Source organism: Camellia sinensis, chromosome 10, assembly GCF_055761805.1.
Source record: "Camellia sinensis isolate YWXY chromosome 10, ASM5576180v1, whole genome shotgun sequence".
Lineage (NCBI taxonomy): Eukaryota > Viridiplantae > Streptophyta > Magnoliopsida > Ericales > Theaceae > Camellia > Camellia sinensis.
Window position 1 is genome coordinate 60,050,854 of NC_138970.1, and position 72,089 is coordinate 60,122,942.

At 34.5% G+C, this 72,089-nt stretch overlaps 4 protein-coding genes and 1 long non-coding RNA gene across 7 annotated transcripts; 3 read left to right on the top strand and 2 right to left on the bottom strand.

Annotated features, from left to right (window-relative positions):
* Positions 1-22,570: 22,570 nt before the first annotated feature.
* Positions 22,571-24,335, bottom strand: LOC114289938 (protein FAR1-RELATED SEQUENCE 5-like). Its single transcript, XM_082890090.1, has 3 exons — positions 24,050-24,335; positions 23,368-23,703; positions 22,571-23,178 (listed from the first exon to the last, which is right to left on the bottom strand). Exons 1-3 carry the CDS (start codon positions 24,333-24,335, stop codon positions 22,571-22,573), a joined length of 1,230 nt encoding a protein of 409 aa, XP_082746216.1.
* A 9,231-nt stretch (positions 24,336-33,566) lies between these two features.
* LOC145800418 (uncharacterized) lies at positions 33,567-34,604 on the top strand. The gene is made up of 3 exons (XM_082890092.1): positions 33,567-33,695; positions 33,942-34,188; positions 34,348-34,604. The coding sequence occupies exons 1-3, from the start codon at positions 33,567-33,569 to the stop codon at positions 34,602-34,604; spliced, it is 633 nt and encodes a 210-aa protein (XP_082746218.1).
* Positions 34,605-44,027: 9,423 nt separating this feature from the next.
* LOC114258907 (metal transporter Nramp3.2-like) lies at positions 44,028-49,792 on the top strand. Its single transcript, XM_082893244.1, has 4 exons — positions 44,028-44,557; positions 47,019-47,155; positions 47,678-48,330; positions 49,420-49,792. Exons 1-4 carry the CDS (start codon positions 44,082-44,084, stop codon positions 49,594-49,596), a joined length of 1,443 nt encoding a protein of 480 aa, XP_082749370.1. The 5' UTR covers positions 44,028-44,081; the 3' UTR covers positions 49,597-49,792.
* Positions 49,793-51,146: 1,354 nt separating this feature from the next.
* Positions 51,147-55,787, bottom strand: LOC114258883 (NAD-dependent malic enzyme, mitochondrial-like). 3 transcript variants are annotated; one of them, XM_082893245.1, is made up of 4 exons: positions 55,376-55,586; positions 54,335-54,397; positions 54,134-54,248; positions 51,147-52,021 (listed from the first exon to the last, which is right to left on the bottom strand). In XM_082893245.1, exons 2-4 carry the CDS (start codon positions 54,382-54,384, stop codon positions 51,935-51,937), a joined length of 252 nt encoding a protein of 83 aa, XP_082749371.1. In that variant the 5' UTR covers positions 54,385-54,397; positions 55,376-55,586; the 3' UTR covers positions 51,147-51,934. The 3 variants fall into 3 exon arrangements, 2 of the variants coding, with proteins under 2 accessions (XP_082749371.1, XP_082749372.1); XM_082893246.1 differs by having other exon boundaries at positions 55,372-55,511; XR_014343106.1 differs by lacking the exons at positions 54,134-54,248; positions 54,335-54,397 and having other exon boundaries at positions 51,509-52,021; positions 55,372-55,787.
* Positions 52,021-53,204, top strand: LOC145801508 (uncharacterized). Its single transcript, XR_014343107.1, has 2 exons — positions 52,021-52,183; positions 52,287-53,204. It is a non-coding gene; the product is annotated as an uncharacterized LOC145801508 (long non-coding RNA).
* Positions 55,788-72,089: the final 16,302 nt, after the last annotated feature.

Genomic DNA, 72,089 nt, shown 5'->3' on the forward strand with positions numbered 1-72,089 from the left:
GATTGTTACAATTTCTTTGTAAAAATTTAAGAGATCCCAACTAATATGAAAATATTTTATATTCTTTATATTATAAAATCTTAATATGAGGGATCTTAAAAAAAATTTCCTAAAAACAAATAGGAAGAGAAGAATTACTTTAAAATATTTGGGTGATATATAAGAGTTTCTTTTCGAAAATTACATTTCGCAAATTACATTTTGCGAGATTTCGATCGCATGATGAATATCCCCTCACATTAAGCTGTCATTACTTACGAGCTTTAGAAAATACTACTAAAATTTATAAATAAATACATTGTTTGACATGTCGATGAGAATTAGAGGGTAATTTTACCCAATTATTAACACCAGATAATGAGGGTAGAATTAAGATTTCATTTCTTATGTTTTAATAAATGTATAGTTTTTCCACACACAAAATTGGGCATAAGCCTCTCACCTAAGCTGGACCACAATTATGTTTTAATAAATAAATAGTTTTTGACTAATAGTTTTTCAAAATTTCTTATTATCAAAATAAGGGACGAATATGTATTTAAAAAAAAAAAAAAAATCACTGCGACTTATGAGTACATAAGTCCCTAATCTCTAAATAGGCTGTGTGTCTTACTGGGCTGTGCAAATTTCTAACCCAACCCAACCCAACCCAAATTGGATAGTCACGACTCACAAAGGAACGTTGGTAATTGGGTTCCACTAGTCCAAAGTCCAAACCAATAGTTAGTTTTTGTAGGAATGAGCCCAAAGAAGTGATAAATAAAAATGAAGGAAAATCACTAAAAAAAAATTGAGTTTGACACTTGTAACCAAAGAAATTTTTAATTTTGATAATATAAATCTTAATTTTTTAATTTGTGTTTAATTTAATCCATTTGCTTATTTTCCTTAAGTAGAATTGATCCCAAAAAAATGATATTTTAGACAATTTTTTGTACAATTTGATTACTATAAGAAAAAATAATAATAATAAAATTGACAATTTTGGCATAATTATATTAACGTCCCTTTTAATAAAATTAAAGAGACAGAAACTAATGCATATGGTGTAAAGACATAAAGATAAATAAGAAAAAAAATTTATATTTCAATGTAAAAATAACAGTACCACAAATTATTGATGAAAATATGACTAGATATTTTATAAATTACACCTTTAAGGACACCTGATACAATTATGCCGAGACTATAAATCCTATTTTAACTTTCTTTTTTTTAATTTTTAAGAGAAGTCTATGTATTTTATTTTATTTTATTTTAATGTTGTAGATAATTTTATAGACCGACATTTGAAAAGCCTCTCTCTCTCTCTCTCTAAACTCAGTGCATCTCTTTCTAAGTTTCCCTCCTTAAGCCTTCTATTGGGTGTGTCGCTTAGGGTGGGGAGATGTTTTAGCTGTTGGTCTCCTCTCTCCTCCTCGCACCAAAGTTTTCTCTTTTTCTTTGTCTTTTTATTTAATAATATTGGAAATTTGTCCTTACAATCTTTTTGACGCCGCCACTACCACACCGCCACCAGGTCTGCCACCTTCCCACCTCCATGGATCCGCTCTCACTAGATCTGTCTCATCTCCTTTAGATCTATTTCTAATCATCGATGTGGGTGTCGTCTATCTCTCTTTCCAATGTTCTGAATATGATGTTTGGCTTATGCCTAAACTTTCACCTTTGCGTCCAAAGCTTTAAGATCTAGTTTTAAATCTTCTCATAATCCGAAAATTGATACTATTTAATGCATTCGTTTCACGTTAGGCGGCTGTCTTAACCTCAATATTCTATCTTAATTAGTAAAGATAAGGTCTTTAGATTTTAAGTTGAAGGTTGCAGTGTAATAGAACTTTGGATGCGTTTGGCAACTTGGATTTGATTGCTTTTGGTTTGTTTTTTTAATATATTTTTTATTGTTTACAATAATAATCCTTCCTAAGTGGAGGTTGTGTTCCTCTTTTGTGAGGGGTTTTTCTCCTCCTCTATAGAGGTTAGGATTCTTCCTCCTATATATGAAAGTTTGTTATTTTTTTATGAGATCTTTTACTACCGTTGTATGAAATTGATCTAATTTTTTTATCAGTTTTGCGATGAAAATTTTCTTTATGATCTAAAAAAAAAGAGAATAAACTACCAATAGGTCTTAACAATTAAACTTAATTCTCATAAAACCTTATTAAAAATAAATCATAATAAAATTGTCATTAAAAATAGTAATTTTTTGACAATTTTTTGTATGTCGCTAAAAACTGACAGTTAGTGGTTTTTTTTTTTGTTACAATTTTTATTAATTGTCACTAAAACTTACAATTAGTGATATTTTTTTGTGACGATTTTTTTTAAAATTGTCATTAAAACTTATAATTAGTGATATTTTTTATAACAAAATTTTTAAACTGTCGCTAAGAATATAATTAGTGACTTTTTAAATAATATTTGATAAAAAATATTTTTAATTATCATATGATCTATTAAAAATAAATTTACTTATTAAAATCTATACCAAAGTTTCAAAAAAAATATTGGGAACAATTTTGTCACTTGAAATAACTTCAGAAAACGACAGCGTATTAAGTGAGTAAGTACTCCACTGTAGGAATGGCAACGGGCCGGGGCGGGGCCGGGGATGACACTCCCTGTCCCCGATCCCCGAAGGTAGAAAAATCCCCGTCCCCGCCCCCGATCCCCGACGGGGAACCCCTCACCTCCCCCACCCCCACCCCCATCTCCTAACGGGGATCGGGTTTCCCCGACCCCGAAACATCCCCGGCAGATCTGTTCAACACACAACCAAAAAAAAAAAAAATTCTGTAGAATGGAGGCTTCATGGTTCATGATCTGTTCTTTAACACACAACAATCATCAACAACAACAGCAAATATATATAACTTAAAAAAAAAAAAATGTTCTTCAACAACAAGTATATATATATATATAATGTTCCAGATCCCCTTTTTCCCCAGTCACAGAGATACATACTGATCGGTATATGTAACATACAGAATCAACATAAAAAAAAAATAGATCGGTATATGTAACATACAGATCTGTGTATCTGCGTCAGAGAGAGAGAGAGGAGGCCGATCGCGACGCTGCGACGTCGACAGTGGCGATGAGCGACGGAGGAGGCCGATCGGCGGAGGAGGCAGATCTGTGGCTGTGAACGACGCTGTGAACGACGGAGGAGGCCGATCGCGACGCCGACAGTGGCGATGAACGACGGAGGAGGCCGATCGCGAAGCCGCGACGCCGACAGTGGCGATGATCGACGTCGTGAATAGGGCCAGAGAGAGAGAGAGTAGAGGGGGTAGAGAGAGAGAGACGGAAGACAACTGGATGAGGGTTTGGTTTGGTTTGGTTACTATGTGTGTCTATATATATATCTAGGGGTAAATCAGTAATTTTAATTCGGGGAAAAACTGGGCCGGGGAATGGGGACGGGGCTGGGCCGGGTACGGGGTTGGGATACTTATCCTCGTCCCCGGCCCGAATCTGTTTGGGGATTGATTTTTAAATACCATCCCCGTCTCGTCGGGGGTATTTTTCGGGAAAAACCCGCACAATTCGGGATCGGGGGGTCGGGTCCCTATCGGGTCGGTTTTAAATTGCCATCCCTACTCCACTGGCAGACCTATCGACTAGCCGAAACCTTCAATCAACCCTTTTGTCTCTGCTCTTCGTTTTCGATCGAAATCAAACGAGCAATTTCTCGACGATGAATCTACTCAGGAACGCAATCAAATCTCCCCGTCCGATTCGAGTCGATCACCGAAACCTATGCTTTTCGCTGTTTCTTCGCGACTCGTCGAGACCTTTCTTGACCGAACCCCAACAGCCAAGTCAGGACACTTCCAAAGACCCATTTCTTCGAACCCCAAGCACAGGTTCTCACAAATCTTCAACATTTCAAGCTCTCCAATGGGTTTTGTTTTATTTTGTACGATTTTTGTGTAATCGATTGAATTTGAGGAGTTAGGGTTTAGGGTTTTTAATGCTTATGATTTTTGTTGTACATTTCAAATCAATAAATATTATAAAAAAAATGTGAATTTAATTTGCTTTGTTGACATAGCTAAGCTCTCTGATGGGTTTGTTGTATACCAATTTTGTCTAATTGCTTGAATTTGGGGAAAATGGGTTTTAGCTTTAGGGTCATATATGCTTATGACTTTTGTTGTATATTTCAAATCAATAAAATAAAATTAAAAAAACTGTGAATTTAATTTGCTTTGTTGACATAGTAAGCTCTCTGATGGGTTTGTTGCATACTAATTTTGTGTAATTGCTTGAATTTGGGGAAAATGGGTTTTTTAGCTTTAGGGTCTTATGTGCTTATGATTTCTGTTGTATATTTCAAATCAAGAAAATAAAATTAAAAAAACTGTGAATTTAATTTGCTTTGTTGGCATAATAAGCTCTCTGATGGGTTTGTTGCATACTAATTTTGTGTAATTGCTTGAATTTGGAGAAGATGGGGTTTTTAGCTTTAGGGTTTTATATGCTTATGGTTTTAGTTATATATTTCAGATCAATAAAAAATAACAATGAATTTAATTTAATATGTTAGCATAGTAAATGGTTTGACATTCTGGCATTTGTTTGCATTTTTTTTTTACCCTGTTCTTTTTGGAAATTATTCAACATTAGGGTGAAGGTATTGGCTCAAGGCTTTGTTTGGTTGCGCTGAAAATGTTAGAAAATAGAACGATATACATTGGTTTTGAAATTTTTTCTCTATTTAAAACCTTAGGCTCTGGTAGTTAGAATGAAAAGAAATTTTATCAAGTACAATAAAGTAAAGTGAATGATAGAAAAATGCAAACAAGAGTAACTTTTCAACATATACATTTGGTTGGGAGGGTTTTTTTGTTTTTTTGATTTTTTTTTTTTCAGAAAGTTGCAACAAAATAAGATTTTATTGTTTGAATTGCATGAAACTTAACAGAAAATTCTCTTATTTTGTCTAAATTAGCGTTGTCCGGATATAAGAAGTGTTTATTTAAACAAAGTGGATTTATTAGAAATGATATATCATGTTTTCTAGAAAATCAATCCATCTCATAGATTCTACTTTATTCAATTTTTTTCTTTTCTTTTCTTTTCTTTTCTTTTTTCTCTTTCCTATACTTTCCAATACTCTCCACGCAACCAAAACGTCCCCTTTATAACCACTTGCACTATAATCTGCGTCTAATTGTATTCTTTCACTCATATAAAAGCTATAGCTTTCATCACAAGTTATTTGTTCATTTTTAACATTGGTATACTTTAACGGAATCAATAAATAATATATTTTGGTTTAAGAATTTTAAATATAATCTTCAAAATTGTTCAAAAAATAATATATATATATATATATAGATATGAATACTTTTTTGAGATGCCTGAAATAATAAAGAAAAACAAGTAAATTACAAATACATCTCTTAAGATTTGTTTAAAATACGAATTGTTCTTGTGGTTTAGAAGATTACAAATATCTCATTGTCAAAAAATTTTATTTAACAGAATCAACTGAGAAAATAAAATTCCTAATTACTTTCCTATACAATGACAAAATTACTTGAATTATTAATTGAAATAAATTTCTAGGTGAATTGATCCATAAATCCTAAAAGGTGGGATTATAATCTAATCAGTCCCATATTTAATTTTGTACACCCAAAGGTCCCATTATTTGGGGGTAGACAGTTTTGTCCATGAACTTACTGTTTTGGGTTTGGTGATATTATGTTTGAATGATGTGGGTGTATGTAACGTTTGGAAAAAGTTTACTATAGTATGTAACGTTTGGGAAACACACATTTATAATGTGGGTGTATTTAACGTTTGGAAAAAGCTTACTATATCTTTTTTATGATGTGGGTGTATGTAACGTTTGGGAAAAGCTTACTATAGTAAGTAACGTTTGGGAAAAGCACATTTATGATGTGGGTATATGTAACGTTTGGGAAAAACTTACTATAGCTTTTTTATGATGTAGGTGTATGTAACGTTTGGGAAAAGCTTACTATAGTATGTAACGTTTGGGAAAAACACATTTATGATGTGAGTGTATGTAACGTTTGGGAAAAGCTTACTATAGTATGTAATGTTTGGGAAAAGTTTACTATAGGTTTTTTATGATGTGAGTGTATGTAACGTTACGTTTGGGAAAAGCTTGGTATAGTATGATGTGGGTGTATGTAACGTTTGGGGAAAACACATTTATGATATGGGTGTATGTAACGTTTGAGAAAAGCTTACTGTAGCTTTTTTATGATGCAGGTGTATGTAACGTTTGGGAAAAGCACATTTATGATGTGGGTGTATGTAACATTTGGGAAAAACTTACTATAGTATGTAACGTTTGGGAAAAATACATTTATGATGTGGGTGTATGTAACGTTTGGGAAAAGCTTACTATAGCTTTTTTATGACGTGGGTGTATATAACGTTTGGGAAAAGCTTACTATAACTTTTTTTGGATTTAGTAGTGTATGTAAAGGTGTCCACGTTATTTATGACCCACACGTTTCAACCACAAAAAAAGGGTACATTAGTCAGAAAAATCATTCCATAATTACATAATGGGATTCTTCGGATCACATTACCAAAAAAATAGGACTTGGATGTCTATTAATTTTAAAATGGGACTTGGTAGACTACAACTCTCCAAAATGGGAGTTTCTAATAATTTCCCAAATTTCTAATGTCATTAAAAATTAACACATACAAAACTTTGGAATTAAATGCACACAAAATATAATTTAAAAACAAAATACAATTTAATATAATTAAATTAACTTACAATTGTTTACTGGAAGTAACTGCAGAGAGTTACGTCAAAATACATTATCAAAATAGGTTTGACTATCAGAGATAAAATGGGTTCTCACTTAAAGTTTCGAACTTCTTTTTCTCCTTGTTTTACCCTCTGAATACAAATGACTAGAACATTATAATTTATAGAAAATCAATCTAACTATGCAGCATGTGACTTGGAGTTGATTATGAGAGCAGGCTGTCTGAAGCTTTCAGTTGATTGACTGAAAGTTGAAGTAGCTTTTAGCAGATTGATTGAGTGATGAACAGTAAAAGTAAACAGTAACTTTTTATTATTCATTACTTTCGGTGGAGACAAATAAATAAAGGAATCAATATAAATACAAATTGGTAACTTTTCTCAAAAGAGTATTGATTGAAGCTAATTTGTTTTTATATGGAATTCAATGCAGAGCTGACTAGGCATTTGGGTCCTGAGCATCTTGAAACTCGGGTCCATATGGATTTTGAGTAGTTGATCCTTCAGAAGAATGTGAACTGTCTGAACTTTTTTCTGAACTGCTGTTATCCGAATCTGATTGGGCTTGGGCCTGATTAACAAGTAGATGAGCCATTTTGAGCAGCTCATCTTTGGATGACTTAGACTTGGATTTATCCTTGGATTTGACTTTAGGTTGAGCTTAAGTTGTAGACTTAGCCTTGGACTTTGCTCTAGCAGTTTTGGGCTTTGCCTTATCCTTTGATTTAATCTTTGACTTGGGCTTGGAAGAACTTGAAGATGGGCTTCCAAGGTTGATTGTAGAAAGTTGGCTTCCTTGGGTGATTGAAGCAGTTGGGTTCTGCTGAGCTTTAACCCTGGCAAGTGTAGGAGCATGAATGTTAATTGGGAACTCAGTTTGAACAATTTCAACAATGCGGGAAACTTTGTAGTTATCCCACCATTTAACTATATGCAGCCGGTGAACATCATCAGAAATGTCATATTGCCATTTATATATCCAAGGGATTTTGTATTTGAACATAAAAATAAGCAATTGAGGGAATTTCTTCTGTTGTGGACAGAATGAGAAAACAGTTGAAAAATAGTTAACCTGATCAATCAGAATAGCTGGGAAGATATCTGAAATGGCGCCATAATGAGTGCACCATTGCAGAAACCAAGTAGGTAATTCTAATTTGAACTTTTGATCAAACTGGATGAACCAGGAGTGACCAAAGGATTCATTTTGATACAAAAAAACTTTGAACCATGCATCAATATAGTCATAATAACTATACTGAAGAGAGTGATTAGGTAAATCGCAAAATTGATAAGGAGAACCCCATTCAGCTAAGGAAACAATATTGTGAATATAAAGAGAATGGTAAACAACTTTACTAGTGTAAATCCGATCATAAATAGGTTTAATCACAATTGACTGATGGTTGAATAGAATGTCTTTATAAAAAGTGATTGTTTTCTCTGGATGCATAGGAACAAAATGCCATCCAGGAGAAAAATAAGATTTAACCAGGTCATGAACAGACTGACTTTTAGGGTGACAAGGTTCTTTGAAAAACAGATTAGTAGTGGTGGATTTAACATAATCAGATCGGGCTGATTTAATAGGATTAGGAGGGTATGGAGTAACTGCTTGGCTAGAAGAAGCAAAAGGGTCAGTAGCCAAAACAGATGTGTAACTGGGTTTAGGAATGTTACCAAGAACTTGGTAACGGTTAATCATTTCAATAGGATGGTATTGGGTTACTAATTCCAAAGGAGGAGGAACAAAATGTTGACTAAATGGGACCAGGGCTTTGGAAGGAGGTCTGGGGCGAGACATCTGTTGAATAGAAATAAAGATTAACAACAATACTTAACAACCACTAAGGAGATCTAAGTAAGTTTGATGATAATCCAAATAGTTGTAATAATCAGCAAGTAAATGGCGACGAGCTTGAATATGGTGATAGTTAATATACTGAACACGTTGAGTAGTTTTGCGAGCTAACTTTAAGTGGGCAATACGATAAGCAGTTTGGTGAATCAAATCACGGTAATGGGTAATTTACTAGCAAGATTTTGAACATCTTTTTCTATAACATATTTAGCAGATTTGCAATCAACATGAAGTAAGAACTTTTGATTTAAAATATCATCTTGAAATTTACTAATACATAAAAAGTAGATAAAATTTCTTTTTAGTAGTACTATAGTTTAATTGTGCTTTACTCCAGACACCAGAATGATAACGAACAATTTGTTCAGATGACTGAGGAGTGACTTTCTGAAGAAGAATGCCACCATAACCAATATCAGAGGCATCAATTTGATTAATTTTGAATGAATTTTCAGTAAGTATACCAAGACAAAGAAGAGACTTGACATATTGTTTGACTTGTTTAATAATAGCAGTATGAGTAGAATACCAAGGAGGATGATTATCTTTTAACCTATCAAATAAAGGTTGACAAGTTTTCCTAAGGTCTTTGTAAAATTCAGTAATATAATTAAGTGATCTAAGAACCGTTGTAATTGGGTATTATCTAAAATTTTATCAGGGAATTTAGACGCAAACTCAATGGAACGACTAATAGGTAATATAGTATTTTGATGAATATCATATCCTAAAAATCGGATTTTAGTTTGAAACAATTTAATCTTAGGGGCAGAAATGACTAAACCATGACTTTTAATAGTATAAAAGAAAGCAGTTAAATGTTTCCAATATTCACTAATTGATGTAGAAAAAATTAGTATATCATCAATATAAACAATAGAAAAATGACTAAAAGGGTTGAAGATATCATTCATTATATTTTGAAATTCACTAGGAGCATTTTTTAATTCAAATGGCATTACATTCCATTCATAGTGACCAAAAGGTGTAGTAAAAGCAATTTTATACCTATCTTTAAGATGAATTTGTATTTGCCAGAAATCACTTTTTAAATTAAATTTACTAAAAATAACAGCTTGACTGAGTCTTTTAATCAAATCCTTTTTATTAGGAATAAGATATCTAATCCATTCTAAAACTTTATTTAATGGTTTATAATTAATAACTAGGCGAGGTACACCTCGTTCTAATTCAACATTTTTATTAACATAAAAAGCAGGACAAGACCATAGTGATTTACTTGGACTAATTATTCTATTTTTTTAATAATTCATTGATTTCTTTTTTACACATTTCAAGTAATTCATGATTCATTTGAATAGGGCGAGATTTAGTATGAATTTGTTTTTCATTAAAATTTTTAATATAAGGTAAGGTGACAACATGTTTTTTCCTATGCCAAAAAGCAATGGGTAAAGTAAAACAAACAGTTGTTTCTAGTTTTATTTTAAATTCTTCAATTTGAGATACAACAACTGGATCAGTTAGTTGTTGATCAATACATTTATAATTGACTTCTTCTTTAAGATATCTTAAATGTCGAGTTAATCGATTAATAGTTTGAGAAATAGAACAATCTTTTAATTGATTTAATTCAAACATTTTCGGAGGATATAAGAATTTAAAAGTAACAGGTTGATGCAAAACATGGGTAGTAATTCCTTCACTAGATGTAGTAAATGGATATAGTAAAAATATAATGGCGTGCCTAGAATAACTTTATCAGTCATGTTTTTTACTAAAACAAATGAGATTTTAAAAAAAATATTATCTTGATAGATATGTGCTTTAGGTAATTTATATTTAATATGCATTTGACTACAATTAGCAGATGTTAATTTTTCACGACATTTTTCATAATATTTAGTAGGGAGTAAGCCTTGTTGAATACAATTAAGATCAGCACCAATATCAATTAAAGCAATAATATTTAATTCAAAATTATCAATAACTAATTTAACTTTTGAATACCATTTTTGAATATGAATTTTATTGATTAAATTTAATCTGTTTTCTTCAAGATTAGAATGGTGAGATTGGTTATCAAATTAGAGATTCTCAGGATTAGTAGGATCAGAATCGTGTTTAGATTCATGAGGAGATTCATCATTATTTTCTTGGAAATTGTCTAAACTTTTATTAAGTTTTAATGTAATAATGTCTTCTTCTAAAGCTCTATCTTTGCTTTGTAAATCTTTAATAGTCTGTTTAATCTGATTAATTTCATATTGTAAATCTTGTAATGCAATTTCTTTTTGTTTATTTTTGAATCTTTCTAAAGTTTTGGATAAACTAATAATTGGTTTATCAAATTTAGGTTTCCTATCAGTATTGGTTAATAAAGATTTTAATTTATCAGTATATTTTTGTTTTAATTCTAGATCTTCTAAACGACTAATGAGTTCAATAAGGGCAGTTTCTTCTTGATATTGTTTAGTAAGAATAGTGATTTGTTTAACAGGTTTATAACAAACATCATTACAACCTAATTCAATATTATTATCAAAATCATCACTAGGTGAATGGTAATTAGACGACGTATTAGGATTATCAGATGAGAAATTACTAACAGATTAATTTAATTGAAAGATTTCAAATAATTGATTTTTGGATTCATCATTGATTTGAAGTTGATTAACTTTATCTTTTAATTTTTGTTTTTCTTTATATTTATTAGAATAATGACCATTTTGGCCACAATTATAATAGGTAATATCTTTATTAGATTTAGATTTCGGATGAGATTTCTTAAAATATTTCTTTTTGAGTTTAGTATAGAATTTATCATTTGATTTTAAAGGTGAATAATTTTTGTTTTTGTATTTATTCGAATATTTGTAAGATGATTTATGTTTAGTGTATTTATGTTTTTTACGGCGAGAGAGTGCTACAGGAGGTAAACCATATTGTTCACAAAAATTACCTAATTCATATTTAGCCTTATGTTTATCTTTAGTAACTTTTTGACTAAGTTTTAGATCAATACACATTCGTAAACCTTCTTTTTGAATAGTACTAATGATGTCACCATAAGTCAAATTATCATATTCAATAACACCAGCAGGTTGACTAAGAACATCTCTAATTTTGTGAGCAAAGAGACTAGGTAAACCATTAATAAATTTTTCTTTCCAAAATGATTTAGTACAATCTTCTCTTAACGTAACTTTGGAGGTAAAGACGTCTTTATACCATCGAAAGTCATTTAATGTTGGACAAATAAGATTACTAAGTTGATCATGTATGCGAGAATATATATTAGTAGGGGTACCTATGAAATGTCGGACTATGGTGTAGATTAAAGTATTAATTCCATCAGGGTGATAATAACCAATGGTTTCATCAAAGATGGGTAGATCATTTGTATCTTTCTAATTAGCATGTATAATAGATTCTCTTTGATCTTCAGTTAGGTATTTTTCTCACCAAGATTTGAGCATACCAGTAAAACCAAAGGTGATTAAAGAAACAATTTCAGGTTGAGAATAATCAGGGTAATTACTAAGGCAACTATTAGAAACCATAGATAAATGATTTAATTTTTGGAGGATTTGATCTTCACTAAGACCATTAATATTTCATTCGTATAATTTTTTAGCAGATACATAAAATTGATTATTAAGATTAGTTTCTTCATATTGGAGATCAGGTGGAGTAGGACGTGAATACCAATTTTTTGTAGTTTGAGGATTAACTTTAGGATAATGGATTTTATTAAGAGCAGATGAGTGAGATTGTTGGGCTAATTGATTGATTTCATTATCAGTGGAATCAGTTTCAGTTTGATTAGAAACAGTGTCTAAAGTAGGTTGTTGATTTAATACAGTAAGACCTTTTTTAGTAGATGGAAAAACTTTCTCAGATGTAGTTAATTTAGTGAATAGTTGTTCTATAGCTTTGACAGTAGAATTATCCTGGGTAACTAAACTAGTTCTTTTGGAACGATAACTAGGTAGATTAAGTAAATGTGTATCTAAGGTTGGTTTAGTGGATGTGTGATCATCGAAAGCAGTTTCTATTTTATCTAATTGTTTACCAATTATTTTTAGACATTGATTAGTATAATTATTTTGTTCAATCACTTTTTTAATTTCAAGGTCAGTACCAGGTAACTTGAAAGGAGAAGCTAGAACTTCAGTTCCTTGATGTTCAATAATTATAGTAGACAAAGGAGGATGAGTAGAGCTAATAGTTGTATTAGGAGAAGTTTTCCATTTATGTTTTGTGATTGTATTTACTTTTTTGTAATATTTTTCAAAATATTCAAAGAAAGGGATTTCTAGATTATATTCAATCATAAAATCATACCATTTTTGAGTTATTCTGGATTGTTGATTAGAATCATATTTAGCACGATAAGCATGTCGTTTAGTCTTATTTGCTTTAGACCTAAATTCAATAAGAAGTTTATCAAGATCAGGAGCAAAAGGTTTACTGATTGTCATTAACTGGGGATTGATTGGTGGTATGACTTCGAAATCAATTTGAGTAGGAGAATTGTGAGACTTAATGTCATCATCAGGAAGAGGTGTGTGTGTTGAATAAACAGGTTTACTAATTTGAGAAGTTGTGGAGTTATCAAGACCTTTCAATTTACCATGGGAAGTTTGACTAAGATGAATTTGGCTATTTTTTCGAAACAAAGGAGTATTAAATATTTCATCTTCAATTTCAGTATCAGTAGGTACACTAGAAGTACTATGTCTAGAAGATTGACTACGATTAAATTTAATACGGATGGAACCATCAGTAAATTGTTGAATATCTTGAACATCTTGACTAGTAGATCGTTTTTTATTATGTGTGTAGTTTTCATTGATTGTAACCCATTGTTCAGGGAGAATTATATCTTTCCATTCAATCATTTGAGGAATATTTATATTAGTATCATTGCTACTACTTTGAATCAATAAAGTTTTATCCTTAGGACTTTTATGTAAAGCTTGAACATTTAAATTAGTTTTAATACATTTATAATGAACATGATAGATTAAAGTAATATTATGAACTTTATCTTTCATATTTGTAAATGAGCCATCTAGTTGAATATTCAAAGTTAAGGCATCTAAAATATGGAGATCACGAAGACTTAATGTAAAATCAGGAAAACAATTAAAATGGACAGGTCTTTTATGGAGACCAGTTTCCATCATACCCATTAGACTATCATTATAATCAATGAAACGAGCATCTCTTAAACATAATAATACAGAAGTATTTTTACCTTGTGGAGTTAATGGTTTTATTCCAACTTGAATTAATCTTACATGAATAAAATTATGACCAGTTTTTAAATGACGTTTAATAGTGTTAGCATCAAATAATTGGCAAGTTTCTCTTGGTTTGGATAAAGCATAAACTTATTCTACTGTTTTAACATGCAGATTAACATTAAATGTATTATGTATAAAAGTAGTTTTATAAATTTCTTTAACTGATAATTTTGGTATGTTCCAACTTAAATCAATTTTATTATTCTGTATTTCTACATCTTCTTCATTAATTACTAATCCTTGATTTAGTATTTAGGACAAAGTTGTTGACCTAGAACTGACTGAAGAGTTACTTCTAAATAATCGACTCATGGTTCTGATCAGGTAAATGACTTATAGGAATCTTAATACATTGTCTAAATTTATCATGTTTTCACATACTATGTTTTCACACATGCCCATTTCGAAAGACCCCTAAAATCCAATATTGCCTAACCAAAGGACTTACCAAGGACTGGGACGAAGGTTGGGTGGCTAGTTACACAGTGGAAAGACACAAATATAATTTTGACAGATTAAGATGACTAAAGGCAGATACTAAGCAGAATAGAGAAAGATTAAGCAGAATTAACCAGACAGTAAGCAACAGAGAGATTAAGCAAAATTAACAATTGTTAATTTTTAATGATTTATTAATAAAATAAGTCATTTGTTATGAAATTGAAAATTTAAGGGGCGAGATATAATTTTTAAAATTACAATAGACAAATCGTAATTGAAACAAATCTTAAAAAGTATATTTGTAATTTATCCTAAAAATAGAAAAACAATTTGGGATAGAGAGAGTATGATAAAATTACCTCAGGAAATATAGAAAGTGTCCCAATTGATATAGGATATAAGTTTGCTTATAGTCCGATATAAGGGTGAACATGGCCCTACACCAAAACAAAAAAAAAAAAAAAAAAAAAAGCTTTACACATGTTGAAAATAAAAAATAAAAAGATAAAATTTATGGATAAATTATACCCGCCTTCTCTGAAATTTGAAAAATATACAATTAAGTTTATAATTTTGATATAATTATATTGATTCTTTTTTAGTATGGTTAAAGTGATTACAATAAATGCAAATAAAATGTAAACACTGAAATTAATAAAAATAAATATATATTTTAGTTGAGAAAAGATGACAATATCGTTTTTTAATTCATACGACTAATAAATTATTAATGAAAAATACCTAATTATTATGTGAACTAAATTCTTTTTTTTAAAAAAAGGATAAATTACACTTTACCCGTTTATGTTTGGTCACTTTTCCATTTTAGTCCTTAAATTTTTTTTCCCACTTTGGCCCTTCATGTTTTAAAATTTTCTCAATTTACTCTTAAAGCTAATTTCTATTAAAAATTAAATAAAAAATAACACATTAACAGTCACATGATATAAAAATATTTTATTATATATAACTCATATTTTTAACGTAAACTTAAATTCTAATATAATAATATATTTTTTATGTTATGTGACAGTTATTATGGTATTTTCTGTTTAATTTTAAACAGAAATTAGTTTTAGGAATAAATTGAGAAAAATTTAAAACAATATAATTTATTCAGAAAATTAATATAATTATATAAAAAAATAAGATTGATTTCATTTTTTTAAAATCTCAGAGGAGCGTGAGTATAATTTATGCAAACTTTAACCAAAGTTGCACCAAATTGCCAATGTCAAAGATTTGTGATATGCTTTTATTACTGCCAAGGAATGCTCAAAACATTACCAAATTATTTTTTCATCTTTAGGCCCTGTTTGTTTTTAGATGTAGGATCTTGAGGCTGGACAATTAGCGTATTGAGATTATTAATATCATGTTTTGTTTTCAAAGTGGGACATGGAATTGGTAGTCCCTTGAGACTAACATGGGGGATTAGCAAAGGCATTCAAGGATTGGGTTTCAAAATTAGCGAGACGATTAATTAGCTTGAAAAAAGCTCATTTTGCCCATGTTGTGTGAGGTTATTTTATTTTATTTTTTATTTATATATAAAACAATATTAAAATAATTTAGTAAAAAAAATATTTATAAAATATAACTTTTAATATTAAAATATATCAAAAACAGCATAAATATCGTAATTCATATAGTTACTCCCCTCATTGAAATATATTACAAACAAACCCAATTTTTCTTAGTTCCCCCACTATTAATTTTCTCACTAACAATCTCTACATTAACAATCTCATTCAATCTAACACTCAAAACAAACATGCCCTTAGTATTAGTCAAAGGTTGCATCATGGTTAAAGGCAGGCAGTCCCATTTAATTCAATGAGAGTTATGAAAAATCTACCAGTGGAGGCTGGCTTTCATGATTTATTAGGGCTGGTTTGAAATAATTTTTTGATATTAAATTTTTTGACTTAATGCTATGTGTATAAGGGAAAAAAATAGGGAGAGGCTTCTCTAGAGGGGAAACAATTCATTTTATTTAATTATGTGGGTGAATTATTCATATAAAAAATTTAATTAATCTAATAATTAAAATTATGTATTTGGGCGATATTTGGTTTCAAGATCATAATAAATTTAAAGATAGATTGTTCATTTTTATTTTTTAGACATATTTGATAAATTCATTAAGTTATGATTATCAAATTAATTTGATTGTTTTCATGGATGATCTATATGCATAGTCAAAGAAAATTAACTGCTCAAATTATCAAAAGTGGGTTTGTGGTGGGTCTCATAGGCTTGTTTGGACAGACTGAATAAGGGGGGATCATAATCTATCGGACTGTTAGTTCTGGGATACGTTGCCCCCGAATTATTTGGTTAGATTGGATTTGTATCATATATTTGTTTAGTTATGGAATTAGATGTCTGGATTGAATTATTTTTAGTGAATCCAATGTTTGGTTAGACAGACTGGATAAGGATAAATGTTTAAAAAACTATTTTACCCTTATAATTTATAATTTTTATTTAATATATAATTTTACATTTGTAATCTATAATTTATAATTTATAATTTAGCAACACTAAAATTTTTTAATTTATAAGGCCATAATTTTTAATTTATTATTTCAATTAAATTAAATTTATAATTTATTTATTTTATTTAATATATAATTTTAAATTAACAACACTAAAAAAATCATTTTCTTTAATATATAAATTTAATTTTTTAACAACACTAAAAAAATTTAATTTATAAGACCATAATTTTTCATTAAATTTAATTTATAATTTATATTTTTTATTTAATACATAATTTTAAATTAACAACACTAAAAAAATAATTTTATTTAATATATAAATTTAATTTTTTAACAACACTAAAAAAATTATAAGGCCATAATTTTTAATTTATTATTTTTAATTAAATTAAATTTATAATTTACAATTTATATTTTTTATTTAATATATAATTTTAAATTAACAACACTAAAAAAATAATTTATAAATATTCAAAAGATTATTTTACCATTTTCTAATTATTTATTAAGTAATGGCGTGAGGGTAAAGTGGACATTTCACACATTAATCCCATGGGATACCAATCCCATGGAAATAATCCTTCCCCTCCCCCTAAGATACAATAATCCCTCATATGAGGGACTAATAGTCCGGAGGAACTATTAATCCAGAGCAAATAAATTGAACCAAACAATAGACTATTAATCCAGATGGATTAATAGTCCAATCCCATAAAATAATTCCTCAAAACAAACACACTTGTGGACTGGAAAGAAATTACTCCAAAGAATATATCTATCTATCTATAATATTATAAAAAGAAACCTAGAGTTGATGGTTATGTCTCAATTTTTGGATTTTTTTGTTCTTAACTTTTGAATTTTCTAAATTCATTTCAATTTTCAAATTATGAAGTGTTTCAAAAATAGGGGGAGAATTTCAAAAAAAGTCGAGAGTGAAAAAAAAAATCCCAATTAATAAAAGTATAAGATTTATTTACATAATTAAATACATAAATCATTTATACCTTTATCATTTTATAATTATTTTTTTACTATCTACTTTTTTGATATTCTCCCTAAAAATATCAATTGATAGTCCAAATTTTATTGTGAGTGTAGTAGGGACCATACCTAAAATATTCCTAAATCACATTAGTTTTTTTAATATACAATTTTTAATATTTTTTCTTGCACATAACTTTTACCTAGTGTATTTACACTATTCGCACCGAGTCCTTATCCTCTTCTTGCAAGCCCTCCTTGCAATCCTCCTTGCAACGGTATCCAATAGCCATAAAAAAATAATAATAATAAATAAAGAAAGAAATTGAAATTTCACTTTATTCCCGCCCGTTGCTATAGTTATACATTCAAGCACAATCATTCTCACTTTCACTTAGCCTCGCACTCACCCGTCCTCCTCCACCGAACCCATCCTCTCCGGTGACCAGTTTCCCAGATGGCACCGGCGACCCAGACGGCGACCCACTTCCAGCCTTAATATTCTCTGTTTCGTGAACCATAGCTCCACCGCGACCACCATCGGCTGAGCGAAGAAATTTCTTGATGAGAACGTGGGTTCTAAGGCCATAGAGGAACCAGGTTTGTATTCGAAACTCTGAAATTAAGAAGTTAGGGTTGTGTGATTGAGATTGAGAAAATAGATTTGAAATTTCAAAATTAGGGCTTTGATTTGGGATTCGAACAGTGAAAATTTAAGGCTTTCAGAGTGGGTGTGATTTTGTGGGTTTTGGATGAATTAGTTTGACAAATTGATTTATTTTCTACTTGATTTTTTAAAGAATTGTTGTAGAGTTACTGTGAAATGATATCCATGACACTAGTTTGAACTTAATTTTTCAAATTATAGTTGAAAAACTAATTATAGTTGAACTTAAGTTTTGTGTTTGAAATTATTTTGTTCTGTGTTTGAAGTAATTATCTGAGTATAGCACATTTTGGTTTATCTGAGTATGGCACATTTTGGTTTATCTGAGTATGGTAGCAGCATGAAGCTCTAACTGAACCATCTCTATCCTGTTTCTTACTCAACTTCTCTTTTCCAATTGAAGAAATCCTACGTGGGTTGGACCTTAAGTTTTAAATATCGGCCAATATGTATTGAGAATTTGAATTTTCTCTATTGTTATTCAATTATATATTGGGTGAATATGTCAATTCTGAGTCTGAGTAAAGTAGAGTACACCCTTCATTTATGTTGATTGAACAACACAGGCAATGTTCCTTATGCTTTTAGTATGTCAATGTTCCTTTGCTCAGATGATCATGATCACGGAACATAATTTCTTCTATGTCAACACTTTCAATCTGCAACTCAAAAAATAAAAAATAAAAAATAACAGTTCACAGACATGAAAAGTCCATGCACAAGTTATTTCACCCCTTTCTTATCTTCTCAGACAAGACATCTCTCTCCTAAAACTCAACTTAAACCTTTTATATATATATATATATATATATTCTTGTTAAAGCACATCTTTCTCTTTCTTTTCCTCTAATCCTAAAGAGACATAGAACCTAGCAATCCATAAATATTAGTAGATAGAGAACAAAGAGAAGATGTTTTCACTTACTCTGAAATTGAAGATGTTACACTAGTTGTTCCACATTGTTCCATTTTCAGTGAAGATGTTTTTAGTTTGGCTCAAATTGAAATAGCTTTCACACTCTGTCCCTTTCCTCTATGGAACTACCATTTCAAAAATTTGTCATGTATGCAGATTTAAAAAATGGTTTCTTCTTCTAACAATAGCAACATAAGATTACAACCGAAGCTGTGCAATTGTGGAAGAACCGCTGTCATATATATTGTAAGAACCAATGAGAATGGAAATCAAGGGCGTTTGTTCTTTGTTTGTCCATCAAAATATGTAAGTATGTATTGGAAAATTTATTCCTTTAGTAGTCACATTAATATTTGTCTTATTCGACTAACTGATTGTCATGCATTGCAGAGTAACACTTCCACTCCCTATTGCAATTACTTCAAGTTCGTGGATGAAGATGATGAAGGCGTTACGTCCAGAATCCGTTCCAACAGTACAGCTTGTGATGCTATAACAGTAGAAGACTTTAATGATGTAAGGACGAGGCTTGATTACATAGAAAATGACTATGGTCAAAGGCTTCAAAGGATGGAAAATAATATCAAAATGATGGTGTATTTCATTGTATTTTCTATCATTTTGTACTTTATGATGTAACTTTTGTACTGTATTGTATTTTGGGAAACTGAATAGAAGTTTGTACCATTTTGGGTTTTGTGTACTTCATGATGTAACTTATGTTTATGGAATGAATTTTAATGTTGAACTTGTTATCTGTTATGGAATGAATGATGGAATGAATTTTGGAAAACATGTTGTTAACAACACAATACAGCAGCACATGAAGCTCATGAAGCTCTAGCAGAACCATTTAGCAAAACCATTTATTACTTAAAACTTATGTGTTAGCATGTTATGGTTGTAAGTATGGCAGCAGCATGAAGCTCTAGCAGAACCATTTATTACTTAAAACTTATGTGTTAGCATGTTATGGTTTTGAGTATGGTAGTAGGATGAAGCTCTAGCAGAACCATTTATTACTTAAAACTTATGTGTTAACATGTTATGGTTGTGAGTATGGCAGCAGAATGAAGCTCTAGCAGAACCATTCATTACTTAAAACTTATATGTTAGCATGTTATGGTTTTGATTATGGCAGCAGTATGCAGCTTTAACTGAACCATTTATCAGTATGGCACATTTTGGTTTAACAGCAGATCCAGACCAGAACCAGCAACACATTCTAAGTATGGCAGCAGCACATTTTGGTTTAACAGCACATTTTGGTTCTATTAGTATGGCAGCAGATCCAGCAGATCTAACATTGTTCAGAACACCAGAACCATAACCAGAACCAACATTAGTACCAACATTAGCATACCAGAACTAGAACCAGAACTAATATTAGCATACCAGAACCAGAACCAACATTGGCACCAACATATCATTAGCATACCAGAACCAGAACCAACATTGGCACCAACATGTATGGTTCTATCATTATCATTACTATACCAGATCCAGCATACCAGAACCAACATACCAGATCCAATAGATCCAGCATACCAGAACCAACATACCAGAACTAGCATATCATTAACATGTTATGGTTCTAGCAGCAGATCCAACATACCAGAACCAGATGACAACAAAACTAGCAGAACAGATAACAACAGCATATCACCAGTAGAACCAGATAACAGCAGAATCAACATATCACCAGCAGAACAGATGAGTGATCACCAGAACAACAGAACCAGAACCAGCATACCAGAAACAATACAAACATGGACACCAATACAAGTTAAATACAGTTGTAGTAGAATCAAAAAATGGATAGCATCACAACAGATAGGATAATGTTTTTAACAAATGAAAAAGCTGAGTAAATTAACATCAACTGTAAATTAACATCAAGTGTAAATTAATATCAAGTGTAAATGAACGTCAAATGAAGTTTGCTCACATGGGTCCATCTAAATTAACACATTGGTCCATCAAAATTAACACATTGGTCCATGTAAATTAACACATTGGTCCATCTAAAATAACACATTGGTCCATTCTTCACACATTGCTTCACAGTTTGCTTTGAACACACATACATGTAAATGAACATTTGAACACACATTCCTCTACAGTTTGTTTTCCAGCAGTTTGCTTCATACCAGCAACATCACTTTCCAGCAGCAGTTTGCTTCATAATTTCAAAGGCTATGACTTCACTTTCCAGCCCAATTTCAACATCAGTTTGCTTCTGTTTCTGCTTGTCCATAGCCTAAAAGGGAAAAAGACAAAATTTTGAGCAAGTAAATACATGCTATCACAGAATTTTCATCAACTAAAAATCCAGAATTTTCAGCAACTATAAATTAAAAGACAGCAAGGACGAACCTGACTACACATTGGACTATTTGATTCTTGAGAATATCGAAACCCAATATCATATCCACATGAACCTTGACGTAGTGACTGAAATGTTGGTTGAGTAGAATACTGTTAAGGCATTGAATTTGGCAAAGAATTTGGCACTACATGCATTTCACGCAAATTGTTCGCCTACAACAATGTCATATATTAGGCTTCGTAATCATGGTTTGAGTCACATATTATATCCATACAAAAAATACAATGCTAAACTAACACTTACATGAAATGTGGGATACATCAATGGCGGAGGAATAGAATTACCACCCATGGGCAAAGATGGAGGAAGAGGATGAAGGGAGGAAGAGGTTAAAGAGGAGGAACATGTTGACGAACATAAATATCTCCTCCAACAGATAATGGAGAAGGTGCAACTGTTGGACTTGCAATAGATTGTGACGAAGCCAAGCTGTTAGCACGGGAGTTTTTTTTGGAGTTTGCTACCAATGCCGTTTCGAATCCACCTTTTACCCTCCTTTTGCCTTACTAGTTGCCACCTTTTTCTTTAATTCTTTTGGTTGCACAACATGATTCACATCTTCGCAATCCACTTCAAAGTTTTGGGTGTCATCATCATTACTTACTTCATTTCCAATACCAAAATGAGCACTTAACTTGCCTTTAACATTTGCACCTAATGTAGTAAGGTGTGCAATACAAAAATCATAAGTTTCTTCAGTTTCAGCAGCTTTACTTGCTAGCGCTCTAAATGCAGTCATCAATGCCTTATACCGCGAGGCTTGTTAGAATTTCACATCTACTTGAATGTCATTCCCCTTATTGTCCTTCACAGTTTCGGCTCTTTCTTGTTTGGTCCACCTCTTTAGAATGTATTGTGGAGGAACCTCTTTCATTTTCAATATGTCTTTAATAACTTTCAATGTGTGGTAACACAAGATTCCTTCATTTTCAAACTTTGTACAATTACAACCTAAAGAGCCATCTCTCTCCATCTTCACTTTCCTTGCATGTTTGTTACCAACATCAACAACTGTGTAAATGGTACTAGCCTCGCCATATTCAATTGCTTCTGTGTCCGATTCAATAGATCGAAAGTACTCATTTTGAAATTCCTCAAAGATTTTTTTTGTGTAGACATTACCCATTTGAATTAACATTCTTATTGTTGCTTTCACATTTGGCAACCTTTGGCACAAAGCATATCCTGCTTCTAACTCCCTATATCGCTTCTCGTAAAGTACCCTTTTGAAATGCATGAAGAATTCATTTAAGTTAAAATCAGAACGAATGTAATCCTTCAAAAAAGCATTAAAAGATTCACTAAGTTGTGTGGTACTCATTCCCGCAGCCCATGTTGATCTAACATATGGCCAGCCCCATTTTTCTTTCACTGTAAAAGTCAATTTCAACAAATGATTTTCATGCGCATCATATTTATCAAGCATTTCTGCCTACTCTAACTTCCATTGATTTGCATCTTCAATGTCAAAGAAGAATTTATTTAGTACACCCTTTACCCTCTTATCTTGGAACAAACAATTAACATGTTTTAATGCATTTTGCATCAAATGCCAAGTACACAATCGGTGACTTGTGTCAGGCATAACGATGGGTATGGCTTTAGCCATTGCAACATCTTGATCGGTGAACAAAGTTTTTGGTGCCTTTTTTGACATAGCCCCTAGAAAATTTTCAAACAACCATACAAACGATTCGGCGGTCTCATCATACAACAATGCTGCACCAAATCTAACTGTTTCCCCATGATGGTTGAATCTCACAAAAGATGCAAAGAGTCTGTGTTCTTTGTTTAACTTGTAAGTCATATTAAATGTGATAACATCACCGAATTGGGAATAATCCATGATCATTTGTGCATTGGCCCAAAACATATTGGTTATTTGCTCCTCATTATCTAATTGAAAAGCATAAAAAAAAGAAGGATTCTGCAAAGATTTTTCTTTAAATTATTACAACACATTGCCTACTTCACTATATGCTAAACTTTGTTGTCTTTTGGTTCTCAAATAATTTTTTTGATCTAATTTTGTAAACTCAAGACATTGCCTTCCACCAGCTTCCCTACCCACGAGTTCAAAAGACTGGCCTAAACGAAAACCAGATTGTGCCGCCAAATCTAACTCAATTGCTTGGATAGTCGATATCTTTCTTTGTGATGGCAACATGTGGGCACACTCAGGGTGATACAAGATCATGGTTATGTTTTTCTTTGAAATCAGTCACAACAAATTTTCCAGTACCTTCATCCAATTTAACATAAAGTCGAGCCTCACAACCAGTCATAGTTTCAGCTCTAGGGTTTTTTACCAATGGGTCTCGTTTGTCAACCTTCCGAAATCTCTCCTTGTTGCAAACCAAAAGTCTACAAACAAGTTGGTTAGTGAACTTGTTCTTCTTACAAAACTCCCTTCTTAAGCTAAATCCCATTCTTCCTCCATATGTATTATAAAAATTATACACACATTGTTCAGAATCGAATGTCATTCCCAGTTTTGACTTCCAAGCACAATCATTCTCAAGTTCCATATCCATATGAAAATACAACTAAAAACCCATATAAATAAAATCTTAGCTACATAAAAAAACACAATATCTGCACTATGATCATAAGAACTCACTATCACACTTGGATAAAGAAACAAGAATTGAGAACTAAATATCTTTAATAATAAATACACAGGGTTTGGCAAGTCTAAAAATTATCTTTTCAATTTATGAAATCATTTGCATTAAATATGTTTAATATGTAGAACAATGCATTAGCATAATTCAATTATGGATGCACATGACAGTGTGTGTTAGCATAATTAATAAGATAATCTAACATACTCATTCTATAATTGTCAATGAATTTTGTCTACATCAAGTTGAAAATAGATTAGTGGCCAATTCCAGATTGTAGCATATACCTAAAAGTTGAAATGAATGTCAAACTGATAGCTCAATTGGTCACAACAATTGTCATTCATGATCTATGAAACATGCGTGACTAACCTCTGGTTTCACTTTATGTAGAAAAATCTAAGATAAGAAATCACTGACATAATTCAATCTCCACTACGCATCAACAATGAATGTCCAATTGATTCAAATAGATGATATATATGGCTTTGGTTTCACGATTTTGGCAAACCTTTGATTTACAGAGATAGAGCGTGACTAACCGCTGGTTTCACCGTCATCGGTCCTTGCAACGGCATTGAGACTAGGTCGCCGCGGGTATTGGGTCGCCGGTGAGGGTGGGTTCTGTTGGAAATGGTTATAAGATTCTGGATTAAACCAGAATTTTTTCCTAAGTTCGGTCTGTTTTTTAGGTGGGCCTCGAGTGTCAATTTACTCGGGTCAAAGTGGTAACGCGTTCTATGCCGCGCTGTGATTCACGTGGTATATTTGGTTGCTCAAAACCATTACCGAGTGAATGGGAAATTGAAGCCAAAGTGTGCTCCATGGAAATGGAGTTTTGGTGGAAATTCCTTAAGGTTGTAAATTGGCTTGTCCCACATTGATTTGGTGGGAAGTTTTGAAAGGGTTTATAAGGCTTAGGGTGAGATACTTGGGGTGTGCCCCAAGGGGTACCCAAGTGTTTTAGAGGGAGAGGTTATGGACAAAATGGGCTAGACCCATTGGACCCAAAAATCACCACACGCGCGCGCCGCCGCCGCCGTCCGTCCGGCGGGCCTGGCTTGGGCGCGGGTGTGTGGTTGGGTTGGGCTTCTAATCTTTTTGGGCCAAAAACATTTGAATTTAATTTTATTTTTTATTAAAATGAAATCCAGAATTCAAATTAAATTGGTTTGGATTTTTTGTTCATCCAAACAGGGCCCTTCCCGTTTTCAAACAGAATTAAACTGTTTTGGATTTATTGCTCATCCAAACAGAGCCCTTCCCGTTTTCAAACAGAATTAACCTGTTTTGGATTTATTGCTCATCCAAACAGAGCCCTTCCCGTTTCTATCTGTTTGAATAAACAGATTCAAATCTGTTTAAATTTGAATCTAACAAGTTTCATACCTGTTCAATTCAAAACCAAAAGCCACATTTACATCTATAAATAGACTAGCCTCCAATTTGGATTTCATTCCAATTTTCGTACTCCATCCTCTGCAAATTATATTCTTCATCTTGCTGCATATTATTTCCGAAAGAAAGAGTGTAAACACTTAGTGTGTTCGTAAGGCAAACAATTTGTAGTGCTGCTATTGTTTGTGGAAAGATCATTTCATCCTGGGAGATAGACGTCCAAATTCTGAAAGCACCGTGGAGAGGACGAATCTGTCTTAAGGACACAGTGTTAAACACTGGACTTGATCAGAAAAGTTATTCAAATAAATTAACCAAGTAAGTTGTTTAATTTAATTCTGTTTTTATTTGTTTATTTAATCAGATTTTAATTTTATTTTTTTGTAACAAAATAAAATCTGTGGTTTTATTTATTTATAATTATTTCGAGTTTGATTTTTGTAATCAAACAAATTCTCTCCTTTTATCTATTTCTTTTATTCTTGTTGTTGTTTTGTACACAACAGAATTTAATCTTTTTAAATACAGTGAAGATTGTCCAACAGGTTCAACAGAGAAGAAGGGATGAGTGTGTGTTTTTGTGCTTCACCAAACGAAAATCTGTGTGTATAGACTGTGTTTTGTTTTAGGCGGGAAAATGAAATTTCAATTTTATTTATTTATTTTTTATTTTTTTATGGCCGTTGGATGTGCAACGGTTGATCTTAACCGTTGTAAGGAGGATTGCAAGAAGGGCTTGCAAGGAGAGGGTCCGGACTCATTGGCACCATATCAACCTGGGGAGGAACCAAAAACACGATTTAGAACATTTTTAAGGGACTCTTTAAATGATATTTGTTAGTTATTATAATTAATATTATTATATTTTAATCATTGCAATGGGTTAGCTATTACAATAATTATTTTAACAAAGTTCTTCAAGACTAGTTACATTTAAAGAGTCTTAGAAGACTCTTTAAACAGTTTATGTGTATAAATAGATAATATAAAGAGTAGTGTTGGAATACATAGATGAAAAAAGAAATAGGCAAAATAAAAAATGACCTTTTTTATATTTTAGTTAGTAAAAAATGAAAAGTATGATAATTTTTTAAGGATAAATTATATTTTGCCCTTTAAATTTTATGATTTATTTACTTTGGCAGTTAAAATATTTTTTTCTCACTTTGACTGTTGACATTTGTTGTTTTTCTTAATTTACTTTTAAAAATAAATTGCACTTTGCTCCTTAAATTTCACGGTTTTTTCCAAGTATTTTTTTTTTCTTTCACTTTAGACTCTAAATTTTGTGATTTGCCTTTTTCAAAACCAACTTTTGTCCAATTTTGGATAGAAAAATGTCACATTAATAGTTAAGTTGTATAACAATACATTATATTAAAATTTCAAAATCCTTAAAATTTGAGTGAATTTGTAGATGAAAAAGTGGGGATTAGAATTTGAATTTTATTTGTGGAGTTTGATTAGCCTAAGGCCATAGGCTACTTAGTTAAAAAGTCAAAAAAAAAAAAAAAAAAAAAAAATTAAAAATGACAAAATTTTAAAAAAATCATATAAAAAGTTAAATATTTCTTCTCATTCTCTTTAATTTTGTATGTTTTTAGGTAAAAAGTTTAGTCATTCCTAAATATTTTAATTTATTTAATTTCATATTTTAATTAAAAAATCACTTCTCAAATAAATCATAAATGTCTGCATATGTGTTATTTGTAAACATGTTCCTGTAATTTTTCCTTATATTTAATAAAAATGAATAAAAATGATGAGAAATTATAAAAAAAATTCTCAAAATTTAACCATTCTAACAAAGTAAATCATGATTTTTTGATTTTATCAATTCAAATTAAATCTTTTGATTTGTTTTCAATCTAAACTATCAACCTCTTTTTATTAAGTAAAATCGAAAGAAAATGATATTTTATCCATTAAACTCAATGTAGGTATACATAAAATGTCTAAAATATATTTTTTTCATTAAATTTAATGACTAAAATATTTTAATTTTGGTTAGTTTTGCTTAACGGAAATAGGTAAATTGCTTAGATTGAAAAAAAAAAAATAAAAGTTCATAATTTAATTGATAAAATTAAAAAATCAAACTTTATTTTCTTATAAATATCAAACTCTATTTTTTTTTTAAATTTTCTCAAAAAATTAAAGTATAAGCCCTTGATCAATAAAAAAAGACAATTCGTGGGGTATCATAGCATCCGTGAGTCATGACCGTAGAGTAACCACAGTTATCAGTCAGGTTTAATTCAATTTAAGAAAAGAATCCACCACTGAAAGAAATGAAGAATGTATCTATCCCTAACACAAGAAATAAGATTACAATCGAAATACGGTACGAGGAGTTTTAACCAATTAAAAGAAATGCTAACTATGCCTTTAAGATTACAGTCTTATTCAGAAAGTAAGCACATTTCACCACCAACATCGGTGGTCCAAAAAATTTTAGTAGTAACAAGATGTTGGGTAATGGTAGGTGGTATCAATAAATGTGCTTGGGTGAGACCCACTTGGCTTAGATGTGATAAGGCCAACAAGTGTTGCTCAATCTCATGGGTCACATGAAAGATGATCACCAAACACACAGACATCCACCACCATTCACGCTACGCGTTTTCAACACCGTCTTCTCGTCTTCTTCTCACGAAAGTTTTATTTTATCAGCACTATTAGAAATGTAGAATTATTTATTTAGAATTTATTTAGAAACAATAGCATTTAAATTCTTTTTACTTGTAAATTTTATATTTTATTAATTTAATCTTCACTACACATATTCATTCTAAATAAATTCTAGGATCCTAAACTTTTTCTTATTTTATTCCACCTGATTATGTTCATTATATATAGATCATATTTGATGTCATTAATTTTATCCATAATTTTTTGTTTTAAAAAATAATAAAATTTGACGGTCAGGCCACTTACTTTGGGAAATAGTCTACAAATGTTCAAATTGAGTTTTTTTTTGTTTTTTGTTTTTTGTTTTTTGTTTTTTTTAGGGGATAGCTTCTCTCTAGTCGGTGGTACAACTGAATAAGAGATGTTGGGTTTGGTGGGCTCATTTTTATACTCACCTTAGCGAATCCAAATCATTCAATTTATAAGACACGTTCAAAAGATAATTCATGTAAAAAACATAAGATTGATCAAATATCGGTAATTATATGTTTGGATTACATTTATCTTGAAAAAATAAAAAATATATATAATTTTGAGAATAAACTGTCTTTTTTTTAAAATAAATATAATTTGATCATCTGGGTTTGATATCCAATCAACTTAATTTTTTGCATAGATGTTCTTCTCGATTTATCCTAAAAAATGAACGGTTGATATCATTTTAAGTAAGCCTCAAAATGAACCCATTAAGCTCAACAAAACCTCTGATCTAACTGGAGTAGAGCTGAACTTTTATTCTTTTAAAGGTAATACATCAAGATTATTCGCTCTACAAAGTGATAGGTCCTCATTTTTTAAAATTAAACTAAAAACAACCAAAAATTGCGTGAGAATTCACATTTTGACAACACCAAAAACTCAACCCATTATGTAAGAATTTTTCTGACGTGATTACAAGAAGTGTTGGTGACTTATGTACGGATGGAATTGGAGCTCCGCAACCAAATAGAGTGATCCAAGAACAAAGACTTGAATGTAGGAACACACTTTTATTGTTGGTTGATCGGGTTTTGAACATAAAAGCCCCTTTGATGGTAAAAGTCTGAGATCAAAAAAGAAAAAAAGTGAGAGTAATGTTGTGTTTGATTAGAGGATTTGAGGATATATTTGAAAAAGAAAATAAAAAAGGTAAGTGAAATGTAAATAAAATATATCTACATTTCACCTAGACACCTTTTTCCTTTTTTTTTTTTTTAAATCTCTCCTTAAATTCTCCACCAAACACAACATAAAAAAATGTAGAGAATTAAAATTTTAAGAAAGTCTATTTTCCAAAAAGAGAACGAAGTTTACATTTTATAAAGTTTCTCTATTGCTCTCTAAGAAGCTCTTGGAGATGAGTGTCTCACATGCCCCTATTCATGTCATCATCCTCTCTAAATGGGACACTACCATTCTGTTATGCATAATATTCACAAGGCCAATTTGGTACTTTATGTGACTAAAGTTCCTTTTTATATTGATCTCATGAAATCTCTATAACTTCTTGTGACGTGTATTTATATATGAACAAGTCTTATCCAATTCGTCTATGTATTTCAAGGTTAGTTTGGAAAGTAGGTTGATGTTTTGATTTTTTAATTTTTTAGCTATTTTATTCTGGAGCAAAAAAGTCTTGTTTATGAATGATTTTTTGACTTTTTTGACTTTTTGTGAGAGAAAGAATGTAATGATTATGGGTTGGATGTAATTTTTTGTCTTATTAAGCTAAAAAACTTATTTTGTCTTTTTGTAACTAAAATAGCCCCAAACCTAACCTAACCTAACCCTTCTTCCCAAATGAAGCCTCAGTCGATACTCTTGTAAGTATGCCAAACTCATATGTTTTCGTACCTATTAATGCTGTGTTTGGTTGGGGGATTTGAAAAAGTAAATGAAAAATGTAGATAAAATATAAATAAAACATACTTATATTTTACCTAATTTTACATTTTTTTTTTCTTTTTGTTTTCAAATCTCTCCCTAAATCCTCTAACCAAACATAACGTAAAAAGGGTTTGACTTAATTTAGGCCAACCTTACTCCCTCGGGGGCTCAACCCAATTTAGTAGCTTTGATTTCATCCGGTTCCTAATCTAGGGCTTCTCAATGTTGTACATGAGATTTTACATGGCTCGATCCAAATTGGTGGAGATGTTCGACATAAACGTGTGTAGAGGTCTAGTCTATAGCCATATAGTTAATGACGTGGTCAAACCTTACACATTCATTTTGACCCTTTTTAAAGTTATAATACAGTATAAAGTAAATATTTAACCAAATAAGTTAGCTTAATTAGCTTTATTGCACATTTTTATCAAGAGAATATGATTGATACCCCCTAAATATGAGGTGATATGGACTATTTATTGTGGTAATCAATGGGTTTTTAGTTGTGTTGTAAGATTATAAATATTCAATGATATAATTATTTTCAAATTTATAATTAATTTCTTATTATTTGGCACACACAAAAAGAAAAAAAAAAAAGAAGTAAAGATTTGGAAGAAGTTACTGTATACTCTTGGATAGAGACAAAGGCAGGAAAGGCTAAAAGGGCCATGACCACTTAAGTTTTTCAAAATTTTACTAGTTTCCCTATATAATTTATGAATATGTTTGTTATGTATATTTATAGAATGACTTTCTAAATTTTTGTCATAGATATTAACTATTTTATATATGATATAATTGTATCGATTCTATCGTTTTGATTTGTAAAATATTTTTTCTATTATAAAACGTACAATCAATGCTAATATTGGTTGTTTGGAGCAATGAAAGAAATAACTTATTAGTCCTCCATAAGTAGATTTTATTTAATTATATAATTATGTCAACTATTAAAATGCCTAATCTAATAAATTTTACACTAAGATTTTAATTATATAGCTTACAAGTATATAAAATAAACGAGTAAAGCATTAGAAAAATATGATATAAATAATTTATTTATTATTATTTTTTGGCTAATTTTTCATAATACTTATGTAAGAAATTATTATTTTTCAATTTCTTTTTACCATATTTACTTTGACCCTTCTTATACAAACTTACCAATTATTTTTATATTAGTGTTTTGCCAAACATACCCACAGCTCTACTGTTTCTTTTCCACATCAAAATTTGATAAAATGACTTCACACTTGAGTGAAAGATCATCACAATCTTTTTTGACTCATTTTCATGCAATCTTGTTATTCTTTTAAATATTTTAATTTATTATAAATAATAAAAAAAGGCAGAGGGCAGAGAGTGGCGGGTTGTTTTTTTTATTTTCAGGATAAATTATAAATACATCACTCGAGATTTGATTAAAATATAAATTGTCCTCTGTAATTTTAGAAATTACATTTCACCCCTGAGGTTTCTAATTTCATAACAAATCGTCCATTTTATTAATAAATCATCAAGTCAATTAACAGTTTTTAATGATATTATAAATATGATTAATTAATAATTTAAGTAATCTTATTATTGTATAAAAGAGCAATTATGAATTTTTTTTTTTAGTTAATTCTGTTAAAATTTTTTTTAATAAAAGGGTATTTATAATTTTTTAAACTATAAGTGACAATCTTTACTTTAAATAAAATTTTGAGAGTATATTTGTAATTTATCCTTATTTTTAATGATACAATTGCTCTTTGCACCCAAAAAAGTACTAATAACAAATAAAATAAGAGAGGTCATGTTAAGAAAATAAAATAAGAGCCGAATTAGAGATAAGATTCTTTGTGGAATATGTAATGTTTTTGGGATCATAATAATGGGATGGCTCGGACTAAGGCTGCAAACGAACCAAGCCGAGCTGAGCTTTGCTGAGCTCGAGCTCGGCTCGTTTACTTATTGAGCTCGTTTATTGAGCTCGAGCCCTCAGCTCGATAAAGAACTGGGCTCGAGCTCGGCTCGACTCGTTAATTTTAATGAAGCTCGAGCTCAGCTCGGCTCGACTCGATAATTTTTTTTAATATTATTTATATTATTTAAATATAAATATTTAAATAAAAAATATTATTTACATTATTTAATATATAAAAAAATTATTTATATTATTATTTATATATATATTTATATATTTTTAATATATAAATAATGTATTTATATATATATATATTATTTAATATATAAATAAAATATTTATTATATAATTTAAATAAAGATAAACGAGCCGAGCTTAACGAGTTGAGCTCATGCGAGCTCGAGCTCGGCTCGTTTACTAAACGGGCCTAATATTTAAACGAGCCGAGCCCTTAACGAGCTGAGCTGAGCTTGTTCATGAACAGCTCGGTTCGTATGCAGCCCTAGCTCGGACCAAAAGCCATACCGCGAAGTAAAACATTAACACAACCCCATAAACAACTATAGGGATCAATGAATGGTCACCGCACTAACTTTTATTTATTTGGGCATGGACACAGGATTCATATATTTAGGGCATCCATAATGAAATAGTTAAAAAAGTATGTTAAAGTATATTATATGACAAAAAATATTAAAAGTGAGACCTAAAAATATGTGTTAAGGTGTGTTAAGAGTTTGTTAATTTTAGAGAGTGAGTGGTGATGCAATAGATGTGTTAAGGTGTGTGTTAAGAATATATATATATATACGACAATGCTACGTAGCTCAAATTTTGTGGCTCAAAAGTGGCTCAAATGGCCAAAACGACGTCGTTTTGAGTACAGAACAACATAAAAATAGCCAAAACGACGTCGTTTTGGCCATTTGAGCCACTTTTGAGCCACAAAATTTGAGCTACGAGACATTTTCCTATATATATATATGTTTGTGTGTGTGGGGGGGGGGGGATCCACCCTACTCCAATTTCCCTTCCCTCTCTCTGCATTGCCAAAGGCTATGGTTCACATTACTAGTGATCCACTGCCAACGGCTATATTTCACTTCAGTAATGCCTATAATTTACAACAAACAGATATATATTGTATTGTCACCAATTAAATAAACAAGTTTTATATATTCAAATCAAGTTCATTTTTTTTTCATCTAGCAAGCAGATTATTTATTCTTTTATCTTCTCTTTCATTTTTTCCCATAAAAACATCAATGGCCTCATCATCTCAATTTATTCCTACCATGGAGTCTAGTTCTTCTACACATTTCAATTCTTCAACCAACGACGATAGCTCATCCGATGGGGATCAAGAGACAGTTTCACAGCATTACAATAAACGTGTTTGAAAGATGGCAAATTTGCTTCTTCCGCCGCAAATGCTAACCTTAATCTCAAAACCAGTTGAAAGGCAATATATAAGGCGTGATCGTGAGGGAAGCGATCGACGAATATAGAGAGATTATTTTACTATGAATTGTACATATCAACCTAACTATTTTCGTAGACGATTCCGAATGCGTCGAGAAATATTGCTTCGCATTTTGAATGATGTTAAAGAGTAAGATAAATACTTTGTACCAAAAAAGGATTGTGTTGGACGGTTGGGGTGCTCTCCTATACAAAAAATTACCGCCGCAATTCGTATACTCGCCTATGGATTTTCATTAGATCATTGTGATGAGTACATAAAGATTGGTGAGACCACTGCTAATGATAGCTTGAAGCTTTTTTGTAATGCTATTATTGGCTTGTATGAGGAACAATATCTCCGCTCACCGAATGAAAATGACATAACACGTCTACTTGAAGAAGGGAAGGCGAGAGGCTTCCCAGGTATGCTTGGGTTTTTAGATTGCATGCATTGGGAATGAAAGAATTGTTCCACAGCGTGGCATGGAACCCATAAGGGCCATTACAATAAGCCTACCCTTATATTAGAAGCAGTTGCATCAAAAGACCTATGGATTTGGCATGCTTTCTTTGGTATGCCAGGTTCACACAATGATGTGAATGTCTTAGATCATTCCCCGATATTTGACACTCTCATACATGGTAAAATGCCTCCGATTAATTACAATGTGAATGGGTGTGAATATACATTACGCTATTATTTATATGAGGGCATATATCCTCAATGGGCAACTTTAATGCAAACCATCATGCACCCAAAATCAGGAAAGGAAAAGTTGTTTGCTAAAAAGCAAGAGGCTGTTAGGAAGGATGTTGAAAGAGCATTTGGTGTGTTATAGACAAGGTGGAGTATAACGCAAGGACCAGTGCGTTATTGGAAAAAAGAAGACGTTTCTAAGATAATGAAAACGTGCATCATACTATACAACATGATCATTGAAGATGAGCGCGGAACCGACATTGACAATTGGAGAGTTGGAGGCCTCCGACAGATAAAACTGTATCTCCTCCAGAATATGCTCAAAACCCAACACTTTTGGTGACACACATCTCATCTTGTCTTAAAAGAATTCGAAATAAAGGAACAAATGTAATGCTTAGAATTGATCTAATGGAACATTTGTGGAATCAATTTCGTGACGAAGATATAAATTTGTAATGACATAAGTGTGATACAAGAGATTTGTAATGATATAAATTTGTAATGTTGGATCTTACAATCTAAACTGTAGAAGGAATTAATGAGATTTATTACATAGCAAAAGTAATGCCTTAATCTTGACAGCTCAAATCAAATAAATCAAAGAGATGCAGATAACTACATAGAAAGTTGTAGATAATTTAGATGCATAAAAATAAGAACAGTAAAGGTTTAAGGAAATTCAAGTGTGTGGAAAACAAATGCTATGAGCAACAAAATTATAGACACTAGCGTCCACATAAATTTTAAAACGAAAGTTTAGAGTGATTCAAAAACTCAAACTGTAACTTAAAATTGTGACAATAGATGCCTGCAATTGGATAATCCAATCAGTAAATGCCGGAGTTAATAAGATTAATTCTATTTTCACTCCTAATTTTTATATTGATAGAAATTCACCATCAAGAAAGTATTTTTTTTCTATGTCTATATAAACAAAAGCTGATATTTATGGCTTGTTTCCTTCACATAACCATGAATCAACACATCTAAAAAAGAATCTAGCATAGGCATAAAAACTTAGCATTACAGTTCCACAAGAAGCAAATTGCTTCAAAACAGCAAAACATACTTGAACCAAACACAACAACTATTTACATCCATCTAATACTTATCTTTGTTCCCCCAAAATGTCCTCCCGGATGTCCCGTGAGGCCCAGTCGTGAAGGTTGTCATCCGCTATGTGTTTCTGTTGTTTGGTTGTTCGTTTGCTGCTATTCTTGGCTTTATTTCACAACTGTTTAAGCTTTATTTTTCACTCAAGAGGAACATTATGATTAAAACATTTTGATCAAAGTTGTTGATTTATCTCAACAAAATTTAACCATTTCATTTAATAAGAAAGCACAAAGTTTTTCTTAAAATTAATACATGAATGTGAAATGGTATTACAAAGTTAAAACATGATACTACAAATTTAACTTTGAATGTTACAATAGGTTATCACTAAATTCAACTACCGATCACTAATTTAAACCACTACCACTTGATCCATCATCAAGGCCCCTTTGTTTCGCATGTGCCCAAATTGCTTTTTGTTGTGCAATGACCCAAGCTTTTCCTTCTTCAGTAGGAATCAAATTTGGATCAGTCATCATAATCTCTTTCTCAAACCTCATCTGTTCTTGCTCACGTTTGGTTGCAATTCTCATTCGCTCTTGTTTGAGTTTAACCTCTACCCTCCGTTGTTCTTGCTCTTGTTTGGCTTGAATTTTCAGCTATTCTCGTTCATTTGCCATTACGACCTCTTGTTTAGCAATTTCCTTTTGTTCCTTTCTCAAGTTATTTAATTCAGCAACAAATAAGTTTACAACTTCTAATTGATCAGTGTTCTTTCGACGCATATTTTTTGCTATTTTTTGTCCAACGGGTCGAGGTAATTCATGAACTTCTTTAGTAAATGGAGAATTGTTATCATTGTCAAGGCTAATTGATCCTATAGTTGAACTCGGTGTTGTTGTCAGAGTAGACGGATTTGAGGAATCTATAGTTTGATCAACGTCCACATTGAAAGCACCTCTCTTTCTTTGACTAATTTTCTATTTTTTTTTCTTCTTGTTCTTTTGTATGGTTAAACCATTTAGCACTATCTTTGAGGATTATCCAACAACCATCCCACTTAAAGTGGTGACCCTGTGAGCTATAATACAATTGTTTTGCAGCTCCTAGCTATAAAAAATTACGAACAAAAATTAATAGTCTTTCAATTAAATCATTTGAGTAGAAATTTGTGTAAACTACAACTTACCGAATCTTCAAGATTATAGCCACTAGTCGGAGTCCTCTCTATTGTGCGAACAAATCCAGAATATTTGTTAAGGTGAGATTGAATGCTAGACCATCGATGCATCAAACCCGAGCTGATTCGATCGCTTTGATAACCCAAGAGTTGATTGAACTCATCCCGAATTCGATCCCATAACCTCGCTCTCGGTTGATTTGTACCCGTAGTTGCATCTTCTGAGACACTCAGCCATGCTTTACAAAGTGCTTTATCTTCCTCTTTTGTCCAATTTGGATTTCTTTCTTTTTGTTGCATTTCACCCTTTTCCTTTTTCTTTTTTTATGCTGTGGATGGATGTATGTCACTTACTGGAGGAGGTTCATGAGATTGTAATTGAGATTGCTCTGGAATAAATTGAGTAAATGGAGTCTGAAAATATTGTGGATTTGAAAAGAATTGAGAAAATGCTTCAGAATCAAATTACAATGGTAACTGAGAGTTTTGTTGCTGATTGAACTGATTATTGAAAATGAAGGAGGATTCATTTTTCAGAAGTTTTGGCTGATATACAATTGAATTCCTTTTTAATGGAAGGGTTCAGAATAGGAAATGGTGAAGAATAGATACCGGTTTGCATTTTATTGAAGAAGACAAACTGTGCACAACAGTAAAAAATTTGAGTAGGCAGATCCTAGTTGCAACGGTAATGTTGCTTCTGGTTGTTTAAAAAATATTATTATATTCAAGTGGGTCCCACAATGGTTGGCTAATTTGCTAGCCACAACTAACAAACAAGTTAACACAAGTTAACAACTAACAAATTTAACACATTTACTAGCAGTTCCATTGTGAGAACAAAAACAGAAAATGGCTAGCTAAAAAATAACAACTGACACTAACACATGCTCTAACAGCTCCACTGTGGATGCTCTAATAAATAATAATAACCAATTATCTGTACATGTTTTGTGCTGTGTCCACCTCTTGCCACAACTATTAAAATTATTTTATGTATATATAAAATTTATCATGCAAGTACGTTAATATCTCGTCGTGATCAAAAAATAACTTCCGCGAACAACATCGTATGACTTGAAAATATACGAACAATAAGTTTACCATTAGGTGTGTGCTAGAAAATCCCTTCCATACCTAAGTTAGTACTATAGGATCAATAACGGGAAAAAGCTCTCTAAGAGTTAGAATTGCATTACCTCGTTTTCTCTTAGCTTTTGTATATTTCGGCATAATAGAGTCCTAGTGAAATTCTAAGTCATTTTAACAATTTCTCACTAGATTTTATTTTATTTTATTTTTTATTTTTTATTTTTTATTTTTTATATTATTTATTTATTTTTATTTTTATTTTTATTTTTTTGGTCACACTTCCCACTAAGAGTCTACTTTTTAAAGTTGGTGTCTATCCTTAAACACTATATGAAGCATATCCACTTTTGAGTTGGCAACCGGACCGAGCAAACCATTTGCCCGGTTGTTTCCCATAAGTAGCCACTTATGCTGTGTTTGGTTGGAGGATTTGTGGAGAGATTTGGAAAGGGAAAGGAAAAAAGTACGTGAAACTAGGTGAAATATAAACATGTTTTATTCACATTTCACCTACCATTTTTATTTTCCTTTCCAAATCTCTCTCCAAAATCTCCCAACCAAACACAAGATTAGTCATTCCCAACCCATTTCAGCCCAAAGGTTACAAGTTAAGACTAGGCTTCAAACCGTACAACCTATCACCAGCTCAGTTCAAGGACCTAGCATATCTATGTTTGATCGGACAACACCACCCAAACACCAGGATCTAGCCCAGCCCAATTCTTGTGCGACTTTAAGCCCCTTGACCATATTTGCCCGGTCCAAACATGGGTTATGCTCCAAGCGAGTAGAATAGCCCTTGTGCCAAGTCATCTAAGCTAGGCCGTGGTGGGTTTTGTTCGACCCAAATATACACTAAATAGGACAGATATTAACTAACATATATCTATATATTAGGACTGACATTAACTAATATATATCTATATACATAATACAATTATCTATATACATACACACTAACATAATAGTTCATGTAACAATCGTAAAAAAAATTCAGCTATACCTTCACTAAAGTTTTTGATGTATAATAGATCATTAATTAAACTATAGCATTTGTTACTATTTGCTTTATATTAGAAAAGTTAAATCTGGCTAACAAGTATCTTGGGGAACAAGGACGGAGCTAGAAAATTTGTTTACAAGGGATCAAAGTAAGTGTAAAAAAGGCAATTCTCATAATAAAGGTCTTCAATGTTATGAGATTTGGAAAGAGTTAAATGTGCACAACCTTATTTCTATATAGAAAGACTATTTTCCTGGTTTAAACCTATGACACTTAAATCAGATCAACACAATTATTGATATTACATAATATATAAAAATAATTAGGAATTATTCCCTATGTATCATAAGATTGCCTTTGAAATAGAGAAGTAATATAAGATTTTTTTTAAAAATTGGAGGGGAGATCCATAATTGTAAAAGTACTCTTGAAATAGAGGTCAAAAAAAGTTTTTTTTTAAATTTTTTTAATTTATTTTTAAGTCTAGGGGGCCATTTCTTGTACGTTATTGAAATATTTTTAGAATTGATAGGTATTAATAGAATTTTTCCCTCTTAGGAACATAAAAAAAATAATAATAATAAAATGAAGAACACAATATGCATGTTTAGTAACATTTATATTTGTAGAATTTTTAAAAATAAATTGAATAAAGCCAAAGCATTAAATTTCAACCATCATAAACCCTTTGCGTAAACTAAAGTCCACCTTATGAATTTGGAACCGTTAAAATTTTAAGTACAATCTCATCTGATTCGGTTCGCTCAGAATAAAATAAAATCCTATTTGAATCCCTAAAATATAATTTAGTTTCTTTAAACTGTCTCCAACGTTTCCTATTTTGATAAAATTAAAAAAAGAAAAATCTTTTTACAAAGGAATATTTTAAAAAGATGGTTAAAATAAGACTAGGTATAGGGTTGTCCGAATCGCACAACATGCTCAATCCGAACCGATCTGCATACAAATGGACAGTTCTGCAGACATAATGTGAGCGGATACAGTTTGGAATATAATATGATTGTGGGTTGCGGGTGAGTTGTGGATTTAACCCGCACCTGCAAGAACCCATCCACGCTTAGACTTTTTTTTTATTTTTTTTTATTTTAAACTTAGACCATTGTTATTTTATTATTACATTTTGGATGAATGTAAAAGTTAACGAATAATTACTTTTAAGTAAACTTAGGATTTTGAAGGATTGTATTTTAATTATATTGTTGGGTAGTAGATAGTGAATGAGATGGATGATCTAATTTAATTAATGATTTGATTTAAAAGTTTAAGATTTTAAATGATTTGTTTGTGTTACGAATTGATTTTCTTGTGTTTTTTAATTTTATAAGTTATAATTTATTAATTATTAATGTTGGAGCATTTTAGAAAATAGGGAGAAAATGACCCAAAATAAATATTTACAAAATGGGAAAAAAAAAGTTCCAAAATAATTTTTTATAGAAAAAAGTCCAATAAGCAAACTGCCTGCACATCCGCGAACCCTATCTGCACAAACCGCAACCCGCACTACGGGCGGTTGCAAGTTGAATTTTCCCCAAACCGTATACATTCGGGGGGGTCCAAACATATCTGCAAATCGTCCAAAATCGAACTGCAACCACCCTAGTTAAAAGTTATTTTTTGACTTTTTTTGAAAGAGGAGAGTGAATTAAAAATTAGGAAATAACTGTTAACACATTTCCCAAAATAGGCCAAAATGTTCATTTTATTTTGTTTGTGCACTTTATTTTGCCTATGTTTGAGAAGTTGGGTTTGAGGATTTTTTAGCTGAAATAGTCACAAAAAATAAAATAAGTTTTTCAACTTAATAAGATAAAATCTCACATCTAATTCATAATCATTACATTCTTTCTATCACAAAAAAATTAAAAATGTTAACATAAATTTCAGAACATAAACCTTACACTTTGGATCATTTACCATGTGTATTATCAAGAAATCAAGACAAAATGACATACCTGAATCCATTGATGAACGGTTAAATGGAAGCGTGATTATCAATGAACTCTTTGTTATTGATTATGTTATTGCCTTCTAATCCTTTCCCCTTTGGTGCCTTATGTTTTTCCTTGAGAAGATTTAGAAAACAAGCCTTTTTTTCTTTTTTTCACTTGGGAAGGAATAGGGACCATAACCTTTTAAAGGTTGTAATTGGTTTTCAAAACGGAAAGGTTGTGGAAGTTCAAAAGGCATGAAAACCAACTTTAACCATTATTGGTTTAATTTCTATTTATTGGTTTTCAAAACTGAAAGGTTGTGAAAGTTCAAAAGGCATGAAAACCAACTTTAACCAATATGTTTTAATTTCTATTTCTGCCCCTCATAGAAATAGAAATTATACAACTAGTATCTACACATTAGGTCCATAACACATATACCCTTAAGCCTATTAACTAAATTGAATCACTTAAATTGTAGGTTTTTTATAAATGATAACACCACATTTAATTATGTGGTCCCATTGAGACATTATCTAACAATCTCTCACTGGACCACATATGTATCCTGAAAAATGTGCTTAACTTTAGTGAGTTCAGAAATTTGTTATCATAACTTGAGGGTATCCAAACAATCTTGTCCATTAACTATATTAATATAGGATCAAAGCGGTATTCGTTACATCAATCGTAACTCGACCCACCAATGGTCACGTATACTAATACAGCTAAATGACATAGATCAATCATGGATGCGTAGCATGGAAATTACATGTGATGTGATCCATACATGCCTATTTCCAACCGGTCCTACTTAACTTTATTGAGATCAATACTTCACAATACGTAACAGAGCGTAATAAATTGAATATTTCATTTCTGCAGAAATTAATCTAATTACATAGATAAAACTCAAGGCTGACATAAAGCAGTAATATAAATACAAACTCCCACTAAACCAGAATGTTCTCAAATAGAACAACACCCATCTGAGCAGTGTGCTCATGAAAGACCTTGGGTGGTAGTCCCTTCGTAAGTGGATCCGCTATCATGGAGTTTGTCCCAATGTCCTCTATGAAAATCTGTCCACTCTGCATTCTTTCTTTTACAACTAGGAACTTGATTGGATCATCTTTCGACATTCCATTTTTTACCTCATGTTCCTGGAGATATACAATATAATCATCTGAAAATGCAAATCTCCTTTCTCTGGTGGATCGCCTTAATGGCACAGATTCTTGAGGTTGAGGCTGTAGAGTTTGTTTCTCAGGAACAATTACCTCATCTTGAATGGGGGTTTGAACTATATTATCTTGAACAACATTGTCTAGTTGAGGATCCGAAATTACTTCTCGAGCAATGACAGATATAGGAACCTGTGATTGGTCAAAAGTAGTAGTAGGAAGTGGGATTACTCCTGCTTCCTCCTCAAAAACAATGTCTCTAATTGGATTTCTCCCCCCAAACTCAACATTCTCAAAAAGTGTTGCAATTCCCATCTCAAATATTGACCTATTTAATCTCTAAATAAATTAATTTAATGACAACATCTCAAGATACCTAGCACAACATTAATATCAAGCCTTTGGGTAGTGATATTAACTGTAAGTGGTATTCTTGTTGTAATGATCAAACATTGACAATAAGTTATGTCAAATAACAAATCTATCTTTTGATGGATTTATTATTCACATTAGGTTTTCTTGACAATTGGCACATGTTTATCACCACAAAATGTGTGTGTAATTCTGCCAAGTCTTAATCATGTCTTTGGACCGATAAATACCCGCATGAGATACACAGACATGAACTTCAAAACATTCCATATAAAACAATCTAGACAAGAGAGGTCACTTTTGTGACATCTTGTTTGAATTGACTTATATTGAGAATGTTAGAAAATTAAATTTCTGTAGACGTTGTATGAAATTACATTAAATTTAAAGATTTCTAAATTTGTGACCCCGTATATGTTATATAATCTGCAGCAATTCCAATTATATATATACATATATAAATAGAATTGACGGATTCAAAAACAAACTACCCACCGAATCATTTTACAATTCCAGAAAACAGATTGCCATTTTCACAGAACAAAACAGGAAAAAACAGAATTTACATCCATAAGAAAATTCAGAATCTGATTCCAGAAAACTAAATAGAATGAATAAAGCATATCAATTCTGATAAGACACATGATATGCTAGCTCTGATACCAATTGTTAAGAGAAAATTTCAGAACATAAACCTTACACTTTGGATCATTTACCATGTGTATTATCAAGAAATCAAGACAAAATGACATACCTGAATCCATTGATGAACGGTTAAACGGAAGCGTGATTATCAATGAACTCTTTGTTATTGATTATGTTATTGCCTTCTAATCCTTTCCCTTTTGGTACCTTATGTTTTTCCTTGAGAGGATTTAGAAAACAAACCTTTTTTCTTTTTTTTCACTTGGGAAGGAATAGGGACCATAACTGAAAGGTTGTGGAAGTTCAAAAGGCATGAAAACCAACTTTAACCATTATTGGTTTAATTTCTATTTATTGGTTTTCAAAACTGAAAAGTTGTGGAAGTTCAAAAGGCATGAAAACCAACTTTAACCAATATGTTTTAATTTCTATTTCTGCCCCTCATAGAAATAGAAATTATACAACTAGTATCTACACATTAGGTCCATAACACATATACCCTTAAGCCTATTAACTAAATTGAATCACTTAAATTGTAGGCTTCTTATAAATGATAACACCACATTTAATTATATGGTCCCATTGAGACATTATCTAACAAAAAAAACCAAAAATCTTTTCTAAATCAAATTTTTAATCCTAAATTAAAATAATTAAAAAATTAAAAATTCTCAAACCCTTTGTTTGATTGCTCAGTCCCAAAAGGCCAAAATGTGGCCAACATGTGCGCTTTATTTTGTTTGATTGCTCAGTCCCAGAACGCCAAAATGTGGCCAAAATGTGCACTTTATTTTGTTTGATAGCTCAGTCCAGAAGGCCAAAATGTGCACTCTACTTTGTTTGATTGCTCAGTCCCAGAAAGTCAGAATGTGGCGAAAATGTGCACTTTATTTTGTTTGATTGCTCATGTCACTGTCTCCTTCACAGAACCTTGCTTTCAAGTAGCACTATAAATATTAGGCTCCCTTCGAGGTTTTCCACCCACCACATCCACCTCCTCTCTCTCTCTACGATGACCACAGTGGTGTTGTTGGTTCTACTAGTTGTGTTTCTCATCTTGTTTATTAGGGTTGCTTATCAAGCTATAACTTGTTACTTGATCACACCAAGACGCATCAAGAAAATCATGGAAAAGCAAGGAGTGCATGGTCCAAAACCCCGGTTTCTTGTTGGGAAAATCTTGGACATGGCTTCCCTCGTCTCCAAATCCACCTCCAAAGGCATGGACTCCATCAACCATGACATCGTTGGCCGTCTCTTGCCCCATTTCCTCACCTGGTCCAAACAATACGGTCAGGGGGATATTCAAGCTGGCGCGATTGCTGGGTATTCTCTGCTTTGGCTCCTTTTGTGGGCCACGGCTATGGGGCTTCTGGTTCAGCTGTTGGCGGCGCGGCTGGGCGTGGCTACGGGTAAACACTTGGCAGAGCTGTGTAGAGAAGAGTACCCGAAATGGGCTCGGTGGTTGCTGTGGCTGATGGCGGAGGTTGCGCTGATTGGGGCGGATATTCAGCAAGTGATTGGGAGTGCGATTGCGATTAAGATTTTGAGTAATGGGGTTGTTCCTCTTTGGGGTGGTGTTGTTATCACTGCTTGTGATTGGTATTTTCATGAAAACTCTTTCTCTGTGAATAATAATTTGATACAAATGTTTCAATGTTGGCATGGTTGTTTTTGGAAATTTTCGACTTGGAGGTTTTGATGGGTTTTTGATTTTGATAATTTTCTGTGTTTTCTGTTTTCTTCAATTCTTGCAATATGATCCGAAAGGACACAGAAAATTATTTCTAAGATGGAGTCAGTTGTTAAAACGTAATACTGTTTCTCAAACTAATTTTTGTATATACTTTTAAATAAATTACACTGACACTGAGATTTGTCTTAATTACAGGAGCTTTCCCTCTAATTTTAAAAATAATACAAATCTCTATTATTTTAAAATTAATATACAAATATCTCTTATGTCACCATCCCTCCAAATTCAAATAAATTCTGTTAATATCATTCATAATTATTTTTTAAATTTCAATACTATCCTTCAAGGAGGTATGTGTAATTTATTCATATATATATATATATATATATGAGAAAAGTCAGAGATAAAAATCCAGCCATTCCATCCTGTTTTCCTTTTTGGGGGTTATAAGCAAAAATGTGAAGACCACCCAGATTGGTTTGAAGGTCGAGAGCTTAAATTAATGAAGAAAAATAGAAGGATTGTCGGACAAGGTTGCAAAAAGGTAAATTCAAGGTATGAGGAAGGGATTATTTGGAATGATTTAAATAAGTGTATTTTTTAATTTTTTATGAAATATAAATTAAATTTAAAATAATGTATTAAAAAAATAATATAATTTAAATAAAATGATGTAATTTAAATAAAATAATTATTTTTTAATTTTTTAATTTTTTTTTAAACATGTGAGAGAGCACCAAGGATCCTCTAGAGTGAAATTTCTCTAAAGTTTCCTAGAGTGTTACATTGTGTGGTTGAGATTTACTGACAAGTCACATCAGAAAAATTGATGTGATTTGCCAATAAATCTCAACCACACAATGTAGTACTCTACGAAACTTTAGAAAAAAATCACTCTAGAGGATCCTTGCCCGTGAGAGAGAGAGAGCGAGTCAAAGCTCTTTTGCCGAGACTTTCCTCTCTTCTAACCCCTTGTTTCTACAATTCTCTTCTCTCAAATTATCTAATTCTCTCTCTCTCTCTCTCTCTCTCCGTCTTTTCCTTCCAAAAGACAGAATAAGCTTCCATTAGGATTTGAAGATCTGCATCAGGATCTGATGGCCAAGCTTTTGCAGCCCAAATCTAAGCTCCTCAAGGTTTATCTTGCCTCTCTTGTTGGTGTCCATTGCATCAAATGCTTCCTTTATACCAGCCACTTCCTCCAATGAAAAATGCTATGCAATCACCCTTAGAGCTCTTTTTTTGAAGAATCGGTGAGCGAAGATGGAGATCCAATTGAGAGAGTCGGTATTTACTTCACTGAAGCTCTCTACTCCAGAGTCTCACACCAAGCCAAGAAGACCCTCTCTCTCTCTCTCTGTCTCTCTCTCTCTATATATATGTATATATAACAGATCACAGATTCATCAATTCGCCACCGCCTGCTTCTAACTTCATCTTTGTAAACCCTAATCGTCGATTGAGCCCCCATATATATATGCATACATACATGTACATATCTAGAGAGAGAGAGAGAGAGAGAGATGGGGTCGGAGTTGATTCCAGGGATCACGAGACACATACATACATATACAACAGTCGAGTCAGCGAGCTCCGCCTCCCTCGCCTCCAGCTCGCCGGACCACTCTCAACCCATATCGCTAACCTGCGCATGCAGAAAGAGATAGAGAGAGACACAGTGGCAGAGACAGAGGCAGCAACGATCGCAGGAGAGAGAGAGACAGAGCACACAGAGAGAGTGAGAGGGAAGAGAGATGGAATGGGTACAGTGATATATATATATATATATGAGATATGGATGTGTTTATATATATATATATATATATGTATTCTCTCTGTATATATAAGAATGAATGAGGGGTATTATGGTCAATTCAATTGTCAAGGTGTTCAGACTCTTTGAATAGAAAAGGAGAATCTGGATATTATTTTCGGAGTTAGTGTTATTTTTAAAATTATAAAAAAAAATTCTGTAATTAAGGTAAATCTTAAGGAGGTCAGTGTAATTTACCCTATACTTTTTAAAAACCTCAAAAAAAAAATTTTCTTTTTTGAAAGCTGTTTTTGCACGAAGTTTCAATTTTTTCATTGTTTTGTTTCCTAAAACACTAAAAGCAAAAACAAACTTTCCATTTCATTTTTACTTTTTAATAAATGAAATATTACATAACCCTGTGTCTGGTTGGTAAGAAAATGAATTAATCGATCAGTGTGTGTGTTTGAGAGAAAGTGAGAGAGAATAAACAATGAAGTTTGGTTTTGTTATGCTTCATGCTGTTGGTTTTACAACGAAACTCTGTAAAAAAAAAAAACTGTATTAGTTCATATTAATTGTTTTACTAATTTGAGTCCATTTTATCTTTACAGTTTCATTTTTCTATTTCTTGAGAACTATGGTGTAAGGAAACTGGAATCAGTTTTTGCGGCTCTTATTGCAACGATGGCACTGTCATTTGCTTGGATGTTTGGTGAAACAGAGCCCAATGGAGTAGAACTTCTTCTTGGTGAGAATATTTTATTTTTTCAAATTTACAATTTTTTTAATGTCTAACCAATCTTTTATTTTGGATTGACATTCTTTGGTATCATTTTCAAAACTGTTGTTTTCATTTTTGATGTTCTTAAAACTATGAAAAGTTCACTTATCATTTTCATTTTAATGCCAAAAAATTTTTGAAAATTTTATAAACAATTTCAAGGTGTTTCATAAAGGGCCTTGTCAGGGCACGAATATGAGACACTTTTTATTGAAATCAAATTTCTTTTTACTGAATTCAAAACACTTTTTGACATTGCACATTTTTCCCATACACTTTGACTCCAATTCCAACACTAAACAATGTCTGAGGACATTCGTTAGCATTTGCCATCTTGAAAAAAAAGGTGTTTTTAGAAAAGTTTCTCGAAGACAATTTTTGGAAATAGTTTTCCGTATCAATTTCATTACAAAAACTGAAAACAATACCAATGTACCCTTCCTTAAACTTCTCTGATTCTAAATCACTAACAATTGGATCTCCTTGCAGGTCTTTTAATTCCAAAACTTAGCTCCAAAACAATACAACAGGCAGTGGGTGTTGTGGGTTGCATTATTATGCCTCACAACATATTTTTGCACTCTGCTCTTGTACAATCAAGAGAGATTGACCGGCGCAAGACTGGCCGTGTTCAAGAAGCCCTAAACTACTACTTCATAGAGTCCACTGTTGCCCTCACAATCTCTTTCATTATCAATCTATTTGTTACTGCCGTGTTTGCCAAAGCATTTTATGGTACTGACATAGCCAATAGTATTGGCCTCGTGAATGCGGGACAGTACCTTCAAGAGAAGTACAGGGGAGGGATACTCCCAATTCTGTATATTTGGGGTATTGGATTATTAGCAGCTGGCCAAAGTAGCACGCTCATAGGTACTTATGCTGGACAGTTTATTATGGGAGGCTTTTTGAATTTGAGGTTGAAGAAATGGCTTAGGGCTTTGATAACGAGAAGTTGTGCTATTATCCCGACTATGATTGTTGCTCTTGCTTTTGATACCTCTGAGGACTCGTTAGATGTTCTCAATGAATGGCTTAATGTGCTTCAGTCGGTTCAGATCCCTTTTGCACTTATTCCCCTTCTTTGTTTGGTATCCAAGGAGGAGGTCATGGGTATTTTCAAAATTGGCCCGGTCCTCAAGGTACATTTTCTCTCTCTCCCTCTCTCTCTCTCTCTACTATTGTGTATAAAATGCTGTATCGTCTTTTTGCCCGTACATTTATGATCATCACAATAGTGTTTTTAACAACATTTGTTAATAACTCCTCTCACGTCATATTCTTGTTGCATTGAGATCATCTTGAATTTGTTACTTATAATTAGTGGACTAAAAGAGACAATATTCATTCCAAAAAAGATTACAATGATTAGGTTATAGCTTTATTCAATTAAAAAATTTCTTGAAAATGTTGATATTGAAACAATTTGAAAATGTAATCCTTCGGACTATATCAATATCTTCTTCTGAATTTGTCTGCTAATTTCTCTTAATTATTAATTGTCAATGAATGAGTTGATTTTCCATGTGTTTGTAAGCCTTCCATTGCTACTGATGTAGTACATAGACTTTTTGCATAGATGGTGCATTTATTGGTGAGGGTGATCAATCTCTATTTTTTGGTGATTTTATATCTTCAAAGTTTGGTGCTTCCATTGATGTTGCTTTTGTTGCTAGCAATGGTAAAATGACAAGACGAATCATTCCTTGGATAAACATTAAGGATGCGGAATATTCAGATATATTTCGTAACAATTTAGTTGACTTTCTTTGTTTTCGAGTAGGAAGATTGAAGTTGATATGGTATCTACTTGGTGCAATTTGCTGCAGATTAAATGGGCTGCTTATGGTTTTTTATTTTTTTTAAAATTTGTGTCAGGCTGTTTGTTATAGTAGCTCATGTGGTAAAAGTAACTTAAATAAGGTGATTATCTTGATAGGAGGTGTTAATAGATTCTACTTGTAGATTTTCAACTTTTAGCTTAGAATACAAGCAAAACACACACATGGAAACAATGGTTGATTAAATCAATGCTTATATATTTCTCTCTCTATTTGCCATTGTTACGTACAGGGTTTGTTTCACTATTGTTCCTTGATTGTGTTTCACAAAGCACAAAGTGAAAATAAATAAAGAAATATTTTTTCCGGCCCCCTTGACTTGAATGCTAGCTTGAGTTTTTAACTGAGAATGACTTTATGGATTCACTCTTTTTGTCTTTTTATTGGTAGATGGTTTCATGGCTTGTGGCCGCATTGGTGATAGTGATCAACGGTTATCTTTTGCTGGAATTTTTCTATTCCGAAGTAAATGGCTGGTTACTAAGCTCCGGAGTAGCTGCTTTTACAGCTGCATACCTTGCATTTATCATATACCTCACAGCCCGGAGCATTACGTTTTCTAACTAGCTCTGCTTTTTACTTACGAAGAGGATCACGGACACACGAAATTCACCAATCTCGTTCCAACGCCAGCATCAAATGTAAATTATTAAAGCATGCTGTATGACCAACAGTGGGCTGCTAAACTGCTTTTGCATTTATAAATAGATTACACTTTTGTTGTGTGATGTATATTATTTAATCACATCTTTTAAGTTTTGTTGTCATTGATTACTATCTTTTTGCTTTACTAATTATCATCCAAATATCCTTGCATGTTTGATGATTTTAAGTTTTGTTGTCATTGATTACCATCTTTTTGCTTCACTAATCATCATCCAAATATCCTTGCACGTTTGATGATTTGATTTGTGAAGCAAACCCTCTCCCTTTGAGATTCTGTCACTGATAGGAGAGAGAAGGGTGGATGAACATCCTCCGGAAGCCCCTGTTTACACTCTATTCCAGTTCTGGTTGCAACAGGGTTCCATCTTTTTGCTTTACTAATTATCATCCAAATATCCTTGCATGTTTGATGATTTTAAGTTTTGTTGTCATTGATTACCATCTTTTTGCTTCACTAATCATCATCCAAATATCCTTGCACGTTTGATGATTTGATTTGTGAAGCAAACCCTCTCCCTTTGAGATTCTGTCACTGATAGGAGAGAGAAGGGTGGATGAACATCCTCCGGAAGCCCCTGTTTACACTCTGTTCCAGTTCTGGTTGCAACAGGGTTCCATCACATGTTTAACAAGATTCTATCACATATTTTAAGCGTGATAATAAATATTTAGATCGCATCTTTTAAGTGTGATTAATAATATTTAGATCATATCTTTTAAATGTGACTAATAACTAATAAAATCTGTAATAATAAACATTTATATCACAAATTTTAAGTGTGATTAATATCAAATAAAACTACATATTATATACATTTCTCATTTGAAGAATAATCAATATTATTTTTGTACGTGCATTTAAAGAATGTAATATACACTACATATTATCCTGTTAATCACAATCACATAAATGGAATAAAATCATATATTTCATAAATGAAAGTTGAATGTTCAAAAGTATATACAAAAAAATTAATAAAAAGTTTTTAACTATAATTACATATATTAAAAAATGAAAAAACTTGAAATACAAAGTTCTTGAATTCTTGGACCATATTCTACATCTTTCCAAGAAATTTTCTGACCTGAAAAATAAAAACACAAATTAATTCAAAAACTGTTAGAAATGTATGAATAAACTTACTATTTGTAGAGACTGTCATCACCTAAAACACAAATTGATGCTCCCATCTAGTTATTTTACATTGCCCTGCTTCTTAAATATTAAAAATTAATAAAATTTATTATCCAGTCATCACCTAAAACAAGATTATGCTGAAATTTCTAGTGGTGTGACACCTAAGCAAGGTTGAAGTTGTGTACATTATTCTATACAAAATGTATATGCAGTGCTAAAAAACAAAAATTCTAAATAAACAGGGCCACATGACTCGCATTACCAAAGAGTGTTAATAGGTGTATAAACACATATATCATCTCCATGTGGAAAGAAGTTTAAATGAATTGAAAAATTCATTCAGAAAATGTACAAGGAATTTGAGGGAAGTAAATGAGTCATATATATATATACCCGTGCACACTTGAATTTAAAATATACTCACAAGAAAGATTCTCTATCTCTTCGTCGAGCTTCCTAGTGTTATTCAGCCTAAAGATAAAGGATTAACTCCAAAAAGGCCCATGTTCGATTGAAAACTACCCAACGGTCAAAACTAAATAAATTATACACATACCATTAATATAACAAGAACCTAACATACCACTAAACCATCAAAACCTGGTCCACTACATAGAGGATATGTGACGCATATATAGTAATGAAGGTCTAGCAGAAAAAGATCATAAAAAAGAATTACTGAACTTCAACTTATATAGAAGAAAGAAAATACAACATTTAAGAAATCAAATATTTTATTTTTGTTTTGAATTCTTTTTTCCCAGTGGCAAGCAACTTGGGCAGTGACAACTTTTTTTTAAAAACAATTGGCATAAAGGGAAGTTGAATGTGTAGTAGTGAGACTCAAAACCGGCCATCACCACTGGTAATGAGTGAGTTTGGCAAACACAAAATGAGCCACAAACCATCCAAGTGGCCCACAGACAAAAGTGACTGGATTCTTAAGCTAAGTTTGGCAAACATTGTCTTCGATTTCAAATGATGTTTCATCTTCTTTCTAGAATAAGCTTCTCAGATATAATATCAAAAGCACATTGACTTGTATCTTTAACATGTACAAATTTTGGGGCAGGGACTTTTGGAAAACTATGAAAGAAGTTTTCAGAAAAATAACAAAGGAGAAAAAAAAAAGTAGAGATATACCTCTTTTTCTGATTGTTTATCATTAGATGAGATGTCATAAGGGACCTGGACAGTTTCAACGCGAGAATTAATAATATTAGAAACTTAAAATAACAAAGTAAAACTTGAACTTGAAATAGTAATGCATCATTTTATCTTGATACACTAATGCCTTAAGGTTAGAACAATCAAGATTAGAATTGTTCTGATAGAAGGTTAGCAACTCAGGCTTATGCACCACAGTGTTAATCATATCATTCCAGATTTTTGACCACCTAGGATTCTGTTCAATACAAGAACACAGCCCAATTCTCTAGGCCACATAAACTAGGCTGACAGGATGGAAGCATGAACCATGTTTCTATTAGGCGTGAGTTCAATCCATTTTGTCCACTACTCCCTCAGGTACACTATTTAAAGGTTGAGGAACCCATTTTCTTGGGCTAATCTTCCTTGTGTCCATGCTTCTTAGACGCTATCTGATAAAGAATCAATGTCCTTAAATATGTCCTAAGAAACCCTTGCATTGTGCTCTAACCCAATAACCTATAGAAGTGAAAAGAAGACAATTCCACAAACCCTTTGATTTCTTGTTGGTGCCGAAAGCTCTACTTAATTGTAACTATGATTCTTATGCTATTGCATACAAAATAGTTTTTTTAGCAAATCTGTAAAAAGATAATTTTACCCTTAATACTTTTAGAAATCTCACTATGCATCCCCACAAGAGCTCCGCAATACAATAAGCATAATATGATCATTTCTCACAAACAAAAAAAAAGTTTGAAAATAGAAAAATTACTATTTCAATAATTACCAAATATATTAGTTTTTTTTAATTCTAAAAAAGTAATTGTCAAACCCCACCTAAATGTAAACAGGAGGATTGATTGATATATATAACTCGCTTTACGTGATAATTTTTGTAATTAATTACTTAATAATTATCTTCAAATAAAGGAACCAATCATGAATATTTATTATGTGATAATTTCTACCATGTAAGAGATGATATAAAACGGTGAAAAAAATAGCAACATATCAAATGGAAAGGGAAGTATTATGTATTGCTTTTTCTTTTTCTTCTTCTTCTTTTTTTTTTTTTTTTTTTTAAAAACTATTTTATATAACCAGATTACATGATAAGATATTATTTGATTGTATTAATTTTTTAACATTTATCACTAAACAAAACAACAAATCATTAGTATTCGTATAAGAGATGATATAAAATAGTGAAAAAAAAAGGGTCATAGACAACATTCCTCAAATGGAAACAGAAATCCTTAAACCAAGAACATAAAAACCACGAAAAACAAAGTGGCACCAGATAGCTTAATTGTAAAGCTCGCCGACATCCAAAGAAGGTTAGATAATAATTCAAGGTAGGAGCTATTATATATATATGTATTGTTCTTTGTTGTTCTATGCCACAAATCAATGTTAATGCATGATTAGATTGGATATTTGTTAGTAATTAAACCCAAAAAGACAAGTTAATTTTGAACTCCAATGCATTTGTGACTTGCAAGTCATTAATCTCCATAATAGCATATTACATGTGCTTCCCACAGTTTTCCTCTCAACGGAGTTAGTTATGCACATCAGTTTTTCAGTTAAATGTTTGAGAATATAAATGATATAAGAGAGAATATAATTAATAGGAGTTGGACGTTTCAATCAAAAAAACACTATTAAAAGTGAGTTATTTAATAGCTTTGAATATGAGGGCGCGTGTTCTCATCATCACTTTCATCTTGAGTTAAAGGAACTAAATAATGGATTTTAATCAGTGTTCTGTTGTATAATCGCATTATTTCATTATATTTGAATGAAACTATTCAAATATATGACATAATAAATATATAAATTTATATATTTTTGTGCGTGACCCTTGCGTGTTGTGTCCTATATTTTTAACTTTTTTGTGCGTCAGTGTGTCTATGTCTTGTGATTTATCCGTGTTAGTGTTTCTTAGCCTATGGATCGGTGGATGGCCTTCTGGCTTCCCTACTGTTCTTTATCCCAGCTCTCACACTCCACTTTGCCTCTCTCTAATTTGGCCCAACTAATCAGGACACCACTGCATGTATATCACCATAAAGAATACCACCAAAATGCGAAAGAACATAAATTTGAACTGAGCTATTGCACTAAGAATTAAATAAATTAAAAGACCTGAGTAAGTTTCCGGAGTTCTCGGGCATCCATTTCACGGTATCCCTCTGCCAGATCCTCTTCTGTAGCTTCCTTGATCACAGCAGCAGCTACCTCCTTTGTTATATTACGTATTCTGAATTTATAAAAAAGATCAAGACACAACTACAAAGCATTTCAACCAAGCTATGCAAACTACTAAGAAATTCCTAAGATTTGTACCTCAATGTTGAAGGAAATATGATTCCCTTATGAACCTCCTCCTCTGTCATATATGCAGCTAGGCTGTAGTTTTGAAATGAATATCGACGAAATAGAAAATATCCAAATTAGTGGGTTGAAGAATCTCTTTCCAAATTGAAATATTCTTATAAATTAGGTCCATAATCATGCCCTAGTTATTATGGGCATATGCAATCAATTAACCGAGTGTAAATAGATTACTAAAGATATTGCAATATGAGAATAACTTCCAAAATACTCCAAATGGTTCCAAAATGAGAACATATGCCAATTATGATCTCAAACAGCCTTCTAAACTTTTTTTAACATATTACACTTTTTTATTTGGGATTTACCACCTCTACCCTTGCCAAAATCCATGGAGGTCATGGACAGTAACCTTGAAATTGGGTACATTCAATTGGGGTCAAGTGAAGTTATTCCTAATGGTGACCCATAGCCATAGTAGTGAGTTCGGGTAGATTGAGACGATAGGAATGGAGTCCATGTCAGATCATAAGGAATTTACGACGCCATCGCCAGCAATTAAAGAAATCAACACAAAGACAGCAAACCAAAAGACAACCAAAAAAACTAGAGTAACAAATAATCAATACCAAAAACAATATAAGAAATCGACACAAAATATAAAAATTAACATGGAAATTAACCTACAATCCATTTATTTCAGTTCAATAATATAGACAACGCAATAAAAATACATATTTTTTTCGTTTTAGATTTGTGAATAATTATTGAAAATTGTTTACACGGTCATGTTTGTTTGGGTGGACATGAGCTTGGGATTGGACTAATAGTCCAATAAAATTATTAATCCGATGCTTGGTTAAACAATTAAAGTAGGGATTAATTATTTTAAGCTTGACTATTAGTTAAGATCGGATACATAATCCAACGGATTCGTAGTCCTAGGACTATTAGTCATGGGAATGTTAATCCAGTCCGCCCAAACAAACATGGCCAAAGGGTAGAGAGAGAATGAGAGCGAGAGAGATAGGGTTTGTGACGAGGGATACCCACTGGATTTGTGGCCTCAATCCGTTCTCGGCCCATCATCACTTCATCGTCGACCTCGATCTGAAGTCTCAATCGCCGAAGCCTTACTACTATGTTGCGACGGTAGTTGTGAGGAGGGAGATGAAGTGGTCGCTGCTCACAAACTCATGGTGGATATATGAAGAGAGTGAGGGTTTGTGAGGGAGGTGGAGAGATAGAGAGAGCTCCGTTTGTCAAGTTGGTTTTGAGGATTTTTGGGTTAAAATAATCTTAAAAAAACACAAAATTGATTTTTTAATCTAAGACAAAATATCACATTTAATTCATAATTATTATATTTTTTTTTATAAAAAAATCAAAAAGACTAAAGTCCCTTCTCAAACTAGATTTTTTAAGCCCATGTTAAAATAATTAAAAAAATCAAAAAACTAACCCACTTCACAAACAAAACTAGAGAGAGAGAGAGCTCTGAATGATTTTAAAATTTGAAAGGTGTGAGGCTAGAAAGAGGAGTTGTGATTTTTCTCCGCTCATAATTTTGCCAAACGATCTCATTTGTTAATTTTTCATTTGAAATGATCTGAGCCGTTACTTAGAAAGTGTGATTCAAAAAAAAAAAAAAAAAAAAAAGAAAGATATAATGACCCCTATTTAAAAAAATCACATAAAAAATAAATATAATTCTATGTTAATTACAAGATGTGATTAAAAAATATATAATATATATAATCACACTTAATTAAAAAATAACATAAAAAATAAATATTATTACATTTAATTAAATTAAATATAATTAAAATATTAATTTAATTTTTTTTATCATACTTATAATAAAAATGAAATATTTTTATTTGTCAAAATCATCTTTTAACTGTCTTCTAATAGTGAAAGCATATACTTCTGACATTTATGCAAATAGATATATCTGGGGATTAGTCGTGTACAAGTCTGAAGCAGCGGATTACTGAAGATGCGGCGTGTGATGTGAAACGAAAATGAATCTTTTTTGTACTTATTTTTTCCAGGAAAGAAAAGAAAAGAAAAGAAAAGGCTGAGCAATTGTTATCCGAATGTAGTTTTATTTGCCTATGAAACATGCGAAGCAGTGTATTATTCATCATAAATTGCAGAAATGTTGTCCTTGGAGTAAATAATTCAATGTTCTTGGCTTCTTCAACCTCTGATATTAGTTGTACGAGTACGAAATAATGTTCTCGTATAATTTTATTGATCAAGTTTGCGCTCCTCAAAACGTCATCGCTTTACTTTCTGAAAACACAAACATGAGTTAGTCGGCGGGTGTGTGCCGGATACCTCTCTGATGCATAAGTCAGCAAAATAGACAAATAGACAAAAGCTCTGTGTATTCGAGAATCAAAATTGTGATACCTATATAGAGGTCCTGCTATGAGTTTTTATAGATTCCGTTGGCACACTCCTAGTAGGATTCCAACTCTTCCTCATAAGAATCCTCCCAGGAATCACTCACCCTACTCACTATGAGATAGTTTGCACAATCCTAGTGGGACTCTACTCTCCTTAGCAGAGTCTTCCTAGGAATTAGAAAGGTAATGCTCATCTTTCTACACCCTTCACACTACTTACTCAAGGGAGATGGTTATACAGCGATAAAACCTCAGTATGACCGAGCTAACCCATGAACTTTGACATACATAGCTTGGTGCTTCTATATGCAACGCTTAGCTCGGTCCCCATCCACCTATACCTCGGTTGGTTACCACCGAGACCGAGCTAATCTACAACTGCCTCTGACCGGGATAACATAAGTGGGGTCCAAGTCACGGAACCCAATCACATTGGCCCACAACCCGGCTAATTCTTATACTTGGACCTTGCTCGGTCCATAGCTCAGTCCATTACTATTCCTGGACCCAGTTTGGCTCCGGCTCACAAAATCTCCCTCTCAATTGCCCCTTAATTCCATCTACAGCGCATGATTTGGGATTACTCTTTTCTAGCCGAGCTAAAAACATTCAAGCCAACCGAGGTCACCCCCTACCGGGTTACCGATTAGTCCGGTTCATAAACTTCCTTTCACTCTGTACATCTGAATCGTTTCTTATTCGTGTGGACACGTGGCTAGCTCCCACTAGCCAAGTACAACTGTCGCCGCCACCCTCGTACTCCGAAAATTTGAACAGTCCTGCTCATTTCATATGCTTTATACAAAAGAACCCTCATTTTTTAAAAACACTGTTCATCTTCTTTCCTTTGCCCTCTGAGAACTTTGTGCATTCGAAGCTCCATACTCGCACCTTCATCTTCATTGGCTACTGATCCTTTGTGACTTTACACTTGTAAGTTTGCTAACACTTTTTTATGCTGTTCTTTTTCAACTATTTCTTCATTTTTGATATTCAATCCCCATATACATGTGTTTATATACGCTAGATATTCACCATAGTACTGAGCAAATGCTATAAACCCCAAACCATAGGTTCGTGCTCAAGAACACACCGTTTGGATTCAGAAAACATGAATTTGAATCTAGAATCGTGTTGTAACCGAGCTAAAAACCTGTTTAGGCAACTCTAGGTTTAAACACAACCGAACTAGGGAACTCCACTCAATAACCGAACTAAAATTTTCACGCCTCGCCTTTTGTTACAACCGGTCTAAGAACCTTCTTTCACATTTAGCCGAGCTAAAGACTTTTGCTCCAACCGGACTAAGAACGGGTTACATCCCACGTAGCTGAAATAGTGTTATATTTATTTTGCCTTTGTACTTAGCACGGTCCAACGATCTGGGCTTAACACTTTTCATCTCCACTTTGCAGACTCTGACTAGGTTGGCCAGGCACACCTTTGCACGCTCAACCGAGATACTCAACGTTGTCTCAACACCGAGCTAGTACTCCGAGCTAATTTATACATAATTTAAGTCCACATGGGTAAATACCGATTTTTAGTAAACTCTACAGGGGCCATAGCCGAGTTCCGAAAGGATTACCAAATTCCAGACAACGTCTATCTTTCTCTAGCCGAACTAGATACCACACCCTGGGGAAAACAAGGTTTCGTTCCATTTACCGTACTATCCATTGTTGAAGCCGGTCTCCGATTCCCAGTCCAGCCACTCCTTTGTAAATTCCTTAGGCAAAAAAGACTCTGCCCCACTCAGCTCTCCACAAACTCATATAGAATAATAAATGGCATCGCCGAGCTAAACCGTTGGCTTGGCCTCAACCTCGGTTTAGCCGAGCTATTTCATCAATACTCGCTTGGCCAAAATAAAGACGGCTGGATATATTATTTAAGAATAAGAAGACGCCGAGAGAAAATAATTAAAAACACACCGGACAAAAACGTGAATGACGACGACTTTTTCTGGGTTTCTAGTAATTTTGAAGACCAGGAAGCCCTAATACCGGGATACGGAATTAACTGAAATAAAGGAGTAGCCGGTATGAATACCTCGGCTTAGCTTGTGCATTCTTTACTCTTACTGTTTATAAGTTTTGCCCCGTGCTAACCATTGCCTTTTTCTTTATGCAGACTTGAACCAACTAAAGTTGCAGTACCAATACCCCAATTTAGACGCACTCCGCGCTGCGCTTCGGTACCGCGATCGAGGTTGGGCCGAGCTACTCAATTTTGAACCGACATATAGATACAGCAGTAGGAGGAAGACCAGGGTGACCAATTTCCTTCTGGAACCTTCACCAGATCCCGCTCTTCCTCAAATTAGGCTGATCCCACTAACAGAGGAACAAGAAATGGCTAAGAAGAGAGCAGTCAGGGCACTCATCACCGAAACAACGGCCCCAGCTGTGGGGGATCAAACCGAGGTACCACAGGCTAGCCAACACATGAGGCCGTGGTAGCCCTGACAACAGCCCGAGCCTCGTTATCTCGGCAAAACAAGCGTGCTCGTACCTCCTTGACCGAGCCATGTCTTATTGATGAAGACGACACCGTGCTTCCAGAGATCACACGACTTAGCCTAGAACTAGTGCGTTCTAACTGGGCTAGCCCTTTAGAGTGGCCACCAAGAGTGACCTATAAGAACCGGGCCATAACAAACACAGATTCAGTGGTCGCCGAAAAAGACCACTCGCTCGCCTTCAATCTCGCAAAGCGCGTATGCTTGCCAGCCGACATGGAGCATCATGATCATCTGACCAAGCTGAAGTCCATCCGCTCGGCAACAAAGTCAATGGTACTGGTAAGTTTCTCTTCTTGTCTTTCTAATTTGTACATCTGTTTGCGCGGTTTTAACTGTGATTGCTATCTCTTCTTTTGTAGGCCATGCAGAAGAATCATGTAGCTCACAAACGCGTGTTGGAGCTGCGTAAGACCACACGACTGGCCGTGGCAGAGGCCAATGCTAAGACGGCCGAGCTAGAGAAATCCAAGCAGAAAATGGCCGAGCTTAAATCTGAAGTTGCCCAGCTCACCGGGCTGGTTAACTTTGCTGAGGCAGATAAGCAGAAGGCTTTGGCCGAGCGGAAAGACAAATATCTGTGCAAGCTAGCCAAGCTCGAAAAAAATAAAGGTGCTGAGATCGCCGTGCTAAAGAAGAGTGCGGATAATGCGGAAGACCACGGCTTCAAGAAAGGGGAAGCCACCTACATCATGCAGTGCGAAGCTTCAAAAGACATATTTTTTAAATGCGGATGGAAGGCGACTGCAATAAAGCTCGGTTTTGGCCAAGAAACCGAGGTTTTCCAGAACCCTCCTCTCCACTTCATTCTGAGTTACATGGCGGACTACCTTAATGCTATCCAAGAAAAATTACTGCAAGTAGGGGAAGAAGATGAGACATCCCTAGAACCAGAAGACGCCCCAGCTGCTACTAGTGACCCCGATCTCCAGACTACTCAGTCAGCTCGGGTGAATCCATCGGTGCCCATTACTGTTGAAGATGTGGCAGTGACCGACCTACCTGCCAATACCGGGCTACCGAGTGGTGAAGCTCGGGTTGACTTGGATGCCGATTTGGATGGCCGATTGGATGATCATGTATTTTCTTCTTTTACCTCGTTGAAAGAATTTGTAACCAGGCTAAAGCCCCTCGTTGTAATGCAGTTTCTAATGTTGAATGAAATTCGCTTTTTTTGTCCGTCTTTTTGTTCGATTTATTTCATACCTGTATTTATTTCTCAACTCTGATTTGTATGAATTTTTTAACATTTTCTAGCCGAGATACTTATCTCAGTCTTGAAGCCTTGTAATCTGTTTGGTCATACCTGCCAAGTCTCTTCAGCCTTGATCTTTATCTTGGCTGGAGGGAACTCAAAGTTGGTTATTTCAGCCAACCTTTCTTAAGCCTAGATCCTTATCTCGGTTAAGGAGAACTCAAAGTTGGTTTTTCCAGCCAACCTCTCTTTAACCCAGGTCCTTATCTCGACTAAAGAGTACTCAAAGTTGGTTTTTTCAGCCAACCTTTCTTCAGCCTAGATCCTTATGCTGGCTGAAGAGTACTCAAAGTTGGTTATTCCAGCCAACCTCTCTTCAGCCTAGATCCTTATCCTGGCTGAAGAGTACTCGAAGTTGGTTATTCCAGCAAACCTCTCTTCAGCCTAGATCCTTATCTCGGCTGAAGAGTACTCAAAGTTGGTTTTTCTAGCCAACCTCTCTTCAGCCTAGATTCTTATCCTGGCTGAAGAGTACTCAAAGTTGGTTATTCCAGCCAACCTCTCTTCAGCCTAGATCCTTATCCTGGCTGAAGACTACTCAAAGTTGGTTATTCCAGCCAACCTTTCTTCAGCCTAGATCTTTATCTCGGCTGAAGAGTACTCAAAGCTGATTTTTCCAGCCAACCTCTTTTCAACCTAGATCCTTATCCTAGCTGAAGAGTACTCAAAGTCGGTTATTCCTGCCAACCTTTCTTCTGCTGCCCCTAGCTGACAATGACTGAGAATAACTTTTATAATAAGAAGACTTTATGCTGAAAAAGTAAACTACTTGTATTATTTGAAAAAAGGAAAAACTACATTTATTCTAAGGAAAAAGCTAAAAATAAAATAACTTGAGATTGGTAGTATTCTATGGCCTAGGAACAGCCTTGCTGTCTCCATCTTCCAAGTGATATGCCCCTTTTCCTGCTAAGCCAACCACTTTGTATGATCCTTCCCAATTAGGCCTTAACTTGCCATCTCCGGGTACCAGAGTATTTCCCATTACTTTGCGCAGCACCCAATCTCTAATTTTGAATTGCCTCGGATGTACCGTCTTGTTATATTTTCTGGATAACTCTTGCTGGTATGAGGCGATGTGAACCAGTACTTTTTCTCTTCTCTCTTCTACTAGGTCAAGTTCCAAGGTTATGGCTTCTCTATTCAAGTCTAGGTTAAAATTTTCACTTCTAATGGTGGGGAGACCTACTTCTAGTGGGATTACCGCCTCTATGCCATAGGCCAAAGAAAAAGGCATTTCATCAATTGACCGCCGAGGTGCGGTGCGGTAAGCCCATAGAACATGAAGAAGCTCCTCAGTCCACTTGCCTTTTGGTCTTTCCAACCTTTTCTTCAAACCATCCAAGACAACTTTGTTTGATGCTTCTGTCTGGCCATTTGCTTGAGGGTATGCTAGTGTAGAGTTGTAAAGTTCTATCTTGTATTCCTCGCAGAAGCCTCTGAAGATCTTGCCGTCGAACTGAGTGCCATTGTCGAATATCAGAGCCCTTGGTATGCCGAATCGGGTTATGATATTCTGTCAGACGAACTTCTTGACATCTTTCTCATTTATTGATGCGAGTGCTTCAGCTTTTATCCACTTCGTGAAGTAATCTGTTGCTGTAAGAAAAAACTTTCTGTTGCCCGGTGCTGTTGGAAGTGGCCTTACTATGTCCAAGCTCCACATTGCAAAGGGCCATGGGCTAGTTAATGGTAGAAGCTCTCTGGCTGGTTGATGTATTTAGTGTGCGAACTTCTGACATTTCTCGCACTTCTTGACATACTTCTCTGAATCTGCTTGCATGTAAGGCCATCAATATCCTTGTGAAATTGCTCTGTAGGCCAATGATCTTCCTCCTTGGTGGCTTCCGTATACGCCTTCGTGTATCTCGAACAAGAATGCCTCGACCTTGCTAGGATTGACACATGTCAAGTAAGGTCCTGTGAAGAATTTTTTGTATAACGCCAATGACGGAGAGAGCCAAAATCGTTGTGACTTTGCTCTGATCTTGTTGGCCTATTTCTTCTCTTCAGGTAAGATGTCGTCTTTTAAGAATACAATAATGGGATCCATCTATGAAGGGCCTAGTTCGGCACAACATACCTCTGTTACTTCGATTTTTTCAATACTTGGTCTGGGTAAGAAGTCGATCAGTAATAGATGTGGAATAGATGTGTTTGCCATGGAGGCAAAACATGCCAGTTCGTTTGCTCTATTGTTTTCGTCTCAGCCGATCTGCTCTATTCGCACTACTTCGAACTTCATGATCTCCTTTCTGACTAACTCTTGGTACTTAGCCATCCTCTCATCTTTTGCCTCGTAGTCGCCTGAAACCTGGTTTACTACCAGTTGGAAGTCACTGTAAACCATTAGCTCGGTGGCCTTCATGAAGAGTGCTGATTTTAGGCCTGCTAGAAGTGCTTCGTACTCTGCCTCATTGTTTGATGCTGGGAAGCCAAGGTTGACTGCTTGTTCCACTATCAGGCTATCTGGTGAGATGAGGACTATGCCAAGTCCTGCACCGTGCCTATTGGATGCTTCGTGTATGAAAAGCTTCCATATCTCTCCAACGAATAGCTTCCAGCAAGTGGAGGGGTTAGATGATGTCTTGGGGTCATGAGTGTTGTTGATGTTTTCTTCCAAGTCCACGCCTGCTGTTGGGGTTTGATCTTCTCTATCTGACTGTACCAAGTTTTTACTTGTTGATGAGTCTTTGCCGGGTATGGCATGGTTTGCCTCTTCCTCCTTTTTTTCAATCTGGTATGCCTTGGGATGTGGCTCGGCATCTTGTTTTGGGGGTTGCGCAATTCCTGCGGCACTTTTCATTCCCTTTTCGGTTGTATCAGTTAAATCAACAGAGCAGATGTGATGGCTTCCTGGTGTGAACTTAGCCACAAAGTTTTCCAGAGCTTGGGTGTTTATTGCGGTTCTGGATTGAAACTTGATGTCGAACTGTCCCAATTCCACCGCCCATTTCAAGATTCGTCCAGCAAAAGTCCACCCTCTCAAACAAAGCTTTTAAGGGAAAAGTTGTCAGGACGATTATGGTGTGGGCGTGGAAGTAATGTGATAACTTCCTTGAGGCCATCATCAAAGCTAAGGCCAGCTTTTCCAATGGTAGGTACCTGGTTTCTACCCCTAGCAAGGTCTTGCTAACATAAAAGATAGGCAGGTGCTGGATTCCTTCTGCTTTGACCAACACTACGCTGACTGCATGCTGTGAACCTGCTAAGTACAAAAAGAGTTCTTCTCTAGGTACTGGGGTCACCAGCAATGGAGGAGAACTCATATAGTCTTTTAGGCTCTCTAGGGCGCAATCGCATTCTTCATCCCACTCAAATTTGGCCTTCAACACTTAGAAGAATGGTCGACATCTGTCTGATGACCGACTTATGAACCGGTTGAGTGCGGCCGCTAGGCCAGTGAGATGCTGTACCCCTTTTACTATGTTGGGCCTCTCTAGATCCTGGATTGCTTTGATTTAAGAGGGGTCTGCTTCTATACCTCGTTTGGTCACCAAGAAGCCTAGGAATTTGCCTGATCCTACGCCGAACGCACACTTAGATGCATTTAGACGCAACTTGTTCTTCTTTAGGATTTGGAACATTTCGTCTAGGTTCCTGAGATGGTCTTTCTCATCCTTGCTTTTGACCACCATGTCATTAATGTAAGTCTCCATTGTTTTGCCTAACAATGGTTCAAACATTTTGGTGACCATTCGTTGGAATGTGACCCTTGCATTTTTTAGGCCAAAGGGCATGACCTTGTAATAATACAACCCTCTGGGCGTTGTAAAAGATGTGACCTCCTGGTCTGGCTCATACATAGCGATCTGATGGTAACCTCTATACGCATTAGGAAGCTAAGTCGATTGTGCCCTGCCATCAAGTCTACCAGTTGGTCTATCCTGGGTAAGGGAAAGCTATCCTTTGGGTATGCCTTGTTAACTGTTTTGTAGTCCACGCAAACACGCCATTTTCTATTCTTCTTTGGCACTACTACTGTATTGGATATCCACCTGGGATAGTGTTCTTCTCTGATGGCTCCTGCCTCTAGCAAGTTTCCCACTTCCTCCGCCACTATCTCCGCGTGATGGAGTGCTGATCTACGAGTACGCTGTATAATTGGTCTAGCAGTCAGGTGGACATTCAGTTGGTGACAGATGAAGTTTGGGTCAATGCCAGGCATGTTGTATGGTGTCCATGCAAACACTTCGATGTTAGAGGTTAAGAATTCTATGACTCTATTCTCTCAGTGCTGGACAAAGATGAGCTGAGCAAAAAGAACTTTTCTAAGTTCTTTTCATCTGTCCTTACCTCTACCAACTCTTTCACTGCCTTCTGTTATGCTATCTTGCCAACATCCGCAAATAGTTCATTGCTCTCTGGCTCTTCTACCATCCGTACATATCTTTTTGTTGCCCGGTTGCCATTTACTGTGACGAAGCACTGTTTTGACATGATTTGGTCTCCCAGGACCTCTTCAATTACTCCGGCTTCGTTGGGGAACCGCAGTGCTTGATGGTAGGTTGACGCTACCGATCGCATGGCATGCAACTATGTTCTTTCTAGTATTATGTTGTAAGTGGAAGGGACCTTCAATACCCAGAATTTCACTTGTTTAGTCATGGTCCCAGCTTTGACTGGGAGGATTATCTTGCCTACTGGCCATTCTGGCTTTGAGTTAAAGCCAACTAGGGGGGATGTTGCAGGGGCTAAGTCTTTGTCCTATAGTTTCAGCTGTTTGAAGGTTTCATAATACATTATCTCGCATGAACTTCCTTGGTCAATCAAGATTCGCTTAATGTCGAAGTTCTTGACGCGCAAAGTTACCACCAGTGCGTCATTGTGAGGGCAATGTAGCCTTGCTAGGTCCTTATCTGAGAAGGATATGACGTTCGTGGCCTCTGTTTTGCCATTTTTGATGGCAGGTTGTGCACTTAGTACCTCCTTCGGGTGCTCTGCCTTCTTTATCATCCCCCTGAGTTCACATACCCGCTCAGGTTCAATGATCCCATGAATAACATTGATTACGCCTTGGGGTGGTCCGTCCACCGGCATCTCGTTTGGCCCATTGAGGTCCTGGGGGGCTGGCTGTGTTCCCCCTTCAATATACTAGTCTAGGTGACCAGCAGCTACTAATTCTTCCAGATGTTGCCTCAGGGTTGTGCAATTTTCAGTTAGGTACCCCTTCTCATCATGGAAGGTATAGCGGGACCTCTCGTCGTAGCCCCTTTGTGTTATTCCCAATTTGGTTGGCCGCCAAACGAAGGGTTCATTCTTTATCTCGCTGAGAATTCGGTAGATAGGTTTATTGAACACGATGGTGATGGTAATGCAAACTTTTAACCTCATTTTTTCTGGGTCCTCCTTGTTGGCTCGTCTGCCTCGCCCATTCTTGTTTAGTTGTTCTACCGTGTTGACTTTTGCTGCAGTCTTTTTGTCTAGCATTACTGTTGAGCCAGATTTTGCTTTAGCCCGGGCGCTATCTTCCTTCACGTAGATATGTTGGTGTACCCTCTCCGTTAGGGCCTCCATCGTGAAGGGTGGCGTCATAGTAATTGAGTCCCTCAACTTGTTTCCGACTGGTAGACCCCTTTTGTATTGCACGATGGCAAGATTTGTGGGGAAATCTCCTATCTGGTTAAAAGTCTCCCAATACCGACCATTATAGGATCTCAACGTTTTCTTGTCGCCCGTGTCAATGGAGAGTAGCTGATCGATCTCCACTAGTGTCTTGGTGTTCGTTCTGAACCTAGTCACGAACGCCTCTGCCAGTTGTGCCCAGGAGGCGATGCTGCTTTCTAGTAGCCTTTCGAACCAGGTTAGACCTAGGTCGCCAAGGCTGGATGGGAATAGGATACACATCAGGGCCTCATTCCGCCGATACACTGCCATAACCTGGCAAAAGTGGCTCAAGTGCATGTAAGGGTCTGTCTTCCCCTCATAAGTAGCGAATTTGGGCTAGTGGAAACCCAAAGGTAGTGGTGCGTTCTCTTTTGCCGGAACGAACGGCGAGCTCTGCAACCTTGCTAATACCTTATCCGCTGGTTCGTAAGCAAGGCGAGGCATTGGCATCCCTACTTCGACACTTCCATGTGTTCTAGGGGCCACTCATTATAGTGCTGAAACTCTGTGTGGGTCGCGAGCCCTAGTGTCCTCCTTCCATCGGACCCTTTCTTCAAGTACTGTTCATAAGTCAGATGATCTAGGCAACTCCGTGTGCCTAGATGTTGTATGGTGCGTGTGCGAGGGCCGATAGGTGCTTCCCTCAATACACGACCTCTTAGTTCTCGTTCTCTCAGACTTGGAGTAACGAGTCCTGGAAGTCCTTGATTGAGTGTCGCCTGTTCTAAGGCTCGTACTTTCTGCTTACGATGGTGTAGTATGCTTATCACGATCCTCCGAGTGACGAGGGGGCTTGTTGCCTTTGCGCCCCTCTCCTGTCACCACCCCTTTTCTTTTTATTTGGCGCTTCATCGTCTTTATGTCTGCCGCCATCTTCCTAATTAACTCGTCCTGCTGCTTTACGCGATCCTCCAGAACTTGAGGGTCTAACCTCTGTCTCTGCCTTTCAGGAGGACTCTGAGAGCGACAGGGGCTTACGCCCCGTCTCTCCCTTGCGTCCCTTCGGGAGTTTCATCACTGGGGCTCTAAATCTGCCATGGGTGGGACAGAAGGCAAACCTTCGCGCCTCCCAGCTCCCTCCGAGGTTTGCCCATCAACAGCAGATTGCGGCAAGTCTTCATTGTGCGTCATTGCTTCCAACTAGAGAGGAAAGCTTGATCAAGAGGTTTTGTTCTTTGTGGAATTTCCACAGACGGCGCCAATTGTACGAGCACGAAATAATGTTCTCGTATAATCCTGTTGATCAAGTCTGCGCTCCTCCAAACATCGTCGCTTTACTTCCTGAAAACACAAACGTGAGCTAGCCGTGCCGGATACCTCTCCGATGCCTAAGTCAGCAAAATAGACAAATAAACAAAAACTCTGTGTATTCGAGAATCAAAGTTGTGATATCTGTACAGAGGTCCTGCTATGAGCTTTTATAGATTCCGCTTGGCACACTCCTAGTAGGATTCCAACTCTTCCTCATAAGAATCCTCCCAGAAATCACTCACCCTACTCATTACCAACCAAGTGAGATGGTTTGCACAATCCTAGTGGGACTCTACTCTCCTTAGCAGAGTCCTCTTAGGAATTAGAAAGGTAATGCTCATCTTTCTACACCCTTCCCACTGCTTACTCAAGGGAGATGGTTATGCAGCGGTAAAACCTCAGTATGACCGAGCTAACCCATGAACTTTGACATACATAGCTCGGTGTTTCTATATGCAACGCTTAGCTCGGTCTCCATCCACCTATACCTCAGTTGGTTACCACCGAGACCGAGCTAATCTGCAACTACCTCTGACCGGGATAACAGAAATGGAGTCCAAGTCACGGAACCCAATCACATCGGCCCATAGCCCGGCTAATTCTTATACTTGGACCTTGCTCGGCCCATAGCTCAGTCCATCATTATTCCTGGACCCAGTTTGGCTCCGGCTCACAAAACCTCCCTCGCTCTCACATAATTTATATTTGGTTTCATGTAATATGCATGTTAATTTTGTGTTGAGCTTGTTATGCATTCCTCATTATTTTCCCAGGGAAGAATTTTCTTTCAGGCAGCAGGTGGGAAGGAAAAAGCAAATCAAAAGAATTTTCTTGTTGGGTTAAAAATCCAAATTTATCCCACATATTTCAATAATTCTTCAATTTTTCCCGAACATTACAAATAATTCCCAAATATAAACATGTTCAAAGCCTTAAATATTTTAAAGGAAAAATTAGTCTAAGGTCCTTCTCCCATATTTAGTAATGTAAGATCCACAATATTGTTTATTATGTCTAAGGTCCTCAACCCCCACACTCATATATACACAGAGAAATTTCTAAATCAATCCCACCTCTCTCTCTCTCCCTAATCTCATCACTTCACCTCCACCGCAGCTGCCGCCTCCTGCATTGTTCTTGCCATAGCTGCCAGTGCCTCTCCCTTTAGATCAACTTCGCAGATCGACGGATCTGCCGCCATTATCACCCTCACTCAAGGAGGGGGCTGTTACGACTCTTCGTTTTCAATGGTTCTAGCATTAAAGATTTTAGAGATTTAGAGTTAATCATACAGAGAGGAAATTCATAGCCATTGGGATCAGAAAATGTCGTGACACCGCCAGAGTGGCAGACTGGTTCGAATTTGCCAAACTCAATAACGCTGAGCAAGATTCAGAGGTCTTGTCTAACGAAGATTGCGTTGGAGAATTGGTCCAAAGCTGGAGGTGAAGAGAGGCCGAAGAAGCCTTTCAGTCCGGATTTGGTAAAGGAGATTTACGACATGGAGTTACTGGTCAAGGACGTTCGGAAGGCTGTGCCGCTACAGAGGGTGATGATTCTGGAGGTGAGTTAGTACTTGGAGAATTACCTGTAGCCCAAATTCGATAGGGAGAAGGTGACTTTTGAGCATGTCATGTCGATGATACCTATGATCAATGAGAAGGTAGGGTTTTGGCGTGCTTTCTTTTACTTTTCAGCTATGGGTTTTGCTTTTATAGTTGTGGGTATTGCTTAATTGTTGAGGAATTTTAGAGAAAAAAGGAAAATTTGATAATTTAAGTAGTTTGAATTAGGCTATTGCTTGGTTATTGATAAGTTTTGAGAATAATGGGAAATAAATTGTTGGGTTTTACATTCTATCCAGGCCACTGCAGGTCTGAGGCAATTGCAAGGTGATGCACCCGATCAAATTTGAATTTTCTCTGGCTTATAAATGAACCCAGAGAAATTTGAAAATCCAGAGAAAATTGGTCAAAATAAACCCAGAAAAATTTGAAAACCTAGAGAAAATTGATCAAAATGAACTCAGAGAAATTTGAATTTTCTTTGGGTTTGAGTGAATTTCATCTTTGTCTAAAGTAGTTTATTCATACTTGTGGATTTAAATTTTTACGTTCCAAAGGTCAAGGATTTTTTGAAGGATAAAGAGCACCTTGAAATCTAAGGCTGATTGGGTCACAGTATTGGATGGGGCTTAGGAAGGTGCTTATCAGTGGGTATGTGTTTATGTGTCGGTAGATTAGGCCTCCTCTTTATTTGTGTTATTTATTTTCACTGTTGGCTGTGTTATGTGGAACCTGATGTGCAAATGAAGATGTATTCGGGGAATTTCTCTGGATTTCATAAAATAATATTGTGTCTTATAGTTCAAAGAAAATTGGTTAAAATGAATCCAGAGAAATTTGAATTTTCTCTAGTTTATAAATGAACCCAGAGAAATTTGAAAACTCAGAGAAAATTGGTCAAAATAAATCCAGAGAAATTTGAATTTTCTCTAGGTTTGAGTGAATTTCTCTAGGGTGGTGAAGGGAATTTCTCTGCGTTGAAGTGAGGAATTTCTCCCGTCACTTGTGACTTCCGAGTTCTGTCAAAGAGGGCAACTGTAGACACCCCATTTTTGACCGACCTTAAGACTCAGGCATCACCGATTGAGCGCTTGGTGATATTGCATATCGTGCTCGTCCAGAGGTTTCAGAGTCCCGGCTGCGAGCCTTGCCTCCAGACTTTCGGGCTCTTTCTGTACCTTGCCTCGGTTTGCGAACCAGGCTCGGTTTTCTCTGTTTCTCTTCCTGAAGGGAGAGAGAGGTCTCGTAGATCATCTCTCGGTGGCCGTGGGCTACTTTCGTGGTCGTAGGCCACTTTTCCCATTTCGGAGCCCGGTTCCTGATTTTCGGAGCCGTCAGGCCGTATGCCTCGGTTCGGGACCGCCTAACCACCTCCGTTTGCCCCGATTTTTGGCATGCATCTTATTTCCTCCCTTTTGAGAGACACTGTGGTCCGAGAGACCAACTTCGTGGTCGGACACCACTTCCGGTGCCTAACAGCCCACTTTCGGGGCCCCGAACTGCGTGTTTTGGCTCCCGAACCTTCATTCTACATTTTTGGGCTCCAACCCGAACTTGAGATAGTCATATTTTGAGGTCCTTTTCATGTTTGATTAATGACCTTTTGCTGTTTGAGATCTCCTCCTATCACTTTCTTCTTTAATGCTCTTTTAGGCCTATTTTTGCACGGTATTTTAGGCTTACTTGTGAGTTGTTTCGGACTTGGTTATAAACTACAAAGTGTCTTGTTTTGAGCCCCTCTTCAACTTTGTTGAAGGGATCTCGGCCATTTGGGTCCAGCAGCTACCACTTGCCTTTATATCCCACTTTTTGGCCTTTTTTGGGGGGAAACTTGAATTGTTTCCCCCCCCTTTTTTCCCCCTCTTTTCCAACTCTTTTGCTTATAAAACCAGCAGCTCCCAGCTGTGTTGGAGGGTTAGAAAATTTTGATTTTGAGCTCTCTCATTAAATTTCTCTCTCTCTCTACTCTAAACCTCAAAACCCCTTAAGTTCTTAACCATTTTTACACACCATCACCTAGCACCACACCACCACTTCCATTTCCAGCAGCTTGGAGGTCTTATCAGAGGCTAGGAGGCAGCAAATTTGGTCCAAGAAGTTGCTAAAGATTGGTCTACAAGGGTGAGTTACCATTTCCCTCTTTTTAGCTCATTTTTTGCAACATTTCTTAGCCTCTCTTTCTTGTATATCTGAGCTCCGGCCATAACTGAAAGTAGTGTTTTTTTGAGCTCTATTTCATGTTTCATTAAGGGAATTTTGTCATTTGAGGTCCCCATCTTGCACTTGCTTCATTATCCCTCTTGTATGCCTATTTCTTGCGTAGTATTTTAGGCTTATGTATAATCTGTTTTGAGGCATGTCATAAACTGAAGAGTTGCTTATTTTGAGCCCTTCTTCAACATTGTTGAAGGGCTCATTGCTGTTTGTGGCCTCCATTTACTACTTGCCATTATATCTCTCTTTTGGCCATATTTTTGCATGATTTGTTAGACTCGGATGCTTCTGTTTTTGGGCTCTTTTTAGAACTGAAAACAATCTTATTTTGACCCATTATTCATGTTTCATTAAGGGTTTTTCACGGTTTGAAGCATATTTTATATACTTTGTGTTATATCTCTCTTTTTAGCCTCATTTTGCATAGCATTTTGAACATATTTGCATACTGTTTTGGGTCCAGCCATCAACTGTAAAGTGCATTATTTTTGGCCCCTCTTCAATATTGTTGAAGGGCCCCTTTGTGTTTAAGGCCAGCAACCACTACTTGCTTCTTTGTCCATCTTTTGGCCATTTTCTTGCATGAGAGCTTAGCCATACCTGTGTTAGTTTTTGTGGTTTTCCATAAACTGTAAAACATCATATTTTGGGCCTCTCTTCAACATTGTTGAAGGGCCCTAATCTGTTTGGGGTCATCAGCTGTGAGTTGGTTCTTTATCTCACATTTAGGGCTATTTTTGCATGCTAGTTTTTCCATATTTGTGTTTGCTGTTTGACCTCGCTTAGAACTGTAAACATGCTTTTTTGGGGGCTGCCTTGAATCTGTCTTCACATGTCATGATCAAATAATGCATGCCTGATGTAGCTACAAGTCATTTCATGTGCTTAATCTCGCATTTCGGGGCCATTTCATACATCGGGTACCATGTGTTTATGATTC

Bases quoted from the DNA above. Each gene is read 5' to 3' on its own strand.
- LOC114289938 (XM_082890090.1), bottom strand. From the start codon at position 24,335: ATGGAACTTGAGAATGATTGTGCTTGGAAGTCAAAACTGGGAATGACA. The intron at 23,704-24,049 runs GTACTGGAAAAT...CTTTTCAATTAG, and splicing joins TTATGTTAAATTGGATGAAG to ATAATGAGGAGCAAATAACC. The intron at 23,179-23,367 runs GTACTTGGCATT...TGACTTTTACAG, and splicing joins TGACACAAGTCACCGATTGT to TGAAAGAAAAATGGGGCTGG.
- LOC114258883 (XM_082893245.1), bottom strand. From the start codon at position 54,384: ATGACAGAGGAGGAGGTTCATAAGGGAATCATATTTCCTTCAACATTG. The intron at 54,249-54,334 runs GTACAAATCTTA...TTATAAATTCAG, and splicing joins ATATTTCCTTCAACATTGAG to AATACGTAATATAACAAAGG. The intron at 52,022-54,133 runs GTCTTTTAATTT...GAAACTGTCCAG, and splicing joins AACTCCGGAAACTTACTCAG to GTCCCTTATGACATCTCATC.
- LOC114258907 (XM_082893244.1), top strand. From the start codon at position 44,082: ATGGAAAAGCAAGGAGTGCATGGTCCAAAACCCCGGTTTCTTGTTGGG. The intron at 44,558-47,018 runs GTATTTTCATGA...TTATCTTTACAG, and splicing joins GTTATCACTGCTTGTGATTG to TTTCATTTTTCTATTTCTTG. The intron at 48,331-49,419 runs GTACATTTTCTC...TTTTATTGGTAG, and splicing joins AAATTGGCCCGGTCCTCAAG to ATGGTTTCATGGCTTGTGGC.
- LOC145800418 (XM_082890092.1), top strand. From the start codon at position 33,567: ATGGCCTCATCATCTCAATTTATTCCTACCATGGAGTCTAGTTCTTCT. The intron at 33,696-33,941 runs GTTTGAAAGATG...GTACCAAAAAAG, and splicing joins CACAGCATTACAATAAACGT to GATTGTGTTGGACGGTTGGG. The intron at 34,189-34,347 runs GTATGCTTGGGT...TTGGTATGCCAG, and splicing joins GAAGGCGAGAGGCTTCCCAG to GTTCACACAATGATGTGAAT.